We start from the raw sequence: 60,858 nt of genomic DNA, 5'->3' as shown, positions 1-60,858 counted from the left end.
ATCTGCTCATAATCAGTGCCAACTTCTATTACAAACAGAACATTTCTGGTCTTGTCTTCTCTCTGAGTCTCATCTCATCACCATCGGTTTTGAAACAGTTGAATGGGAGCTCAAGCCTGAAGCAAGTCATTAACACGTACTTTTTAATTTATGCATTATTGGACCTCACATTATCAAACTACAGGGTTTTGATTAAGAGAGTGTTAAGTCTATAAGGTGTCAGTACGATTTCGTTGAGGTGTGAGGAGTGTGGTGCAATTTTTGGGGGGGGACTTTAGTGTTCTTAAGGGGCCAGAGTACCATGTATAGGACTCAAGGATGGATGAGGACTCAGATGGATGTGTGGCATGATTTAGGTGTGTTTGTGTGTGCTACCCATGGCATCTGTGAAAGGGGGCAAAACATCTCTGTGTTGTCCTATGTGTTTAGTGACTAAGGAGATACTATTACATATAGATGTCCAACACTTTCTCATTCTCAAATGTTTCTATCCTGTCCATATTCTATTATAAACATATTTGTATACTGACTTTTTCTCTCTACCCAAACGGTGCATGTGCCCCTTTAATCTCCACATTCTCCACCTTTATCCCGGCCTTTGTGACTGCCGCACACCGGACTGCTGACCAGCACGAACTGACCGGGACGTTATTGTTCCTCTCCCATTCAGGGCAAACCCCGAACGCTGTGCACAGAGAAGACTGGCGTTCCATAGTTAATGCTGAGCTGACGTATCGCGCAGTTTCGATGGAATGACCGGAAAGAACAGGAGCGCGCTGTTGGCCAGTGTTCTAGGTGGGAAAAAGTTATTGTGCGCGTACCAAAGGCCTGCACCATGGACGCGCTCCAGGGGGGGCGCTTCTCGTCACTCCGTATAAAACTGAAGCGCCAGGATCTCTTGAAGCTCAACGCGAGATAGCGTTAGGCGCGTGTCACTACCGAGCTCATCACGAATAAGTGCCAAACTAGGTAAGGTGCCAACTCCGTAACGCATTTAATGCAAATTATAGGGACAGTCAGTCAGATAGGCCATTGCAGGCTTATTCAAGACGCGTTTACACATTCATTTAAAACTCACCAAAAAGCACTAACCCTGAAACAACACGTTAACCTGCAGTGCACATTGCATAGATTGGCTACATAATGTATAGACTCGTTTAACTGATCCGTGTCACCATATTGCCTATTCTGGTGTAGCCTACAAACTTGGATGGACAATAAACGATGTGATGTTTTACCGTTAGTTCACAATAATTTCGATTTGTTGCGTATTATTTGTTTAATACGATTGGCTAAAACAGGGAGCGAGCTTGTTAGATACAATATCGTGTAGCTTTATCATAGATTCATTGATCGGCATTAGTATGAATTCAGCTCATATTTTTTCCAAATAGTGCATAGCGGATAGGAGAAGTGTTAAACGGGAAACATTTTAGAGAGGTTGTTTTCCAAGGCATGTTCACTTGAATACCAGTGTGAAGCCTTGATTATAGAATAACATAGAATGTAATAAAATATAATATAATGTTACTCTGTCTGTGTGGATTGTTGGCGTTGAGGTGACTTATAGAGTGTAGGAGAGTTGAGGAGATTGTGTAATGGAACGTTTGACTCCTGCCTCTTAGGTGTAAAGATGTACAGAACCACTAGATCACCAATGATGCAATCCCTTGTCAACTCGGGAATGGGCGTGGCTCCTTTCTTCAAGGTAACACACCTTAGAGGAGCCACATACCTTTGCATAAGTGGGATGGGCTCTGTCACCTTAAATGTCCCTCTTCTCATCTTCCATTTATTCTCTCTCTCCCCACCCATCTCTCTCTGTAGGTGACTGTATTCGAGCAGGAGCACTTCCAGGGCAAGTGCCAGGAGTTCACCTCTGAGTGCTGCAACATCCACGAGTGTGGTCTAGACATCATCCGCTCCATCAGAGTGGAGAGTGGGGCGTGAGTTTCACACTGTGTGTTTACGCCATCTGTTTAGTGGGAATGTTTATTTATGGACAGAGGAATCCAGGTGTGTAATCTGTCTGTCTGTGCGGATGAGCGAGTTATTTTGTTTATAGTGGCTGGTTCAATGTGGGTGTATAAGATGGTAGTTCATTGTGTAAAATATCTCTCCCACCCCGCTGTAGCTGGGTGGGCTTTGAGCACCATGACTTCCAGGGCCAGCAGTTCATCCTGGAGAGAGGAGAGTACCCCCACTGGGACGCCTACAGCGGTTCCCTGTCCTACCACGTGGAGCGCCTCATGTCCCTGCGTCCCATCTACTGTGCTGTGAGTACCACAGTGTGTGAGATAGAGAAAGAGGAGATGTGAAAGAGAATCAATGCAGTTTTTTTTTTATGTCTGCCAAACAGATACATTCTATTGAGGCCTTCCTTGAGAAACTCCCAAATTCTTGGAATATGGTCATATTTTTGTGTGTGTATGTGTAACCTTCCTCTATTTCACTCAGTCCCACATGAGCAGTCGTATGATGATCTTTGAGAGAGAGAACTTCATGGGCCGCAGTGTTGAGCTGTGTGACGACTACCCCTCCCTGCAGGCCATGGGCTGGTCCATGCCCGAGGTCGGCTCCATGCACGTGCAGTGTGGCGCGTAAGTTAACCTCTATTATTCACTACACACACACGCTACGTGTTAGCAAACAGCTGTGGTTTAATACTTTGCACACACAATCGATATGCTAAACCTCAGTGTTAAATGAATATCCCCTATTGCTATCCCCCAGCTTTGTGTGCTACCAGTACCCCGGCTACAGGGGCCAGCAGTACATCATGGAGTGTGAGAGACACAGTGGAGACTACCAGCACTGGAAGAACTGGGGCTCCCACTCCCAGACCCCCCAGATCCAGTCTATCCGCCGTATCCAGCATTAAGAGGGGCTAGAGGCTGAGAGGCCCAAGAACCGCAATCCCCAGCCCAGATGCTGCTCTACCCTTTACCCCCCCAACGGAAGACCAGCTGCCCCTTACTACCGACTCACCACATAACACTGACACACACAGCCGCTCCGAGGTACGATGAGACTATATCGCACCGGTAAAGCACAGGAACACACACACACTGACATGACTGACATAACACAGTTTATTTTTTATCAGGGTAGAGCACCCATACACAGACACACACCTGCGCTGTACTACCTGAACCCCTGTCCAGGTCACCTGGGCTGAGCAGGGAGCCACACATCCTGCTCGAACCAGAGGTCAACGCATCAACAGGCACCAGTTTCAAGATGGCCACCACCGTAGTGCAGCCTTAATGTGATGTGTGTAGGAGGTTGAACCAAAGGTTAACTAATAAACTCATGTTCACTTCAGTCGCTCAGGCCTGTCCTATCATTATGCGGTGTGTGTGTAGGATAATCTATAATAAATACCATATGGGATTCAACATAGCAGCGTCTCAAGATGAGCTATTTGGGTCCAATGTCATAAGCCAAGCGCTTGTACACTGCATGTCAAACCCTCTGATAAACATAGATATAACTGAAAAACGACTTCAAATAAACCTGTTGCTTTTTTACAAAAAATGAATAGCCTTGCTGTATCCACTCAGATTACTGTCACCGCTTAAAGACACTACAACACCATGATAAACATCTCAGCTATTTAGGCTGCACTTAAAATATATTCACACAAGGACACGTTAAGAACATCTTTAATCTGTTTTTTAAACAGAAAACAGTCAAACACCTGGGGAGGACAGTAATAATGACAAACATGATGTGATTCCATTCTAGAACAATCCAAAAGCAGAATCGGAAGATGTAGGCCTGTGATGATTGACACTCAACCAATGAAAGTCGTAAATTCCTGTGAAACTGAACTAACAGCAGTGTAAAACCTGATTTGATGGCAACTCACAATGAAACATTTGGTAGATGAATGAACCCAAACTCCTCTGCACAAGAGGCAAATATAGCTGGTGTTTTTCTACACGGGTCATTGAAAACTTTAACACAATGATGTTGTAAAGGTCTGGGCAGTGAGATGTAGACTTAAACAGAGCACAACTGACCCACAGTGTAAAACACATTCATAGTTGACGATCTAAGTGCTGAAAACTAGAACTCAAGCACAGAGCTCTAAAGACAAGGTGAGATAGAAAAAAGCTACAACAAAAACGTCCACATTTTTTAAACATCCATTCGTCCTCTTTTGTTTAACAATTGGTAACTTGGAGGATCTCAACCACACAAACGATGCTTCTCCATCAAGCAGAAATCTGTACATTCCTTGTCGTTATGCCACGGCTGTCTATGTGGCGCCCCTCATTGATTCTGTACTGTGAGATGGTCCACACACAGCAGTTTGTCCATATCCCAGTCTCCTAGCAGGGGGAAGATGTTGGTCACACTAGGGAAACAGGGATAGGAGGGACATGGTCATAGTTAGTGTAAAAGCAAAGAAACCTCAGATTAGAGTTGAGTGTGATAATCTGATTGATAATGTAGGCTACTGTGTGTATGCACTCAGTCAGAGCAGAGATGACATATATCCAATAAAAGGGGTGTGGTCCAACTCTCCTCCAATGACATCAATCTCCTCTTCCGCCTCAGAACCAAGCCCCTCCCCCCAGGAGCCAGGCAGTATGATAGGAGGGACTGGGGAGGCGCTAAAGCCCCCCAACACATCCACTTCCTCCTCTTCCTCCCAGCTTCCTGTTGACCCTTCGATGTACACATCTCGGATGGAACGTGAAGGATAGGAGACTGGAGGCTTTACTATCCCAGAATGCATCTGAACTGTGACCTTCCACTCTCCGATTTGGATTGGTGGGTTGTGGAGTTCGGTCTGTTTTTCTGCTCTGTCTGTAAATCCATTCTTCTCCATCTATATCAATACTTTCATCAGAATCATCTATCGCTCTGATGTCTTCAACATCTATTTTGTCCATCCGTGTCTCCCTCTCTTCTGTCTGATCGGTCTTTTGTGGTTTAAAAATAGCCCATCCCGTTTCCTCTCCATCTTTCATTCTGCACTGTGTCTGCAGGACTTCCCTGGTCTTCTGGAAGGCTGAGGAGGTTGTCACTTCTTTCCCAGACTCCTCTCTGTCCTCAGGGTGTAACTGCTCTCCACAGGCTGGGGCTTCTGGAACGGAGATGGGAGGGTGAGGTTCTGAGAGCGTTTGGACCAGTGGGACTACTTCTACTTCTGGACATGCACACTTGGTCTCTCTGTCTCCTTCCTTCCCTTCCACCTCTACTCCTCTGACTCCTTTACTCTCCTACTCTTCTCTCTTGTCCTTGCTGGGTCTGATCCTTTCTCCCACTCCAGCTGAGGCTTCTTCCCTCCTCCTCTTCTTCTGCTACTCTTCTTTGTTTCTGCCCCTCGGCTGGTCTGTTCTGCAGGGAGGCTGGTCTGTTCTGGTGGAACTGGAGCAGATGTAACCTTTGCGCACACACACCATTGACGTTTCTCTTTCTGGGTGGTCTGCCTCTCCCTCTCTTCACAATAGCCACTGCCCCAGACACTCCCCTCACAACCTCCTCGCCCTGTCTGATTGGCTGTGCACTCTGATCTCTGAGCTTCTCTGGGGTTCTGATTGGGCTGATCGGGGGATTGGGTAGGGGTGGGGTTTTCTTGGTAGTGTCAGACTGCTGCTGGCCGGGCCTTGGTCTGAGAGATGACAACATTGACTATAATTAGACCACTCAGCCATAAAACACCTATACAAATTATACACGGCTAACAATTTACTGAAGAATGCATGAAGTATACTGAGTAAATAGTAGCAGATGTTTCATAACATCAAATGTTGAGGAAAGACTCTCACCTGAGATTTTATCTTCTCAGCCGACCGACCTGATTGGGCAGTTTGCTGGGGGTAGGCGTTTCCCTGGCAGCATCCTCGGGTTGGCATTGCTCCTCGCCTGTACGGACAGACACACACAGCAACACATCATCCACATCCGGCAACGGACCACTCACAATCTTGCAGTTCCTCGCATTCATGGAGTACCCTTTCTTTATACTCCTCTTCTTCTTCTTGATCAGTAGTCTGGTCCTGTCTATGTTCCTCTCCCCATGACATTTCTTGGGCCTGACTTTAGGTTGGATGTTGATCTCGCCTCGCAACTGTCTTCTGGTCATCACCCTCCTCTCTTACCCTGGGCTGGGTGGCAGACTGGTAGGGGGTAGAGCTAAGGTGGGCTGGACACTGTTAGGAGTTGAGTATGGAAGAGGTGATGTGTGAGAGAGGGGAAGGTGTGTGTTTGCGGGGTGTGTGACTGTGCTACACTGCTTTACGTGGGCTGTGTATGTGTAGCTGGGTTCTGGTTGAGGCATGTATACCTGGGCCACGTGTGTGTTACTCTGCCCAGCGTTAGAGGGGTGTGTATAGGCTGTGTGTGTGTAGCTCTGCTCTTCTCTGACTTGAGTGCTCTGAGTTCTGTGTTCAGCTGTGCTGGTCACCATCTGGGCTCCACTATAGTTCCTGAGAACGGTGTAAGGATCCGAGAGGCTGGCTGTGCTCCGAGACCCCTCTCCCTCTCCCTGTGCCACTGGGTTGGATGCTGCCACCTGCTGCTCAAACGACCTGAGGAAGTGGTCCTGGATGTCACTCAGCTCACCCTCCACATGCTGCTGCAGCCCCACTTCTGAGGAAGACTTGGCACTTCCAGAACGGTCACCCGCACCGGTCACCTCGGTAACAGCGTCCATGGCGCTAGGAGCCGGTCCTGGCAACCACCACAGGTGAAGTCTAGGCCCATCATGATGTCCTCCAGCAGGCGGTCAAACTGCTCGACAGAGTCCTCCTGGGGAGGGGGGGGGGGGGGGGGGGGGGGGGGGCAGAAGGGGGAGGGGGGCAGTGTGCACAAGGGACAGGGAAAGGGTCAGGTTAGGGGCAGGGAGATGGGGACGAAGGCTCGGACCCACCACTTCCACAGTCGTGCTCTCTGGGACACCTCAATCACCCCCTGCTCAACCTCAGACCCCTCTTCAGGACTCCTCTCACTCTACTACCTCCTTCTCTCAGCCTCCTGGCTCTCCTCTCAGTTCCCCCCCTCTTAGATCCCCCCCACCCACCTCCTCCGGCCCTGCCTCCCTCTCAGGATCTCCTACTGTGGTTGGGAGGGATCGAGGAAGTAACTGATGAATCCAGCGATGTTTCCCTCGAAGCGCTCAAATCCCTCTTTCCGACCTCCACCAGTCCTTGGATGCCCAGCCTAGTAGCAGCAGAAATCACTTCCTGCCTCTCCGCCTCCCCCTCTCCCACCATCTCCCCAGAATACAGCAGACCTACCAGCCTCACCAGGGTGCATGCCCCAAAAACCTGGAAATCCAGTAGGTGGCTCTGCCCAGAGGGAGGTGCCGGTGCGGTGGACAGGGCACATGACAGCTGGGGGCTTAGGGTGGACAGGATGTAACTGTGGGCTGGTACTGACACCCCTGATAGAGGGAGAGAGAGATGATCAGGCACCTCCGCTGCCTCTGAAGCTCTGCCAGGAGTAAGGCCTTGAACCATGGCCTCTGATACCGCCACAGAGTCGATGGAAGGATGAATGGTAGAAGGGTGGGATATAGATTGTGAGATGAAAGGATGATGTACTACAATAGGCCTATTCAATTGAATTTGTTAATTAGGCTACATCAGATGACACATTTGCCAATCAGCTGTAAAAAAAATAATAATAAAAGAAAAAGCATTTCTCTGAGTTCAAATTAAAGGCATAATAACTTAATAAAAGTAAAAAATATGTAGGCCACAATCACATTTTCTGTTATGGGAAAATATTAAGGCATCAATTGTCAGCTGAATTGCAATCTACTTGGATTGGTCGCACACCAATCACAGCCAAATTAGAACGTTAACTGGCTAGCTGTGCACCATCTACCAACACTCGACTCAAGCAATGAGTATATAGATATTATTTGAAGTGGTGAAAATAGTTTGTTGAAGTGCACCCTCCATTAGCATGATATAAATAACGGATGCTTAGCCGTGTGATTAGCTAACTAGTAAACGTGAATTAAAAGACAACATATTGCAACAGCGGCTAACGTTAGCTAGGCTAGCTAAAGTTAGTTTACAGAAATAAAATCATGCATCACTTTACTCACCTTTATCCAGTCATTCGATATGTCCTCTTTCTCAAATGAAATAAAACTTCAAAGCATCGACAATGCTAAGTGCATAAAAGTTTAAAACAATTTGTTTTTAAAAAGAGGATTTTTTTCTATATATTTAACTCTTAATTGTCTGAAGGCTAGCCTCCTTGTCACGGACAATTTGCAGAGGTCACAGATTTGACGCTAAATAGCAAAATTGCATTGTTACGAGTTGCATTGTTGTTGTTATAATGTAGAATAGTCTGTATACATACAAGAAGTACACAAATAGACAATGATAACATATGCTAGGGGGTACAACAAATTACAGATTATACAAAGACCTTAAAAGAAACACACATATTGATTGTTTTAACAGCTTTCTTATTCGAAGAATGTTGAATGGTCTTAATGTACTGCTCGAATTCCTTATAGAAAACATGGAAGAGTGTTTTTTTTTTATTAGTGAATTTATATTTATGAATATGAAATTTTGCCATTAGCACAATTAGATTTGAGGTACAATTGTTTTTCTTTATCTTTATTATGGTTATGGAAATCCGAGCAGCACATTCTCCCATAAAAAAACAAAAGTCATCAAGAATATTAACAATTGTAAAACTGTGAATATCTTTCCATAATTGTTTTACATGCAGACAATGCCAAAATAAATGTGAAACTGTTTCTGGATGCTCAACACAAAAAGTACAATCAATGTTAATGTCTTTTTTGAGTTTCTTCAGGTAAGGATTCGCAGGGTAATACTTATGGATCATTCTGAAAGAGACCTCTTCGACCTTGTTAACAAGCAAGTATTTGTGTGTTAATAACAACCAGACTTTTCCCCAACAGATATTAGTGACCAATGTATTCCAGTAACTTGTGACATAAGGAATGGATACAATATCCCTTTGAAATAAAGCACGTATAGATCTGCTGTTCTGAGGGAGCAAGGAGAAACATAATTTCCCCATTGGATTAAGCGAGGGTAGGTCAAGAAGGTGAGGGAGGTCTGGCTACACCTCTAAATAACATGAGCGTTCCAGATGGAATAGCATCGAAGACTATGGCGAACTCTCTAGGTGTTACAGGGATATTGTAACGAGATAAAATAAAAGAAAACTCATAATTGAGTAACAATCCTGCATTAAAAGGTTGACTCAGGACACCAGTTCTTAAAAAAATCAAGACCTGTTTCTATACAAAATGTCCTTATTGGTTCAAATGAAATACCTATGCAGGGGGAAAAAAACATGTTTAAATATTAACGAACACGCTAAGAATACTTGTCTATGAAAAGCAGATAATGTTGCAGGAATCTTAGCAATGTTATAGTTACAAAGTAACATAAAATTGAGGCCACCAAAACGGGAGAAGATATGAGGGATGAAATTCCAAATTGAAGTTGAAATTTTTAAAACATGTTTAGCCCAATTTATCTTAAAACTTTTATTCAAAGTAGGAAAATCAAAAAAATGGAGACCACCATATTCATGTGAGTTCATAACGACAGATTTCCTAATATAATGTGTACGATATAGGGACTGGGCTGCATAAGTAAGTCTGGAGATACCTTCAGCTTTAGAAAGCAACACTCGATCTTTCAAGGATAAATCCCTCTCCATCCAATGGTTCAACTTCTTTTTTTTCTTCTTTCAATAATAGGTATACAATTTAATGAGCATCTTTCTTGTTGATCATTAGATATATGGTAATCCCAAGGTATGTTACTTTTTCCTTGACTGGAATATTGCATATAGAGGGTATCACACAGTCTTTAACAGCAAACAACTCACACTTATTAAGGTTTAGGCAAAGACCAGATGCTTTGGAAAATATATTTATCACATCGAGTGTGTAGTACTGTATGCTGCAGCTCAGCGGAGCCACGTCAGTCAGGATTAACAGCGCGGGCGCAGATCATGACAAGTGACGTGAGATTCAACAATGAACAGCAGCACTAGCTAGCTAGCTTTATAATTCTCACTCAACATTATTATTTGCGTGGGTCTTTGTATCCTGAACGCCCACAGTCCTACCAATCATTACAGCAAGGAAGAGACATCCATTGCATCCAACAGTTTAAGAGAGAGGATCCATCAATGTGCTTTCTATCTTGATTACGTAGCTAGCAGACTAACAGACTTAACACTCTAGTTTACTGTCTAGACACGATTCTACTGTCAGAATGCCAGGTAAATGGGCGAACATTTTGCAAAAACTAGGAAATAGAAAGGGGTATAATGTAATGTATTAGCAACGTGGGAGATGACAGAAAAGGTTGTAGGTATATTGCAGATGAAAAATGCGGACCCACCACGCCGATCTTATTTCTCATTCATAAACGGAGAAACAAGAGAAATGCTACTCCCATTTTCTAATGCAAGAACATTTGTTTGATTCAGGAACTACATTTGTATGAGAATAACAGTTAAACAATCATCCTTACAGATCGCTGCACATTTTGCATGCCACTCCATCATTGCAACTAGATCACCTGGGATGCATTGAAGACATTGCAAAGAAAGGAATCAATTTCCCCAGGACAAAATGCACAGCGCTCATGAGGAACTAATAAATAAAATTGTGAACGAGTCTAACTCGTTGATTATTGATGAAAGTACAGACGTCACAACCAAGAAGCAACTGCAGCTTCTATGGGGATCACCAACATGTACCTCCTTTGGCCCCTCACTGGCAGGAACCCTGTTTCTGAGTGTCCCATAAAGTCCAAGAAATGGCTTCAACCTGGTAGTGGGGCTCCTGGTTGGCCTAACCCAGCACTATCTGTCTGTTCCTCTACTCTCTGTAGAGCAACATATGGGTAAAGGCAGCAGCAGCACCAACTTGTGTGGGGATCACTTCATCCTAGATGGATGGCTACTACCAAACTAGCACTACTGTTTTGGTGTACTTATCTCTACACATTCATTTAAATGTATTATGAAATCAAATCCAAAAAGCAAACTGTTGGGGATTTTAGTTTTTCATACTCCAGTTTAAAGGAATACAATTATTTTAGAGCAATGTGACTTGTATTAACACTATTTCACAATGATTAACATTGTGTTAACACCATTTCACAAGAATGTTTTCTGAAAAAAAACATACCTCTTAACCATTCACTATCAATCATTTCAATAGTTCAGATTAAATAATTTTATGAAATGAACCAATAAAAAGGGAAAAATGCAGAAAAGCAATTTGACCATAAGTATTTAGATTGCACATTTATCCAATAGTTGTCTCCATAATGACAAACTCCTCTAGCTGCTGAAAAAAAAAGTTGGCCAAGTTTTCAGGCCTTTTGGGTGGGTTTTGAGTGGTCATTGGATTACACATTTTAGCTTGACCTGGCAACACTGCTAAATGGGTTGCCACAAATGCATCTGTAGAGAAAATCCATACGGTCTATGAAAATTATTTATTTGTGTAGTGTGTACTGGACTGTAAACTGTACAGACGAGTAAACATTTTTTAAACCAAAACTTCATTCGCCCTCAATTTGCATTTTTCTCCCAAATTACGATTATTGTATTAATCTAAAACAATTAACTGTAGATCTAGGCCAGACCTACTGGAATTTAAATCATTAAATACATTCACCGTCACTGACAGACAGTTATACAGGGCTAATAAATCTAGATTAAGACATTAGAGCATTGTAGACTAATTATAGCCTAGTAATGGTCCAGACTCCAGGTTCTCATAATCTGCACATTATATATACATAGCCCAAGTGGCTGTTGAATAGAACAGACATAGGGACACAATTGAGTCAAAGACAGAAGCCCCTGGGAGTCACATGCAGATCTAATCATGATCTGATAATGAACTTCACCGCAAATTCCACAGGGAGATTCTAAAAACCTTTGATCCACCTTCAAATAGAATCCTATGGCACAGGCAGAATTCATCCGAATTCCACGACTCAAGTTCAAAGGGTTCCATTCCCAGTGTATTCCATAGGGTCAGTGAAAAGGACTGGGTTTGAGGGTGAGGTATCCTTGTGCGGTTTGGGTCTAGGCCAACGTTCCTCGAATTTCTCAAAGAAGAGTGGATCGGTGAATGGCCCAGAGTAGATAATGTGCTGGATTAGGTAGATGATTGCCACGACCATTGCACTGATCAGAAAGAACGGTATGAGCGGCCGCAGGTGAGCCCACACGACCCCCACCTCATATACCAACGATCCCAACCCACCTTGGTTACCAGTGTGAGTGGTGCGGCGAGACGAGTCTGGGAACATGGTGGGTGAACCATCCTGCGTGTTGGAAGACGGGGAAGAGAGGTTATCCATAGTGGAGTAGTAGAATGAAGAGTGATGCAAAACTCTTTCAATATTTAAGTTATTTTTAGCCTGTGATGTCTCCAGTTAGGCTAATCATCCATGGAAAAAATAAATGCAAAGAACATTCTGTAGTTCGAGTCAATAATCTCTTGCACCACACACTTCCTGTGCTCAGTAGCTGTTGCTCTCTCACACAGACACTAGTTACCCCCAGTGCTTGTCAATAGTCCATGGCTGGTAAGGTTTTGCTCTTTGCTCCAAGTTTGACTTGAAGACTTGAATCTTCATGGGTCTGAAGTCAACATGTTTAAATCCTTACTAACATGCCATCTGGAGCAGGTGGTGTTCCCTCTTTCTCAATCTGTTCTTTAGTTTTCCTTCTCCTGCCCTGCTGTGTGGATTCTGGAGAAACATGACACTGCGCATGATTGAGAGAGCAAATGAAGGAGAGTGGCATCTTTAAATAGCTCCTAGTACCAAGTGACAGGAGAGTGTGCAACAGGGGAGCAAGGAGACAGAATCTGCTGTATTAAGTGCCCTCAAATTTAGGGAGAGACACATAGGCTACATGCATACCGTACACACACTAACACTTATTCGCTCTCATATGCTCATACAGGGGCAGACCTAATGATTTGGAGGCCCTAGGGGGAAGAATAATTTTAGGACCCATGTCGGTATATTTAAAAAAATATTTGATAAACCATTTTGGCCTTACTGCTAGTCAAAAGGAAGTGTTTAGAAGTGTCCTATACCCGAGATAAGCTTAGAATATTTTTTTTAGACCGTGGAATTAGCTGTATACCTTTGACGGGGAAATGCCCTATTCACTTCCACTCATTTTTCGTCCCGGTACTGGGTTACCTTCAGACGAGCCCCGTGACACTTGTTGGGGTCGTAGAGCAAAACGGAGAACACTAGTATTTGGGAGTTTCAATTTCTAGGCTAAACCGTTCAAACGCTACAGACGTTTTCGTGATGTCTCCTGGCCTGACAAACATGGCTGTAGCACTGACGTCGGCAGATGCAGTGGATTGAGACGCAGCCCATGTTAAAAAAAACATCTCTATTTTAAACAGATTAAGGGGCTCGAGCTGAGAAATGTTCTATGCCCAGCTCATGAGGCCCCCTCCGCCTAATGGCAAGTCTGCCAGTGCACTCACACACACTTGAGGCTTCATGATCCATCCTACAGCTGTAGTTAAATTGCATAAGCTGTAAGAGCAAATAGATGTCTGGAATACTGATAAGGGTTTACGAGGGGACATTGAGACACTTTAAAGCGCTCATGTTCATTGGTCACATCCACCCTGGTATCGTCTCACAGCGTGAGACATGAGTCAAAGGCTGAGCACATATTGAACACTCAAATTTCATCGGTGGTCAAAATGTTCCCCAGGGTCACGTTAGCCTGTTAGGTCACATACAGCAATGTCTAGGACTTACTGGCCAAGGAGTAGACTCAAAAACAAATGCAGAGGGGTAGAAACACCTTTCAGGCATCTCAAATGTAGTAGATGCAAATTACAAGACTGAGCAGACCACCCCTAGCTCAAGCCTTCATGGTTATTAAGGCGTGAATGTGTGTGTTTGAGTTAGGGTGTCTGGTTACCCAGACAAACTACAGAGTACTCCTTTAATTAGACGTGTTTATCCCAAGTACACATCTCTAGCTGTCACACATGCACACAAACCTAATCTGGTCTGAGAAAAGATCTTTATTTTATAAAACAGTATTGCCAGTTACATATTCTTAGTGAAAAAGAAACTTTTCAGAGCCAAGGCAGGTATGTTCATCATCATTGTACATGAATAGGCAATAATAACAAGAAATTATGCATGTGGAATTGGTCTCTTGCCATTCAAAGAAAGTGGTAAAAACAGAATAAAAAGTATAACAGGTTGCATATGCTTCACCCATCACTCTCAACAACCATTCCCAAATCAGAAAACAAAATATTAAAAGCACAGGCACAAAATTAAGTCAAAGCACAAAGAACAGGATCTTCTATACCAAAATGTGCTTTTAGTGTTTTCCCCTTAGCCTGGTCCCGCTGTGTCTACACCCGAGTCACCTCTGAGGAAACCAACATTTATAGAGAAGACCAACATCATTCTCCTTTTCAACCATTGTCATTGGTCCATATCAGCGGCACATTGCTCTGTCCGGTGTAACAGTAAGTACTGACTGTGCGATTAGCGTTATAGGTGGTTCAGAGAACTGTCTTTTATTAAAACAGACACTAATAATGTCTAACATGCAGAATAAAGAATCTTGTGAGTTCTATGCAATACATTTCTAAACAACCCATCCGATTGAATAAGCCCCAGGTCTGTAGTGGGGTTCTGTATAGTAGTGTGGGGAATGAGTTCCTAGTGCTGTAGTTTAGTGTTGGAACGTTATCTAGTGTATGGACAATGCAGGACTAAGAGCTGTGGTGCTTTTTAACAGTGTGTGAACTGTAGTATTCCAGCTACCTGCACAGCAGAAGCTAAATCCACACAGCCATAGTTAACATTTCAGGAGGGTAAGACGGCAGTCTAACGGTCATATCTTTACATTAGGGGAAACAGACACGGAAAAAAATCACTCAACAAAAGATGCAGTTGGTAAACCTGTAAAAGCCACAATTGAAATAAACAGACAAAATAAATATTTGCCACAGGAGTAGAAAAACGCATGAAAGCACAAAATGAAATCCTTTAAAATAAACGGTCATATGGGTTTTGTTCGTTAACGAAGCTCTCACACACATCCATCTCACACAGATCTCCTGTATGGCACTCACACAAACACTGACCTTAAACTCTCCCAACTAACCCAAAACCAACCAGACGAAGATAACTAGAAGAGATTAAAATAACTCATATAGAAACATTCTGAATCTATGAGGCCGAGCCCCATTGGTCCACCAATCACTTCCCACTCACCAATCCCAATCTGGGCACTATTTAAATTAAAATCAACCTTGAAGGCAGACACCTCCCTTACCAATCAAACATGTCCTCTTTTTATATACATACCCTACAGATATTTAAAAATAAATTCATCTCAGGATGCAGGTGATGGCAGCAATCTGATTCACGACAACGACAAAACACATGGATCAGTATGAGGACGATAAATCTAACGAACGACAGGGAACGCTCACTGAGCCAAATTGTGGATGTAAGTAACCATAGAAACAACAGAAATAAACAATGATTGTCAAACAAAGATGATTGCCTTGAAAAAGGGAATATCAATAAAACTTTAGATATATTTCTGATGCTACTATGATCCGTGTGTGTGTGTGGTGTCAGTTTGAGTGTTAGATTTCTGATTGCAACACAACTGCTTTCTTTGGATCCCAACCCTCATCTTCATAACCACAGACTTGTGATGGAAGGAGTGAAAGAGGGGGATGAGAGCAAGTCTGTGGGTCTCTCCTCAGTAGCAGTGGTAGGGCAGGGGCAGCTCACTCTGGGTGATGCAGACTATCAGTTTTTCTGGAGGGAGAAGAGAATGATAAGCAATACCTTTGATTAGTGCATGTGTTTATACTTCAAAGAGTAAAATGCAAACAGTACACTCAAGTGGACTCTGTGGTGCAAGTATGTGAGTATACACAATATGCCAAAATGCAAGTGCCTACGGTATATTGTTAAGGTATATGATACAGCGTAATACACAAGTCCACATAGCATACCAGTGTGAAAGCCTCTTGGGTATTCAATGTTTCCCCTATATTCATCATTGCTCCAAATAGTATACACTGAGTGTACAAAACATTAAGAACACCTTCCTAATATGGAGTTCCACCTCCTCCTTTTGCCCTCAGAAAAGCCTCAATTCGTCAGGGCATGGACTCGACAAGGTGTCAAAAGCGTTCCACAGGGATAGTTGCCCATGTTGACTCCAATGCTTCCCACAGTTTTCAAGTTGGCTGGCTATCCTTTGGGTGGTGGAGCATTCTTGATACACACAGGAAACAGTTGAGCGTGAAAAACCCAGCAGTGTTGCAGTTCTTGACACTCAAACCAGTGTGCCTGGAACCTACTGCCATACCCTGTTCAAAGGCACTTAAATATTTTGTCTTGCCCATTCACCCATACACAATCCATGTCTCAAGGCTTAAAATCCTTCTTTAACCGGTCTCCTCCACTTAAATTACACTGGTCGAAGTGGATTTAACAGGTGACATCAATAAGGGACATCATAACTCACCTGGTCAGGCTTATGAAAGAGAAGGTGTTCCTAATGTCTTGTACATCGAGATATATACACACACACACACACACAAAACAAAAATAAACACAACATGCAACAATTTCAAAGAATCTGAGTTAGTTCATCAGTCAATTTAAATAAATTCATTATGTCCTAACCTATGGATTTCACATGACTAAGCAGGGGTGCAGCCAGCCAATCAGAAGGAGTTTCTCCCCTCAAGAGAGCTTTATTACAGACAGAAATACTCAGTTTCATCGGCTGCGGTTGTGAGACTGGTTGGACTTACTGCGAAACTAAAATTATATTTAGGCGGCTTATGGTAGAGAAATTAACATTAAATTCTCTGGCAACAGTTCTGGTGGACATCCTTGCAGTCAGGATGCAAATTTGTGGCATTGTGTTGTGTGACAACACCGCACATTTTAGAGGCCTTATTGTCCCCAGCACAAGGTACACCTGTGTAATGATCATGCGGTTTAATCAGCTTCTTGATATGCCACACCTGTCAGGTGGATGGATTATCATGGCAAAGGAGAAATGCTCACTAATAGGGAAGTAAACATTTGTGCACCAAATGAGAGAAATCATCTTTTTGTGTATATGGAACATTTTTGGGATCTTGTATTTCAGCTTATGAAACCAACACTTTAAAAACATACGTTATATTTTTGTTCAACGTGTGTGTAATATCTAGTGACAAGAAAAGGTATCTGAACCCTTTAGAATTACCTGGATTTCTGCATAAATTGGTCATCAAATTTGAGTCACAAGTCACAACAATGGACAGTGTGCTTAAACTAATAACACAAATGATTGTATTTGTCTTGTCTATTGAATAGATAATTTAAACACTCACAGTGTAGGTTGGAAAAAGTATGTAAACCCCTAGGCTAATGACTTCTCCAAAAGCTAATTGGAGACATTGTTTAGAGCTGCCCTGCCCTGTTAAAAAAAACTCACAATTGGAGTTTGCTATTCACAAGAAGCATTGGCTGATGTGAATCATGACGCGATCAAAAGAGATCTCAGAAGACCTAAGATTAAGAATTGTTGACTTGCATAAAGCTGGAAAGGGTTACAAAAGTATCTCTAAAAGCCTTCATGTTCATCAGGGTAAGCCAAATTGTCTGTAAATGGAGACAGTACAGCACTGTTGCTACTCTCCATAGGAGTGGCCGTCCTGCAAAGATGACGGCAAGAGTACAGCGCAGAATGCTCAATGAGGTTAAGAAGAATCCTAGAGTGTCAGCTAAAGACTTACAGAAATCTCTGGAACATGCTAACATCTCTGTTGACGAGTCTACGATACGTAAAACACTAAACAAGAATGGTGTTCATGGGAGAACACCACAGAAGAAGCCACTGCTGTCCAAAAAAAAAACATTGCTACACGTATGAAGTTGGCAAAAGTACACCTTGATGTTCCACAGCGCTACTGGCAAAATATTCTTTGGACAGATGAAACTATAGAGAGTTTGGAAGAAAAAAAAAAAGCACAGCACACCAACATCAAAACCTCATCCCAACTGTAAAGTATGGTGGAGGGAGCATCATGGTTGGGAATGCTTTGCTGCCGCAGGGCCTGGATAGCTTATCGTTGACGGAAAAATGAATTCGCAAGTTCATCAAGACATTTTGCAGGAGAATGTTAGGCCATCTGTCCGCCAATTGAAGCTCAACAGAAGTTGGGTGGACAGGACAACGCCCCAAAACAGAAGTAAATCAACAGAATGGCTTCAACAGAAGAAAATACGCCTTCTGGAGTGGCCCAGTCAGTTCTGCCCTCAACCCGATTGAGATGCTGTGGCATGACCTCAAGAGAACAGTTCAGACATACCAAGAATATTGCTGAACCGGAACGGTTTTGTAAAGAGGAATGGTTCAAAATTCCTCCTGACCGTTGTGCAGGTCTGATCTGCAACTACAGAAAACGTTAGGTTGATGTTATTGCTGCCAAAGGAGGGTCAACCAGCTAAATCCAAGGGTTCATACTTTTTCCACCCTGCACTGTGAATGTTTACACAGTGTGTACAATAAAGACATGAAAACATAAAATTGTGTGTTAAAGCAGACGGTCTATTGTTGTGACCTAGATGAAGATCAGATACATTTATGACCAATTTATTCAGAAAATCAGGTATTTCCAAAGGGCTCAAACTTTCTTGCCACTGTACGCATGTACAGTTGAAGTCGGAAGTTTACATTCACCTTAGCCAAATACATTTAAACTCAGTTTCACAATTCCTGACATTTACTTCTAGTAAAATTGCAAATTAGGTCAGTTATGATCACAACTTTATTTTAAGAACGTGAAATGTCAGAATAATAGTAGAGAATTATCTATTTCAGCTTTAATTTCTTTCATCACATTCCCAGTGGGTCAGAAGTTTACATACAATCAAATAGTACTTGGTAGCATTGCCTTTAAATTGTTTAACTTGGGTCAAATGTTTCAGGTAGCCTTCCACAAGCTTCCCACAATAAGTTGGGTGAATTTTGGCCCATTCCTTCTGACAGAGCTAGCGTAAGTCAGGTTTGTAGCCCTCCTTGCTCGCACACGCTTTTTCAGTTCTTCCCACATTTTCTATAGGATTGAGGTCAGGGCTTTGTGATTGCCACTCCAATACCTTGACTTTGTTGTCCTTAAGCCATTTTGCCACAACTTTGGAAGTATGCTTGGGGTCATTGTCCATTTGGAAGACCCATTTGCAACCAAGCTTGAACTTCCTGACTGATTTCTTGATGTTGCTTCAATATATCCACATAATTTCCCTCCTCATGATACCATTTTGTGAAGTACACCAGTCCCTCCTGTAGCAAAGCACCCCCACAACATGATGCTGCCACCCCCATGCTTCACAGTTGGGATGGTGTTCTTCAGCTTGGAAGCCTCCCCCTTTTTCCTCCAAACATAACGATGGTCATTATGGCCAAACAGTTCCATTTTTGTTTCATCAGACCAGAGGACATTTCTCCAAAAAGTACAATCTTAGTCCCCATATAGTAGTCTGGCTTTTTTGTGGCTTCTTCCTTGCTGAGCGACCTTTTAGGTTGTGTTGATATAGGACTTGTTTTACTGTGGATACAGATACTTTTGTACCCGTTACCTCAAGCATCTTCACAAGGTCATTTGCTGTTGTTCTGGGATTAATTTGCGCATTCATCTCTGGGAGACAGAACACATCTCATTCCTGAGCGGTATGACGGCTGCGTGGTCCCATGGTGTTAATATTTGCGTACTATTGTTTGTATAGATGAACGTGGTACCTTCAGGCATTTGGAAATTGCTCCCAAGGATGAACCAGACTTGGATGCCCACAATTTTGTTTCTGAGGTCTTGGCTGATTTCTTTTGATTTTCCCATGATGTCAAGCAAAGAGGCACTGAGTTTGAAGGTAGGCCTTGAAATACGTCCACAGGTACACCTCAACTTGACTCAAATTATGTCAATTCTCTTATCAGAAGCTTCTAAAGAAATTACATCATTTTATGGAATTTTCCAAGCTGTTTCAAGGCACAGTCAACTTAGTGTATGTACACTTCTGACCCACTGGAATTGTGATAGTGAATTATAAGTGAAATAATCTGTCAGTAAACAATTGTTGGAAACATTACTTGTCATGCACGAAGTGCATGCCCTAACCTACTTGCCAAAACTATAGTTTGTTAACAAGAAATTTGTGGAGTGGTTGAAAAACGAGTTGACTAACCTAAGTGTTTGTAAACTTCCGACTTCAACTGTGTGTGTGTGTGTGTGTGTGTGCATGTGAGATATAATGTATGTGGACACCTGCTCGTCGAACTTTCATTCCAAAATCATGGGCATTAATATGGAGTTGGTCCCCCTTGATGCTATAACATCCTGCATCCTTCTGGGTAGGCTTTCCACTAAATGTTGGAACATTGCTGCAGGGACTTGCTTCCATTCAGCCAAAAGATCATTAGGGAAATGGGCACTGATGGGCGATTAGGCCTGGCTCGCAGTTGGCGTTCCAATTCATCCAAAAGGTGCTCGATGGGGTAGAGGTCAGGGATTTTTTGGGGGCATTGCTGGATTACTGACAGGGCACATGCCCATTGCTTTTGTTATGTTTGAGCATAAGAACACAAATGGCCATGGCAAAATGTGCAGAATTGGAAATAGGAAATTAACTTTCACACAGCAATATTCTCTCTCAGCGCCATTGGAAAATGTATACAATTAGAGAATATTTTTTTTTTTTTTTTTTAAACTAGGGGAAACACTGATGGTATTGTATACAACTAGAGTATTCATACCGCTGAACTTCAGTTTTCACTGCACACTATACTGTCTACAAAACCAAGGTACTGAAATAATACAATATTGACAAAGTGTTACAGCAAAGGTAGGTAATAGGTATCAGAGACAAAGGATGGCGATAGAGTCCATGCAGGACAAGAGGTGAAACGTACCATGCTGTTACATGCAGAGGGGGAGAGGGGGGCTAACCATCGTAGGAGTCCAACAGAGGCAGTGAACCCTTTCTGCCTCCATACACCCCACGCTGAGACAGAACGAGAAAGACAGAGAAAGAGCGGGAGATTGTGAAAGTGAGAAAGATACCGTGAGTAGAGACGGCGGTCGTCAACCAAAAGAAAATACGTTTTAAAAAAGGTGTGAAGGAGAGAGAACGGATTAAAAGACAAGTGTGTTTAAGTTCAAGAAACAATGTGTACAGGACAGGACAGGGGTGTGTCTTACCTGTAAAGTGTCTGTGGCGTTGAGGGAGTTGTCCAGAGTGTGTCTCCTCTCCCTCTGGTCCAGTGTAGAGTAGGCTTCTAACATGTAGGGAGGAAGAGCGTAAAATCACTGATAAAAATAAAAAAGTATGAGCTGGACTTAACTTTGTCAGGGTTTTTATGGATCCTCACCAGGCCCTAGGTCATTCAGTGGAATCATGTCCCTCTTCTCCCCTGTAGAAAAAAACAAAAGCCATTACATTCTGTTTGCTTCCCTAAAATTCCTACATTTTATGTCTAGCTTTAACTTGCTATTAAGGTGCAAGTGTGGTGCAAATACAAACTCTATTCCAAGAGTCACCTCTGTCTAGCAGTGGCATGGTAGTATCCTCGTAGGTCCCATTGGTGCGTGTAGAGGGGCCGTTGGCGGGGGGGTTGAGGTTCACCATGAAGTCGGTCTTCTTCCAGCCGTCCTTCTCCAGGGGGCGCCGCAGATCCTTGTGCCCCCAGACCAGCTGTAACACCTGGCCTGCCCCACGCACCTCCCGCTCAGACCGCTTACTGCAGGACCAAGAGACATACACTCCATTAGACATGTAATGTATGAACACTGACCTATCCGTCACAAACGGCAACAATATAACATGTTAATGAGCAGCTCAGTTCCACACGCAAACACACTCTCACCCATCCTTGTTGATGAGTACGAGTCTCTCGATGCCTTGGGAGGCCCTAAGGGTCTTGGCGGCCTCCAGGCTGTTGCCCAGCACCTCAGTGAGCGTGCTCAGTACAGACACCACCGTCTCCTCAGACAGAGGTCGTGCCGACTGGCTCTGGCCACCCGGCAGGTCTGCCACCAGGTGGGGCACAGCGTGCTTACCTAGGGGAGGGCAATACATCCACTCTTTAGTGTATCTGGGAAAAAATGATAAATTCTATCTGATAATGAAAAACATATTTCCTCATGAAATTGTCATAACATACGATATCTGATACACCAACTTACCGAGCAGCTCGCGGTTGCGATGGTCGATGGCCAGGTTCCTCAGGGCTCCCGACATGGCTCTGACCACGCGGTCGTTCCCATGAGCCAGCAGCTCTGCCATCATGGGCAGGCCCTTCTCCAGACGCACCGTGGCCCGGATATAGCGACCATACTGAGGGACAGAGAGGGAGGGAGGGAGAGGGAGTAATCTGCGACCAACGCCATTGGGGTCATGCTATGGATCAGAAAATGATAGGCAAGACAAGGAGATTCAGGGAAAGGTGAGAGGTCAAAGGCTGTCCACTCACAGTCCAGCGTCCGGCACACAGGTTCTGTACAGCCCCGGCTGCGGCCTCCAGCACTGAGGGGTTCTGGCTCTCTCTCAGCAGCGACGTGTACACACGCACCACCTCTGGCTGGAACAGCAGCTCGTAGCCTGGTAGGAAGAGGGATTTCAGTAACTGATTCTGTTTCCACTGTGTTTTCGTATGGTGTTTTGACTTACCTTTGGCAGGCATTGTCCTCTTCGGAATATCAACCTGGTCCACACTCCCGTCATCCGCATCCTTCTTACCTGGAGAAAGAGAGGATGATGAGTGGGGATGAGGAGAGGACAAAACGATCTAGAGCTCGTTCTGATTGAGGTAGATGTAAAAATACATTTTATGCGCATTTGAATCTGTTCCACCTCAGCCCTTTCTAATAGATGCAGTCTCCTCAGAACGACATCATGGTATCATGCACTAGTTGAACAGCATGCACTCCATTTGTCACGTCCCATTTACAGTAAAGGCAATGTTAAGACCAGCCAGCGTTAGGAAAAGCCCTTATTTAGCCACAGTACAATAGAACACCAAGAAGGCTGCGTTTACGGCAGCACAATTCTGATATTTTTGACCAATCACATCAGATATTTTTCAGCGCTGATCTGATTGGTCAATTAGTGAAAAACAAGATCAGAATCGGGCAACCTGCATAAACGCAGCTGAAGAGAATCTTACCTTTGGAAAACCACTCATCTAAACAGGACAGGAACACAAGAGAATGGGTGGAGGACAGAGGGAGGGAAGGCGAGAGTGAAAAACTGAAATAGTAACCCAGCCACCAACAAGCACAAACCCATCAGCACCAAAAGCAAAACCCAGCCCATGGCACCCAATCATCACATACAAAGTAGGATTATGTTTCCACTAACCACAGATCTAAGGTCAGTCTAAATCTCACATCCCTTTTAATGAGTGAGGAATGGGGAGAGGGTGATCTGATCCTAGATCTGGAGGTAAGGGACATTTTCTACCTCTAGCCACAGAGAACTATGGCCTTTAACCCATAAGAGTTTAAGCCCTGCTCGTAGAACATGTCATTCCAAAATAATGGCCATTAAAATGGAGTTGGTCCCCCCTTTACTTTTTTGGGAAGGCTTTCCACTAGATGTTGGCACATTACTGCGGGGTCTTGCTTCCCTTTAGCCACAAGATCATTAGTGAGGTCGGGCACCGATGTTGGGCGATTAGGCCTGGCTCCCAGTCGGCATTCCAATTAAATCTCAAAGGTGTTTGATGGAGTTGAGGTCAGGGCTCTGTGCAGGCCAGTCAAGTTGTTCCACACAGATGGACAAACCATTTCAGTACGGACCTTGCTTTGTGCACAGGGCTTTGTCATGCTGAAACAGGAAAGGGCCTTCCCCAAACTGTAGCCACAAAGTTGGAAGCACAGAATCATCTAGAATATTGTATACTGTAATGGTACGATTTCCCTTCACTGGAACGAAGGGGCCTAGCCCGAACCATGAAAAAAAGTATATTTAAACCATTAATTTTGTCATTAAACAGTCTCCATATATACTGACATCAGTGGTACTGGGGGGGCCTTCAGACGAGTCTCGAGGCCTGTGGGCATCCTAGAGATAAACAACCAACATTTTCATGAGAGTCTCACCTTTAAACTGTTGGACGCTACAAACAGAATTTGACAGATTTTCTGTACCGACCGACTTCAGACGAGTCCCAAGACGCTTGTGAGGGTTTTGGACGCTACAGACGAATTTGTGAAAAGACCGATTTTCAGGATGTCTCATGGTCTGATAAGCTCTAGCTCTGATTGAGATGCATCCAATGAGGGGAAAAAACATCTCTCTAGATTAAACAGATGTGTTTATTATGCTAATAAGATCTCCGGGGGGGGGGGGGGGGGGGAGACATCGACCTTTTGGGGTTACAGGCCGGTTACTGACCTTTTCCCTTCCGTGAGCCGAAGCATCCGGCCTTGTTGGAACCGGGGGCGGGGCCCTGGTTTAGAGGTGCGGCCTCCTGGTAGCGCTCGCAGCCGGGAACCTCTCGGTGAACCTGATAGGACAGATTCCTCAGCAGACAAACGCTGTTCTCCACCAACTGCACAGAGACAGGGAGATGGGAGGTTTCAAAGGGTCATTACTCCAGTAAGTAAAATTCATCAGCAATCGATTAGAAGCTATGGGTTGGGTTAAACACCTTGTTGTCCACATCTTTGCGGTTGATCTGTGATTGGACAATGTACATCAGTGAGTCCACCAATCCTGCGCACTCTCTCAGCTTCCGCCTGGCCTCACTACGTTCTGAGCTCACGTTTCTGAACAAAACAAAAAATATATAGTTACAATGTTTAGGGTTCAACATCCCCAATACATACTCCCTTTGTCCATTCATCTCCTGCTGTCCGCTTCCTCCACGTACCTCAGACAGCCAGCTGTGTTGGTGAGGGCCGTCTCCCACTCCAGGTGGCGTGGTTTGAGGCTCTCCTCCCCTCCGTCACTCCCTCTCTCCCAGCCAGAGTGTGGCACCATCACCTCGTCTGAGAGGGCGTGTAACGCGTGGTCCACGATCTCCATCTTCACCGAGTCGTGAGACGATAGGTTCCACAATGTGCCTGAGGAAGAAGAGGGAGATGCGTCCATCATCTTCATGACTCTCAGTTCTCTGGTTGGGACCAATAATAAGGAATTATAGTAGAGGTTATAAGGCTGAAATAGAGTTGAATACTACACAGTATTGTTTTACTGTCCCATAACTAGTAATGTAACAGAGTAGTCAGTCCCTCCAGAATTCCATGATTACAATTTTGGGGCCAAATCAAATTCCTACATATTATGAGGGCTATTTCCACATAAAAAGTCAAATCTCAATATTAACACATAAAAACGGAGCCATCACCGCAGTAGACAAAGAGTGCTCGTAATTTCAACTCTTCACCGCAAAATCGCCGCATATGGTTCAAATCAAGCCACAAGTCAAACTTTGCCGTCTATGCATTTTCGCGACAAATTGGTAAAAATCATTGCATATTGCCATGCAAAATTACAGAATTGCCGCAGCAAAATCAAGCATTTTTGCAAGCATACAGCACAAAATAATCCCTTTGAAATCTTGGAGAGACTGAACAGTAGTATTTACCTGTAATAGTGTCAGTGAGGTCTTGGTCTCTGGCCTTCCTCAGTAGTCGGACTAAGGCGGGAATGCCGTCACAGTTCTTGATGGCGATCTTGTTGTCGTGGTCTGGTCCGTACGAGATGTTCTTGAGCGCCCCGCAAGCAGAGTGGTGTACATCCCTCTTGGGGTTGTCCAGCAACGAGACCAGAGAAGGGATCCCCTTTAAACGACGCACCTCCGATTTCACCTACATGGTCACACACACCAAACCCATCCTAAAACACTGATAGCAGTACATTAACACTTGTAATATCCATAATTTCAATACAAATCAATGTGTTTGCCGGTATAGAAGGTTTGTGTGTGTGTGTGTGTGTTACCTTGTCGTTCTTGAAGGTGAGGTGCTGGAGAAAGGCAGCAGCGTTGGTTTTGACCGGGTCCAGCCTGTAGTTCAACATGGCGATGACCTCAGGGAGCTCCGGCTGTCTCCAGGATGTGGGCGGACCCTTCCTCAGGGTGCTGTCCAATGACGCCATACTTCCTCTCTCCATGTTGACGCCCCAGGTGTAGGTGTCAACTCCTCCCATGTCCCCTTCCAAAGTGTCCTCACAACTCCTAAGGGACAATTGGACAAATCAGACGCAAATTAATTGGTGTGTGTGTGTTGTACATACATATCCGAATGGTGTGTGTCTACCTGAGCCTGCGTCTGTCCAGTCCTCCTGGGCCTGGGCCTAGTCGTGGCATGGTGCCGTATCCTGGATGCATGGTGGGAGGAGCCATACTGTACTCCACATCATCATATCCCAGACTCCTCTGGTCATCCTCCATGCCATAGTGGCCCTGGTGGGCATAGCGCATGCCCCCCAGCTCCAGGGCACTTCCCATGCCCCTCACCCCTCGCCCCACCTGGGGCTGGGCTGCGTAGGGGTCCAGCTGCTGTCTACTGGGGGCACGGTACCCAGAGTCAAGTGTCCTGTACCCATCCGCAGGTCTGGAGAGAGACAGAATATCAATTATACCAAAGATAGGCAATCTTCAAAAGAATACTCGCATTTTTCTTTCTTTGCAGTGCTCTTCGGCATTTTCACAAACTTTAACGACAGTGGCAGTGGTCTGACCTGTAGCGGTCGTCCATGCGTGTGCCTCTGCTCAGGCTAGCGTAGGCCTCAGAAGGCGGGGCGCTCCTGTAGTCGTCGTAACCCCCCGCGGGACCGTAGTGGTAGTTCCTGGGGACCGTGGCTGTGGGGTAGTCCCCCCCTCCACCCTGCCTGTAGGAACGGTCCAGAGTGGCACTGTAACCGCCCATGCCCGAGACGGACACTCCCCCGTCAATGGACATCGAATCAGAGGGCAGGACAGTACGTGAGGTGATCACCTTCATCTGCAGAAGAGGAAGTACATCACCATGAGACAGGAAGTTGTAGATAATTGTTTGTCATCCATGGAGGATATTATTTTCAGTTACAGTACAAAGTGTGTTTATACCGCATTCCCTGCCCGCCGTCCATTGGTTCCATCGTCTGAGAAGGCGGAGTGTACTTCCTGGGAATCACCTTCTGGTGTGTAGCTCTCGTCTAGAGAGCCATGTGCTGGGTCCACCATCATGTACTGTTAACACAGAGCGTCACACACAGAGCGTCACACACAGAGCGTCACACACAGAGCGTCACACACAGAGCGTCACACACAGACCTGTGTCCCGTTAATGTATCCCTCACTCAGTTTCAGTCGTTCTATGTCCACATCCCCCAGACGCCCGTTCTGAGGAGGAGAGAGAGAAACCGTCAACCAAGAGAACACTCATATTCACAGGCGTCTTTAGAGACATACAGAGGATCCAACTGGGTTGTAGTCTAGGCTACAACATCTCCCTACAACCACTCGAACACTGCTGGCATCATGACAACCAAAGAGACCCTGTTCTCTCAATACCTCAGTCATCTACCACATTCAAATACTTTGAAAATGTATCCTTCCTTTCCTTCTCCCTTTGAGGTAATCAAAGACCAAACCATTGCTTCTTCCACCACTCATTTCATGTTAGATCACTTCAATGAAGGCTGGATGGAGGACAAAAAAAGGTGGGTCCATGGCTGTAGTGCAGACTCACTCATTCTTTTAGAACTAACCCAAGATAGACCCCAATGGCGTTTCCAATGGGAGCAAATGAATCAGTGGGAAAGGAGTTGGGCAGAGCCAAGCACAAGCTAATGAGATCATATTGGCTCGTTCTAGCATGCATTTGCATATTTCTGTTGGACAACACCTACTTTGAAGTGCGCTTGTGCAATAACTCAATTCTCCCGTGCACTCAAACTTAGTCAACTGTTTGTAACAGATCAAGTTCAAAAAGAAAATTAGCAAAATGCCGGCCAAAATCCATCTTGCTCCATCCCACTGCCGGCCACTGGGCTTCCCCTCATCACCTTATTTGGTAGTGAGTGGAAACACCAAGAGGATGCTTCACATTTATACATCCGATGAAATATCCGCCTCATTGTTCCATCTGTGCTATAGCTGTGTGGCTGTGTGTAGTGCCTACTCTGTCCTCAAGGGGTCAGGCCTGTTCATCCACGGTTACAGGAGGAAATACATATTTCCCTTCACATTCTAAAGCTGTTGTTAACTAGTTAACAGTAAATGTGTTAAGCACAAAGTTTAGTCCAAACGTGGAATTATACTTAAAGTCACAAACGTGACTACATAACATAGGACAATGATATTCGGAGTTCTTGAAGCAGTTCCTCTTTTAGTTGATACGGTGTATCGTTTAGAATGATAATCTTAGTGGTAGTATGAGGCTGCATGCATGAGAACTGACTGCAGCATTTCAGGTGCAGTTCTGACCACAACATGCTGGGGCAAAGATGAGAATAGCTGTAATTACATGACAGAGGCCTGCAAAAGGTATGCAAGGGTGGTATGAAGGTTTTGTGTGAATGTGTGGGGGTGCAGTAAGTGGTGGTGAGTGACGGCGTTATGCAGAGGTACGTGATGGGAAATGCATGGCCTGTTAAAGCTGTAGAGATATGTAAACACACACAGTAGTGTGTTAAAGGATAAGGGCTGAAATGCAACGCACAGGTACCACACAATTCACAGCGCCAGTGGAGGAACGGAGGGATGGATTATGGGGTTGGATGCGATGGATGGAGGGTGATAACAGCAATCACTGGATGATGGAGGGATGATAGAAGGAAAGATGAGGGATGCCTGGTCTTTTCGCCTGCATCTAGAAACGGCCCTAGGAAATCTCCCCTGGGGAGACGTGGATGGGGGCTGGGCTGTTACCTGTGTGTGGGGGAGGGGGCGGGACGGGGGGCTGAGCAGGCTCACTCTCCTCCTCTCCTCCTCCAGCGCTCTGGTCAGCTGTTCAAACTGCACCTCCTGCTCCCTCACCGACTCCAGGAGAGCCGCAGCGCTCTCACACTGTTCCATACACTCTACAGAGAGAGCACACACACACTGCTCCATACACTCTACAGAGAGAGCACACACACACTGCTCCATACACACTACTAGGCTTGGGCAGTATACCGGGGTATTTTTCAATACCGTCAAAACTATTAAAAGTTTAAAAGTTTCTCAACACATTTTTATATTTGTAACTAGTTTATAAGTAAATGCCTGTAGTCAACTTGTGCAATTCGTTAGGAGATAAAGCAGATGTATTTCTTCATGTCATCCGTCACATTGCACATTATGAAGATTACTGTAGTTCCCCAGAACAGTCACGCATTTGTTTGTAAATAGCACGGGGAAAAGGGGAAGCTGTTGAGTCAAGCTGTGTATTGACACGGGTCACATTTTTTTATTGAAAGTCAGTGTTATGCTTCAATAAAGTGATCAGGGACGGGCAACTATAGTTTTCCTTTCGGCAGAAAATAGCTTCATTTTCAGAGGACAACGGAAGTGGAACTATTTGGCTGGCAGCCACACAAGTAAATGAGCTTACAATGAAAAAGCAAAGGTATTTTTTTGCAAAAACTATGCATGGCCATATTTCTAATGTTTATCATAGGAAATATAGCTGGCTATATTCTAATGTCATACTTAAAATGAATCTGGTGTTTTACTGGTGAAAAAGTAGGCTGGCTGTACACGGACACAAGAAGCTACACAGTCAGAGAAATTCCGCTGATAGAATGCCGGTTGGTGAATTCTCAGAGTAGAGAAGAGCAACTGAAGCACAAAATGAGTGATGCCAACAGAAATTAAAATAAGGATTTTAGATCAGTGTTTACAAAAACACAGCAAGATATTTCTTATGCATTCTTTTTCCTGTGTGAAAAAAACAGAGTTTGGCGTTAACTCAACCCCTAAGTTTAACTTGCTCTTATCGAATTAAGTGGAATAATTAATAAGGTGTAGGTATATGTATACATAAGGTGTATATGTAATATGTATCACTTTAGTTTATTTTAAATTTCCACTCATTACCATATTTGGCTAGTAGCCTCCATGGAGATTCACTACTACTTATGGTCATTTTGTTAGCATTCTGTAATAGACGCCCAGTGTTTTTGGCACCCCCTTGAGTACTAAGCCAGTAATACCGTAACTTCCGGGATGAGAAAAGGACGTAAGCTAGCAGGGAAAGTTAGCCTAGTACAATTATAGCTGGAAGATACTGGTATCATCTTGCATTGTAAAGTATTCTCGCCTGTATGGACGTGGTATTGCGAACAGTAATGAACATTTTCAACATTTCGTGTTGCATTATTCAAGTGTGTTAACTTCAGTGCAGCATGCGTGGGGTGCTAACAAAGCAGGCCAGACAGCTCGAGCAATGAATGAGTAAGTGGAGCAGGTACTTTCCTCTTCGTGCTATAAAGGGGCTGCACTGAAACACTCACATGAAACACATTTGACAGAAGTACCGAACGTAACAAATTCTAGTAACGAACAGGAGGCTTTTTTGTATCGAAAAAGTAGAGGATTCTCAGTATTTCTGTGCAACACTAAATAGAAAGAGCAAAAAAGCAGAGATATACACACCTTCGCCAAGGGGTGCGGCTTTGGAGAAGAGGTGAGAGGTCAGGCCAAGGTCAAAGGTGGAGCCCTATTTGCAGGGGCTCATGGGTAGAGTAGATTAAGTTTGCCAAACCACAAGGCCCAGAAAGAGGAAGGTGGATAAGGCAAAAGATACTGCAGAGGGGGACAGAGAGAAACAAAGGAAAGAGTGAAAATGCAGATTTAAAAGTTTAAGAATTAAGGAAGATGATCGCTAAACACTTGAGTATGTAGAATTGAACATGCACATTGTCAAAGTTGGCGTGCATACCTATATAACGTAATGACGTCACGTAAAATTGTGCTATATGCGCAACACAGCATTCCTAACCTAGCCCACAATGTCTGCTGTGTGGCTCGAGCAGTCAACAAGTCTAGCAGTCATTTGAAAAAGAGTAACAGCGAGACAACGCAAAGGTGAAACCCATCAACCCCAAGATAATGGAATTCATTGCACTTGACAAATCAACTGTTCTCTGTCGTGGGTGATGTTGGCTTTCGCGACTGGTCAAGCATCAGTACACACTAACGTTACCAAGTGCGCTATTCAGATGTTGCCCTACCGTAGTTACACAGTAATAGCGTCACTGCTATTAGCTTCACAACATACTATGGCACACCGTTTGGGTCTTTGTGTGTCAAAAAATATTGACAATAATACTAAGTGTTTTTTGACCTATGACACGTTAAATAAGCTTTTAATTTGAAACGTCAAATAACAGTTCTATTATAAAATGTTGTGTGTTCTGAATTTGCACATGCAAGCCTAGCGCCACACTATCAGTAGCACTGTCGAAGCTGTACAAAAAAAGTCAGCAAACAAGCAAAAACCAGCCACGAACTGTGCGTTTATAATACCGCGTTGGTAATAAAGCATTATTTGTTCGACCGCAACTTCTGGGGTAGATAGCAAGCCAGCTACTTAACCCTGTTGCCCAAAGCTAACATTATAAACAGTCAGCTAGCGTCATCTGGCTAGTGAGGCTCGACTTGACCGGGTTGAGTAGCTAGCCACAATAAGGATTAGGCACAATAGTGCACTTTGCGGTTAGCCTTAAAAATAAAAGTACCTCTTTGAAAGTGATGTAGAAGGTTACAATTGGTGGAATCATGCCATATTTAGACTAGATAATGTTAAACAAGGTTGGAATGTGAAGCAATGAAATGGGGTATCAGTTAGAGGTCGACCGATTAAATCGGAATGGCCGATTAATTAGGGCCGATTTCAAGTTCTCATACCAATTGGTAATCGGCCTTTTTGGACCCCGATTTGCCGATTTTTATTTAACTAGGTAAGTCAGTTAAGAACATTCTTATTTTCAATGACGACCTAGGAACAGTGGGTTAACTGCCTTGTTCAGGGGCAGAACGACAGATTTTTACCTTGTCAGCTCAGGGGATTCAATCTTGCAACCTTACAGTTAACTAGTCCAACGCTCTAACCACCTGATTACATTGCACTCCACAAGGAGCCTGCATGGCAGGCTGACTACCTGTTACGCAAGGGCAGCAAAAAACCAAGGTAAGTTGCTAGCTAGCATTAAACTTATCTTATAAAAACTAATCAATCTTAACATAATCACTAGTTAACTACACATAGTTGATGATATTACTAGTTTATCTAGCGTGTCCTGCGTTGCATATGAATCGATGCGGTGCCGGTTAATTTCTCATTGAATCACAGCCTACTTCGACAAACGGGTGATGATTTAACAAGCACATTTGCAAAAAAAGCCCTGTCATTGCACCAACATCAATGCCTTTCTTTAAAATTAATACACAAGTATATATTTTTAAACCTGCATATTTAGTTAATATTGCCTGCTAACATGAAGTTCTTATAACTAGGCAAATTGTGTCACTTCTCTTGCGTTCCATGCAAGCAGTCAGGGTATATGCAGCAGTTTGGGCCGCCTGGCTCATTGCAAACTGTGTGAAGTCCATTTATTCCTAACAAAGGCCGTAATTAATTTGCCAGAATTGTACATAATTATGACATAACATTGAAGGTTGTACAATGTAACAGCAATATTTAGACTTAGGGATGCCATCCATTAGATAAAATACGAAACGGTGCTTTATTTCATTAAAAGAATAAACGTTTCGTTTTCAAAAATGATAGTTTCCGGATTCTACCATTTTAATGACCAACGGCTCGTATTTGTGTCTTATGTCATAATTAAGTCTATGATTTGATAGAGCAGTCTGACTGAGCGATGGTAGGAACCAGCTGACTCGAAAGCATTCATTCAAACAGCAATTTCATGCGTTTGCTAGCAGCTCTTCGCAATGCTTCAAGCATGCGATGTTTATGACTTCAAGCCTATCAACTCCCGAGATGAGGCTGGTGTAACCGATGTGAAATGGCTAGCTAGTTAGCAGGGTGTGCGCTAATAGCATTTCAAACATCACTCGCTCTGAGACTTGGAGTAGTTGTTCCCCTTGCTCTGCATGGGTAACGCTGCTTCGAGGGTGGCTGTTGTCAATGTGTTCCTGGTTCGAGCCCAGGTAGGAGCGAGGAGAGGGACGGAAGCTATACTGTTACACTGGCAATACTAAAGTGCCTATAAGAACATCCAATAGTCAAAAGGTTTATGAAATACAAATCGTTTTGAGAGAAATTGTCCTATGATTCCTATAATAACTAGAACCTAAAACTTCTTACCTGGGAATATTGAATACTCCTGTTAAAATGAACCACCAGCTTTCATATGTTCTCATGTTCTGAGCAAGGATCTGAAACGTTAGCTTTTTACATCCACATATTGCACTTTTACTTTCTTCTCCAACACTTTGTTTTTGCATTATTTAAACCAAATTGAACATATTTCATTATTATTTGAGGCTAAAATTATTTTATTGATGTATTATGAAATTAAAATAAGTGTTCATTCAGTATTGTTGTAATTATCATTATTACAAATACATTTTAAAATATCAATATTTTTATTTATAAATTCATTTTTAAAAATCGTCTGATTAAATCGGTATCGGCTTTTTTGGTCCTCAAATAAATTGGTATCGGCGTTGAAAATTCACAAGTCGGTCGACCTCTAATATCAGTCTACTGTGACACACACAGAACACAACTGAAGAGTTTAACCAAATATTAGCGTTGTAGCTCTTACCGCAGGACTGCGACTGTGAAATAACCTCCCCAGTCAGCCTGTTGTGTGTATTGACATTCATATTGCACTGTACAGCTTTACCTAAGGATTTAGATCAATAAAATAAGCTAACAGTCTTCTCAATACCCAATATATTTTTTCCCCCCAATGTCCTCAGAGTTATCAGACTCCAAAACAAAACATTTATTTAACTAGGCAAGTCAGTTAAGAACAAACAATAAATGTGGCTCAATTCATAGTTGTTTGAGGCACGCAATAAGAGCTACAATGCTAATTTTCTCTGGGTGTCACTGAGTAGACATACCCCATGTCAATGACCAACAATCCATAGGTAGGGCTGTACAGTGAAATAAGTACACCCCAATGCAATTTTAAAGTATAATACATCATCAAGTGCGATTTCAACAGATTTGTCAAATTAACAAAATTGTCTTTTGTTGATTTTTATATAACATCTCAACCTCGATTAGCATGATCTATTCAATTACGGCATAAATCTACTATTTGTATTAATTTGCATCACTGTAGATAACATTCTTTTATTTTCATAGGCTAACTGCAAAGTCCACTTATTTACAATGACGCCTACCATGTCCAAACCCAGACGATGATGGGCCAATTGTGCGCCTCCCTATTTTCACCTTTATTTATTTAACCAGGTAGGCAAGTTGAGAACAAGTTCTCATTTACAATTGCGACCTGGCCAAGATAAAGCAAAGCAGTTCGACACATACAACGACACAGAGTTACACATGGAGTAAAACAAACATACAGTCAATAATACAGTATAAACAAGTCTATATACGATGTGAGCAAATGAGTTGAGATAAGGGAGGTAAAGGCAAAAAGGCCATGGTGGCAAAGTAAATACAATATAGCAAGTAAAACACTGGAAAGGTAGATTTGCAATGGGAGAATGTGCAAAGTAGAAATAAAAAATAATGGGGTGCAAAGGAGCAAAATAAATAAATAAATGAAATACAGTAGGGAAAGAGGTAGTTGTTTGGGCTAAATTATAGGTGGACTATGTACAGGTGCAGTAATCTGTGAGCTGCTCTGACAGTTGGTGCTTAAAGCTAGTGAGGGAGATAAGTGTTTCCAGTTTCAGAGATTTTTGTAGTTCGTTCCAGTCATTGGCAGCAGAGAACTGGAAGGAGAGACGGCCAAAGAAAGAATTGGTTTTGGGGGTGACTAGAGAGATATACCTGCTGGAGCGTGTGCTGCAGGTGGGAGATGCAATGGTGACCAGCGAGCTGAGATAAGGGGGGACTTTACCTCGCAGGGTCTTGTAGATGACATGGAGCCAGTGGGTTTGGCAACGAGTATGAAGCGAGGGCCAGCCAACGAGAGCGTACAGGTCGCAATGGTGGGTAGTATATGGGGCTTTGGTGACAAAACGGATTGCACTGTGATAGACTGCATCCAATTTGTTGAGTAGGGTATTCCCTATGGGACTCCCAATCACAGCTGGCTGTGATACAGCCTGGATTCGAACCAGGGATGGTAGCGACGCCTTCTTGCACTGAGATGCAGTGCCTTAGACCTCTGCGACCATGTGCGTTAACTGTACTAGAATGCTTAAAAAGGCTGCAAAATGTTTAAATATCAGTATCAGGTTTTTTGGCAAGGAAACTATTAGATATTGTATCGGCCAAAAATGTCATATCGGCGCATCACTAATTTATTTCTTAATTCCATTCATTTACTTTTATGTATGTGTGTGAATTGTTTTTAGATACTACTGCACTGTTGGAGCTAGGAACACAAGCATTTCGCTACACCCACAATAACATCTGCATGTGTCCAATAAAATGTGATCTCTGTTCATTTGTTGAAACAGCCCAATGGCTATCCTGCCAGACAATACACACACCTATTTTACACTAGCTTTAACAGTACAGTAGCTGTGGCTCAGTTGAGACTGCAGCTCGTCTGGGCCAGACGAAACACACCGTCAGCAGAGAGACAAGAACACCAACTCCCAGGATCCATCTCCTCTCCTTTGTTTAAAGCCCTCCAGTACTGTCCGTCCATCCCTCCCCCAGCCCATTTCTCACTCACTCTCCCAACCTCGCCTTAAGCCCCTTCGCTCCTTTTTCTCTCTACCAATCTCTATCCAACCTCCTCTCCCCCTCTGGCAACGTCCCCTCTTTCATCCCTCTCCCTCACTGTTTTTCGTTCCAGCCTCTTCAGAGCACACAATAGAATGGAATACAGTACTATCAGAGCCAGACAAACAGGCTCAGACAGTAGTAATTACTCTTATCTGCTGATAAAACATCTCATCCGCCCATTGGTTCCTGGTTTAAAAAAAGGTTACTATACCAAGGCTCCACACACAAACAAGCACAGACATACATACACCTGTCAAACCGGTTATGCTAGGGAGGGGCATGGAGAGAGACGGAGGTGACCACATTTCTTTGTCTCTTTCAGTCTGACACAAACACAGACACAGGACTCTTGGTATACTAGTGCCTCTCTCAACAGAGTAAGAGCTGTGGTTTAAGGGTCAGCCATATCGGGAAATCTGACTGCCGATGGGTACTTAGCACCTGTACCCAGAGAGTCGTCAGTTAAGTTTTTAACTCCGATTTGCTTCTTTTAAATACTCAAGGCCACAAGGTGGCAGTAGCTTGTTTGACATGTCTGATGCAGCTAATGTACGCTAACTGGCAAGTTACACTAACGTTGCTAGCTAGCCATTTTGTAATAAGCCGTTGTTGACACTAACCAGATAGCCATAACTAGATAACTAGCAACCTCATTAAAACACAATGGATTTGTAAAAAAGAAAAAAAAGCAGCTCCCCGTTAGCTGTCGAGAGTCAATGGAGTAGCTAGCTAGCTATGTTGTACAAAATGGCTATTGTAACCATTTAGAGAAATAGCAGTTTGGGATAATGGAGAGTGAATTAAATCATTTCTTCATCTTGATAGATGGCTAGCTTGGTAGAGCATTTAGTGTTGTGTGCATTGTGCTTCCTGGCTCAGTAAGAAAGCTAATGTTAGCTAGCTAAGTAATGAAAAGGTGCACATTAACAACCTAACAAAATTCCTTCTTCTATGACAAAACTCCTTAGCTAGATGTAAAGATTTGCTTTAGAAAAAAAAAATGCAACTTTGTTGTAGTTTGAACAATTGATGAAAAGGGAGTGGTTTACACTGAGAAAAGTGCCCTCTGTCACTTCTGTCAGCGCATACACTGATTGACTCAAAGTCAAGTTCTCGGCCACTGACGAGCATTGCGATTCTACAAGTAGAAACGGCAGGGGTGTAATCAATACGCAGATTCTGTTGCAAAACATTTTACAACAGACACCATTTAATCCAAAAGAAAAACGCAACCAAGAGTTTTGCCAAATTACCGTACGACAGATCACGTATTCACCCTGCACACCCTAACTAATAAAAAAAAAACAGCAAAATCTTCATGCTTTGATTTTTAAAAATTAAGAAGGCTGATTCAAATTGGTCCTGTGGTCTTTCCACAGGACCAGGTGGTGAGACAGCGATTAACCCCCACCCTCAACATATATCAACGAATTGGGGAGGGCACAAGAACAGTCAGCAGCACCCAGCCTCACCCTACTAGAATCTGAAGTCAAACGTCTGTTCGCTGAAGATCTGGTGCTTCTGTCCCCAACCAAGGAGGGCCTACGCAGCACCTATATCTTCTGCATAGATTCAGTCAGACCTTGCATAGATGGGCCCTGACCATAAATCTCAGTAAGACAAAAATGGTGTTCTAAAAAAAAGGTCCACTCGCCAGGACCACAAATTCCATCTAGATAATGTTGCCCTAGAACACACAAAAACTACAAAACAAACCTCGGCCTAAACATAAGCGCCACAGGTAACTTCCAAAGCTGTGAACGATCTGTGTGAAGGCAAAAAGCGCCTATGTCATCTAAAGAAACATACCAATTAGGATCCATCTAAAAATACTTGAATCAGTTATAGAATCCATTGCACTTTGTGGTTGTGAGGTCTGGGGTCCACTCACCAACCAAGAATTCACGAAATGGGGCGAACACCAAATTGAGACGGCATGCAGAATTCTGCAAAAATATCCTCCATGTACAACAAACAAATAACGCACGCAGAGCAGAATTTGGCCAACACCCGCTAATGATCAAAATCCAGAAAAGAGGCGGTAAATTCTACAAATGTCTAAAAGGAAGTGATTCCCAAACCTCCCATAACAAAGTCATCACCTACAGAGAAATTAACCTGGAGAAGAGAACCCTAAGGAAGCTGGTCCCAGAGCTCTGTTCACAAACAGAACCAAAAGAGATCCAGGAACGCAAAACACAATTAGACCCAACCAAAATCAGGAGAAACAAAAATATAATTACTTGACACATTGGAAAGCATTTACAAAAAAACAGCAAACTAGAATGCTATTTGGCCCTAAACAGAGAGTACACAGGGGCAGAATACCTGACCACTGTGACTGATCCAAACTTAAGGAAAGCTTTGACTATGTACAGACTCAGTGAGCATAGCCTAGCGATTGAGAAAGGCTGCTGAAGGCAGACAGCCTGTCTTCTCTTGAGAGCCTATGTGCCCACTGCCCACAAAATGAGTTGAAACTGAGCTGCACTTCCTAACCCCCTGCGAAATGTATGGCCATAGACACATATTTCCCTCAGATTACACAGACCCACAAAGAAATTAAACAAATCCGATATCTATTGGATGAAATACCAGTGTACAATCACAGCAGCAAGATTTGTGACCTGTTGACACAAGAAAAGGGCAACCAGTGAAGAACAAACCATTGTAAATACAACCTTTATTTATTTTCCCTTTTGCACATCATGACAACGATATGACATTTGAAATGTCTTTTCTTTTGAAACTTGTGTAATGTTTACTGTTAATTTATAGCTTATTTCACTTGTGTTATCCATTTCACTTGCTTGGCAATGTAAACATTGTTCCCCATGCCAATAAAGCCCCTTAAACTGAAATTGAACTGAAAGAGCGAGAGGTGCTGACAACGGGGTAAAAAGGTGAAAGGAGGAACAGAGGTGTATTGTGAAATGGGAAGGGGGGGGGGGGCTGACTCACAGTTTCACCTGTGGGGGACTGAGTGTGTGAGAACGAGAAAGAAGCAGAATGAGAGAAAAATAGTGTGAGAGAAAGTGTCCGAGCCACAGAGAGCAAGGGTAGAGATCAGGCCAGCATGGAATGTGATGACATCATTGAGTAGAACTGCCCTTTAAACAATAGAAATAGTACCTCTAGCTGCCTCGTCGGCTCCTGTCTGATGACTCACCACACACACAAATCCCATTCCACGTCTATTACAGGCAGATTCCTGCTCCCTTGTTGCTTTTTGCTCTGCTTCTCCAGAAGAGGAGAAGAGGTGGAGGTGAAAAAACATTTTTATAGAAAAAAAAAAAAGGAGGTAGGATGGATGACAGACAGGGATGAATATTTCAAGCGGGTTGCTTTATTTTGGAATAGAGGGGTTCAAGAATCAGAGATGAGGGGTGTGAAGAAGTGATGAGGATGGATGACATCATTTTAACAAACACACAGCTAAAGGCCACTGCCCACCTGCACAAACTCTTGTCCAGTAACACATGCCCTTATATGGGAAGACGCAGTACAACAGCACCGAACTGTTGTTATCTACCCTACAGCCAGGAGAGAAAGAGGGGAGGAGTAGAGAGAAGATAAGGAGTGCTGAATAAAATAAAGTGAAGCTTACATTCCTCAGACTGTGTCGGCTCAAATCGCTACTAAAGTCCCTAGTTAAGACACAACAAACCGTAGTAGGAGAACTGTGGGTTCAATATGGAGACAGTAACATCTCAAGGCAAGCCTGGGTCACAGTGACCCATTCACAAAGCGAGCAAAACCAAGTCTGGCATTGCACACAGTCTCATTCATTTAGTGAAACCTATCATTACCACTCAAATCCAAATGTTTGTCATCATTTACAAATAAGGAATGTGTGAGTGTTTGAGCATGTTTTTTTTTGTTCATTGGTGTGTGGGTCTGCGTGTCTGAGTGTAAACCACAGAGAGTGGGGAATTCGCAGCTGTTGGTTTGGGAGGCCACTGGAACAATGAGAAGTTTGTGTGAGTGAGCACAAGCGTGAAAGCGTTAGAGTGCGGTTTAGGCTGTGTGTTTAAGGGGGGCTGAACTTACTGATTTTGCCTCTGCTTCAATCATCCATCATGTTGCACACCTTTCAGTTCCCCTTAAATGTTTTGAAATATTTGAATTTATAAAATGTTGGGACAATATTGAACAATTTCAATTGCACCTGTATAGAGGCCAGATTTAGACATGTCTTCAAACCAAGTTTATGTAGCATGGGATGCAAACTGGTGAGGGCCCAAAAAGGAAACACTGTTGCACCGAAACATGCAAAAAGAATCCCTGTTTTGGGGAAATGCAGGTTAACTAATTACACAAGAAAAATATCAAGTGGTTCATGGGAACCTAACTCACAGTTAAAAAAATGTAAAGAGAGCAATCCAATGTTATTAGTTGCCTAGACTTTACTGCAAATGACGATTAAGTATTGAGGAAAAAACCCACTAATATTGCAATTAGCCATGAGAGCCTTTATAATAGAACGCTTGTGACCACACACACACCAACCTAAATATTGCACTTGGGAAAAAACATCTTAAAGTAGAAATATAATTAAACAAAAGGGCATTATTTTTGCTCTATTATAATGGCCACTATAGTAGACGATCAAGTGCACAAGGCTACATGTGTGCAAAAAAAAACAATGACTGAGTAAAAAAAAGGAGTAATAATCCCCCCTCACTCACACGTGTTACTGTCAAGTGTAACACAACAAGCCATATCTTTGGGCTACACTGCACATTATTACATTGTACACCTTCTGCCTGTGGACATCTGTTCTACAATGTGCCAGCAGAGCATGATACACTTTGTTGGCATAATTGATCTCTTTCAGGCAGAGAGTACACCTGGCATACCCCTTTTCATCCACTGTATTGAAAAAGTGAGAAATAGGGAAAGTGTGTGGTGTTCCTTTCACCTCTATAGCTCATGAGGTGCTGATGCTGTAACTAGCAAAGTGGTTGTCTATTCGCTCTTCAGTAGTGTGCTGCATTCAGTTATATGAACGATTGGCTGGGCCTTGGATACAGCCAGTATTTTTCCAAAACGCACAGCACTCGTTTGCTTACAGCCAGAAGTGTGATCCAAAGCCAAGCCAAGCCCCTTGCCCAAACTTCTCATCAGATCTACACGAATCACATTGGTTAATGACGCACTGATATTACATTTTTGGCAGATGCCCCATATTTTCCTTAGAAAGAGTTTCCAGCTGGTTTTTTGAAAAAAAATGAGCCAGAAATTGTAGTTTTTCTAGGTGGCTCCCATTTTGGCTGTAGTGTTTCCAAGCGCGTGGAAGAGAGCACGTTTTGGTATTTTTCTCCGGGAAAGACAATAACGATTCTCCGTCTTAAATTTGTATTGTTTATTTACGTATTAGGGTACCTAAGGTTTGATTATAAATGTTGTTTGACTTGTTTGGAAAAGTTTATTAGTAACATTTTGGATGAATGGGAAACTGGGTCGATTATTGACTGAAGCACGCCAGCTAAACTGAGTTTATGGATATAAAGAAGGACATTATCGAACAAAATGACCATTTGTGATGTAACTGGGACCTTTTGGAGTGCCAACAGAAGATCAAAGGTAAGTCTTTTTTTATATCGCTATTTCTGACTTTCGTGTCGCACCTGCCTGGTTGAAATATGTTTTTCATGTGTTTGTATGCAGGACGCTGTCCTCAAATAATCACATGGTCTTCTTTCGCCGTGAAGCCTTTTTGAAATCTGACATAGTGGCCGGATTAACAAGAAGCTTAATTTTGATGTATTACACTTGTGATTTTATGAAAGTTAAATATTTATAATACTGTTTGAATTTCGCGCTCTGCAATTTCACCGGATGTTGGCCAGGTGGGACGGTGCCCATCGCAATTCAACGGCTCAGACACAAGAGGTATGTGGCAGGGTCTACAGTCAATCACGCATTACAAAAAGAAAACCAGCACCGTCGCGGAACAGGATGTCTTGCTCCCAGACAGACTAAAGAACTTCTTTGCTCGCTTTGAGGACAATACAGTGCCACTGACACGGCCCGCTACCAAAACCTGCAGACTCTCCTTCACTGCAGCCGACGTGAGTAAAACATTTAAACGTGTTAAACCTCGCAAGGCTGCAGGCCCAGACGGCATCGCCAGCCGCTTCCTCAGAGCATGCGCAGACCAGCTGGCTGGTGTGTTTACGGACATATTCAATCAATCCTTATCCCAGTCTGCTGCTCCCACATGCTTCAAGAGGGCCACCATTGTTCCTGTTCCCAAGAAAGCTAAGGTAACTGAGCTAAACGACTACCGCCCAGTAGCACTCACTTCCGTCATCATGAAGTGCTTTGCGAGACTAGTCAAGGACCATATCACCTCCACCCTACCTGATACCCTAGACCCACTCCAATTTGCTTACTACCCCAATAGTTCCACAGACGACACAATCACAACCACACTGCCCTAACCCATCTAGACAAGAGGAATACCTATGTGAGAATGCTGTTCATCGACTACAGCTCAGCATTTATCACCATAGTACCCTCAAGCTTGGTGACCCTCGTCATCAAGCTCGAGACCCTGTGTCTCGACCCCGCCCAGTGCAACTGGGTACTGGACTTCCTGACGGGCCACCCCCAGGTGGTGAGGGTAGGTAACAACATCTCCACCCCGCTGATCCTCAACAATGGGGCCCCACAAGGGTGCATTCTGAGCCCTCTCCTGTACTCCCTGTTCACCCACGACTGCATGTCCATGCACTCCAACTCAATCATAAAGTTTTCAGACGACACTACAGTGGTAGGCTTGATTACCAACAACGACGAGACGTCCTTCAGGGAGGAGGTGAGGGCCCTTGGAGTGTGGTGTCAGGAAAATAACCTCACAATCAACATCAACAAAACAAAGGAGATGATTGTGAACTTCAGTTAACAGCAGAGGGAGCACCCCCCTATCCACATTGACGGGACAGTAGGAGAGAGTATTAACTTTTAAGTACCTCGGTGTACACATCACGGACAAACTGAATTGGTCCACCCAGCAGCAGCCCCTCTTCAACCTCAGGAGGCTGAAGAAATTTGGCTTTACAGATGCACAATCGAGAGCATCCTGTCAGGCTGTATCACCGCCTGGTACGGCAGCTGCTCCGCCCAGAACCGTAAGGCTCTCTAGAGCACATATGTCAGAGTCAAGGCCCGCGGGCCACATCCGGCCCGCAAGAAGGTTTTTTACGGCCCCTGGGATGATCTTGATTTATTATTAGAACCGGCCCGCAGCAAGCCGGCAGCCCGCAGATCTTTTACACGCACCAATACTACATTTCCCACAATGCAAAGGTGACGCACCGAGCAGTAGGCTGCTTCATTTCAATATTTATTGGCACAGCAGTCGTCAGCATCACAGTAAAATTAACTTTCAGATACCCATCAAAAATGGCAAAACGGAAGGTGGATACTGAGAACCGGGGGTTTCAAACAAGGTGGGAGTCGGAGTATATGTTCACGAAGGTAGCTGGAAAACCTGTGTGTCTTCTGTGTGGAGAAAGTGTGGCGGTACTGAAAGAGTATAATCTGAGACGACATTATGAAACGAAACACGCGGACAAAAACAAGAATATGGACATGGAACAAAGGCTACAAAAGGCAGAGGAATTAAAACGAGGCCTCAAATCTCGACAGGCTCTGTTCAAAAAAGCCAAATCACAAGGCCAGGCTGCTGTCAAGGCCAGTTTTATTTTGGCAGAAGAGATCGCTAAATCAGCCCGGCCATTTACGGAGGGGGATTTCATCAAAAACTGCATGATTAAAGTTTGTGACGAAGTTTGCCCAGAAAAAAGGCAACTCTTTTTAAATGTGAGTCTGAGCAGAAACACCATTGCCGAGAGAGTAGACCAGTTGTCCATCAATCTAAAAGAGCAGCTTGTGAAAAAGGGAAAAGATTTTATTGCATATTCCTTGGCTGTGGATGAGAGCACCGACATTTCTGACATTGCCCAGTTGTCAATTTTCATCCGCGGAGTGGACTCCAACCTAAGCGTGACAGAGGAGTTTTTGGCTTTACGTCCTATGCATGGCACAACTACGGGGCATGATTTGTATGAAGAGGTGTCAAGATGTGTAAATGAGATGGAGCTGCCTTGGGAAAAACTTGTGGGTTTGACAACCGACGGAGCACCTGCGATGTGTGGACACAGGAGCGGACTGGTGGCGAAGATACGGGAAAAGATGCAAGAGGAAAACGCGACAGGTGAGCTGACAGCTTATCATTGTATCATACACCAGGAAGCGTTGTGCGGTAAAGCCTTGAAAATGGAGCATGTAATGAGCATCATCACGCGCACAGTTAACTTTATCAGAGCCAAAGGTTTGAATCACCGCCAGTTCAAGGCATTTCTGACGGAGTTAGAAACGGAGCATGGTGATTTGCCTTATCACACAGAGGTGCGATGGCTAAGCCAGGGAAAGGTGCTTCAAAGATGTTTCGAGCTTCGTGAGGAGATTTGTCTGTTCTTGGACAGCAAAGGGAAAGACACAACACAACTCCGAGACGAAATGTTTCTGTGTGAAATGGCTTTTCTGTGTGACATTACGAGTCATCTGAATGCAATAAACTTGCAGCTGCAGGGTCGGGATCGTGTCATCTCTGATATGTACAGTACAGTGAAGGCATTTAAAACCAAACTGACTCTGTGGGAGACGCAGATGCGGAAAGAAAATTTGAGCCACTTTCCCAGCTGCCAGACCATGAAAGAGAAGCTCTCTACCAGTGCGTTCCCGAGCACACAGTTGGCTGATAAAATAGGTATGCTTGCCGCTGACTTTCGACGCCGATTTGCTGACTTTGAAGCACAAAAAAGCAGGTTGGAACTGCTCGGTAACCCATTTGCTGTTGACGTGGAAAGCTCACCACCAAACCTCCAAATGGAGTTGATTGACCTCCAATGCAATGATGCACTGAGGGCAAAATATGCGGCAGTGGGTGCTGCGGAGTTCGCCCGTTTCCTCCCCGGCACAATGCCCCAGCTGCGCATCCAGGCTGCTCAAACGTTGTCTATGTTTGGCAGCACATACCTGTGTGAACAACTGTTTTCTTTGATGAACCTGAACAAAACATCACACAGAAGTCGACTTACTGCTGAACACCTCCACTCAATTCTGAGGATTTCTTCAGCTCAGAGCCTTACCCCGAACATTGATGAACTTGTGGAAAAGATGGGACACCACCAAGTATCACCCTCAACCTCAAACAAGTGAACATTACTGTGCAATCACATATTTAGAGTTTTTACTCAGTTCAAGTTTAAAAGTTAAAATTTAATATTTGTTTTCACTGCATGTTACTTCTCCTTAAACAAAGTGTTGTTTTTGATTAATAGATTTTTGCACTTTATTTTTTTGTATTTCAATCCAATTATATTTTAAAAATATTTCAGTTGAGTGGATGATAGAAAATTGCTATTATTGTTTTTTCTTTGAAGTAAATTTAGCCCACTTTTGCTAAAATAGAAAATATAGTCTACTGATGGTGCCTTGAATACCGGTTTCTTTCATTTAATGTTCATGTTATGGGGATATTTATATAAAGGAAATTTGTCTTTTGTGTCTGTTGAAAATTAAAGATTACTGACAGAGCCATAAGAAAATATTGCTTTATTTATCTGATCATATTGTAATATATTTGTTAGGTTTTCAGTAGGTTCAATTAGGTTCACTAGACTATATGCGTCATTTAAAAATTTTTCAATGAACATTCGAACAGTCCGGCCCTCGTCTTGTAGCTGATTTTTTTATTTGGCCCTCCGTCCATTTGACTTTGACACCCCTGCTCTAGAGGGTAGTGAGGTCTGCACAACGCATCACCGGGGGCAAACTACCTGCCCTCCAGGACACCTACATCACCCGATGTCACAGGAAGGCCATAAGGATCATCAAGGAGACAAGAACCACCCGAGCCACTGCCTGTTCACCCCGCTATCATCCAGAAGGCGAGGTCAGTACAGGTGCATCAAAGCAGGGACCGAGACTGAAAAACAGCTTCTATCTTAAGGCCATCAGACTGTTAAAAAGCCACCACTAACATCAAGTGGCTGCTGCCATACATGTAAAAAATGCATCCCTAGCCACTTTAAACAATGCCACTTAATATAATGTTTACATACCCTACATTACTCATCTCATGTATATACTGTACTCTATACCACCTACTGAATCTTGCCTATGCCGTTCTGTACCATCACTCATTCATATATCTTTATGTACATATTCTTCATCCCTTTACACTTGTGTGTATAACGTAGCTGTTGTGAAATTGTTAGGTTAGATTACTCGTTGGTTATTACTGCACTGTCAGAACTAGAAGCACAAGCATCACACTACACTCGCATTAACATCTGCTAACTATGTGTATGTAAAAAAAAAATATTTGAGAAGTTAACTTCTTCGATATAGGGGGCGCTCTTAATTTTTGGATGAAAAACGTTCCCGTTTGAAACAAGATATTTTGTCACGAAAAGATGCTCGACTATGCATATAATTGACAGCTTTGGAAAGAAAACTGACGTTTCCAAAACTGCTAAGATATTTTCTGTGAGTGCCACAGAACTGATGTTACAGGCGAAACCCAGATAAAAATCCAATCAGGAAGTGCCGCATTTTTTAAAACCGCCTCATTCCAATGACTCCTTGCGGAGTCAGTTATATGGCTGTGAAGGAGCTAGGAGTCAGCTTACGTTTTCCCCAAGGTGTCTACAGAATTGTGACGTATTTGTAGGCATATCATTGGAAGATTGACCATAAGAGACTACATCTACCAGGTGGTCGCTTGGTGTCCTCCATTGCAATTATTGCGTAATCTCCAGCTGCAGTATTTTTCAGTTTGCTTCTGTTGAGAAGCCAGCTGCCACCACTGATAGATTATCGAATAGATATGTGAAAAACACCTTGAGGATTGATTCTAAACAACGTTTGCGATGTTTCTGTCGATATTATGGAGCTAATATGGAAAAAAGTTTGCCGTTGTAAGTGACTGCATTTTCCGGTATTTTTCTTAGCCAAACGTGATGAACAAAACGGAGCTATTTCGTCTACACAAATAATTTGCTATCTAACTAAGAGTCTCGTCATTGAAAACATCCAAAGTTCTTCAAAGGTAAATTATTTTATTTTAATGCTTTTCTTGTTTTTGTGAAAATGTTGCCTGCTGAATGCTAGGCTTAATGCTATGCTATCAATACTCTTACACAAATGCTTGTGTAACTTTGGTTGAAAAGCATATTTTGAAAATCTGAGATGACAGTGTTGTTAACAAAAGGCTAAGCTTGTGTTTCAATATATCTATTTCATTTCATTTGCGATTTTCATGAATAGGAAACGTTGCGTTATGTTAATGCTTGAGGCTATGATTACGCTCCCGGATACGGGATTGCTCGTCGCTAGAGGTTAATGGTGTCTGGACCCATCTATGTGAAGCTAGCCACAATAAGGATAAGCCACAATAGTGGACTTTGTGGTTAGCCTTCAAAATAAAAGGTATGGCAATTTTACTATTTGTATTCATTTGCATCACTGTCAATTACATAGTTTTATTTTAAAAGCTAACCGCAAAGTCAGCTATTGTGGCTAGCTTCACAACACATAACCCGGTCAGGTTGAGCCTCACTAGCCAGATGAAGCAAGCTGGCTGCTTATAACATTCATGAGGTAGGAAAATGATGTGGATATATTTAAGCAACATGTGAAGACATCAGTCAGGAAGTTAAAGCTTGGTCACAAATTGGTCTTCCAAATGGACAATGAACCCAAGCATACTTCCAAAGTTGTGGCAAAATGGCTTAAGGACAACAAAGTCAAGGTATTGGAGTGGCCATCACAAAACCCTGACTCAATCTTATAGAAAACATTTGACCCAACAATTTAAAAGGCAATGCTACCAAATACTAATTGAGTGTATGTAAACTTCTGACCCAATGGGAATATGATTAAATAAATAAATAAATAAATAATGATCTACTATTATTCTGACATTTTACATTCTTAAAATAAAGTGGCGATCCTAACTGACCTAAGACAGAAAATATTTACCAGGACTAAATGTCAGGAATTGTGAAAAACTGAATTTAAATGTATTTGGCTAAAGTGTATGTAAACTTCCGACTTCAACTGTAAATAAAAAAAGCAGATTCGTAGTCAACTTACCGCTGCATCATACCCTTTCCAAGTAAGTAGTAAGATATTTTAGCCTTAAAGCCTATCTGAAGTCAGCTGTGAGTATCGCTGAACAATAACATTGCTGCTGCCCCCCCCCCCCCCCCCCCTTCCTAAGAAACAGGATGTTATGGATTCTCCTTTAGGGATGAATGAAGACATGAGTGGTATTCACTGAAGATAAGCAGCAGGGTGCGCACAAGCCTTTGTTCCACACCCGATTCAGCTCTTCAAGCTAAGTTCTCTTAAGTCACTGACCTTGGCTGGACTATGGGGTATAGCAACAGTACAAAGTTGCCACTAATCTCGCTGCCACTACCTGTGGTCACTTTTTTCGCTTCCATCTATGATTTTGAGGCTTCTACCTTCCCCCCTAACCGCCCTCCCACTCGTGTTGAGGAAGTAAACTAATCAATAAAAGCTGTAAGAGGAAGAAAAAGCAGATGCTACTGCAACAACCAACCATTACCTCAACTGCACTGACGTCAATATCTCTAGGTCACCATGTCAGCAGATAAAAGCAGAGCGCCTTAGGCTCAATGATAAAGAATACATGTGCACTCAGACGCACGTAGGCCTGATACAACACTGACACACCACGGGTCATATCATCCTGTCTGATTCTGCAGCAGTCAATGTGACTCACCCTAGCCAGGAGACATCAGAATACAGCGTAGCATTCATGCATTAGTTATTAACCCGAAATCTTGGTTACTTTTTGGGTTAAACTACTAATTAGCCTGACGTCCGTTTAATTATTGGATTTCCATTTTGCTCTCGTTTTTTCTGTGTGATCAATGCACAGTTTCTGTAGAGAGCTCACATTTCAGGCTTGATCTGATTGATGTAGTAGTTTCCAACATGCAAATTCTCCAGTTAATTACCATGTTTTCTGCACTAAACTACAATGACCATAATCCATTGGGTGCCCGCCTACTTGTCCAGTCTGTGCTGAGCACTAAGCTATAATAATAGGTGTGGACTAGAGATGAGAACGTGCAATCTAGAGGGCTGGAAAGCAGTTGCTTTGTGAGCTCTCTACCTGAAAAAACATGGCCTACATGGCCTTCAGAAAGTACTCATACCCCTCGACTTATTCCACATTTTTTTGGTTACAGCCTGAATTCAAAATTGATTAAATATATTGTTTCCTCACCCATCTACACACAATACCAAATGATGACAAAGTGAAAACATGTTTTGACATTTTAGCAAATTTATGGAAAATTAAATACAGAAATCTAAATGACGTAAGCATTCAAACCCTTGAGTCAATACTTTGTAGAATCCCATTTGGAATCGATTACAGCTGTGAGTCTTTCTGGGTACGTCTCTAAGAGCTTTCCACAACTGGATTGTGCAACATTAGCCCATTATTATTTACAAAATTCTGGTTATAGATCATCATTTTCAGGTCTTTCCATAGATTTAAGTCAAAACTAACTTGGCCACTCAGGAACATTCACTGTCTTGCTAAGCAACTACAGTGTAGATTTGACATTGTGTTTTAGGTTATTGTCCTGCTGAAAAATGTGAACACATCTCCCAGTGTTTGGTGGAAAGCAGACAACCAGGTTATCCTCTAGGGTTTTGCCAGCGCTTAGCGCCATTCCGTTTCTTCTTTATCCTAACAAACTCCCAAGTCCTTAACGATTACAAGCATACACCTAACATGAAGCCGCTACTACAGTGCCTTCGCACGAAAAGGTATTCAGACACCTTCCCATTTCCCACATTTGTTACATTAGTGTTATTCTAAAATGGATTTTAATTCTCAAACTACACACAATACCCCATACTGAGAAAGTGAAAACAGGTTTAGAAATTTTTGCAAATGTTTTAAAAATAAACACCTTATTTACATAAGCATTCATATCCTTTGCTATGAGTGCTCAATTTTGAGTAAGGTGCATCCGGTTTCCATTGATCATCTTTGAGATGTTTCTACAACTTGACTGGAGTCCACCTGTGGTATATTCAAATGATTGGACATGATTTGGAAAGGCACACACCTGTCTATATAAGGTCCCACAGTTGACAGTGCATGTCAGAGCAAAAGCCAAGCAATGAGGTCGAAGGAATAGTCCGTAGAGCTCCGAGACAGGATTGTGTCGAGGCACAGATCTGGGGAAGGGCACAAAAACATGTCTGCAGCATTAAAGGTCCCAAAGAACAGTGGTTTCCATCCCTACAATGAAGCATGGTGGTGGCAGCATCATGCTGTGGGGATGTTTTTCAGGGACTGGGAGACAAGTCAGGATCGCGGGAAGGAGATCCTTAATGAGAACCTGCTCTAGAGCGCTCAGGACGTTTGCAAAAAAAAATGTTTTAATGCATTTTAGAAGACTAATGTAGCAAAATGTGGAAAAAGTCAAGAGGTTGGAATACTTTCCGAATGCACTGTATGCTTGGAAATATGGAGTGGTAATCAGTAATGTGTTGTATTGGATTTGCCACAAACAATACACTTTGTATTCAGGAAAAAAGTGAATTGCCTGGGAACATTTTTTTGCAGTATTACTTTGCTTAGTTGCAAACAGGATGCAAGTTGTGGAATATTTATTCTGTACAGGCTTCCTTTTCGCTGTCAATTAGGAAGTATTGTGGAGTAACTACAATGTTGTTAATCCACACTCAGTATATCATAGCCATTAAACTCTAACTGTTTTACAGTAACCATTGGCCTCATGGTGAAAGCCCTGAGCTGTATCCTTCCTGTCCGGCTACGGAGTTAGGAAGGATGTTTATCTTTACAGTGACAGGGTGTGTTGATACTCCAACCAAAGTGTAATAAACTTCACCATGCTCAAAGGGATATTCAATGTCTGCTTTGCTATTTTTTTAAATAATTTAATCAATCGATGCCCTTTTCAAATAACATTCACCTTGACATTATGGGGTATTGTGCATAAGCCAGTGATAAAAAAATCCATTTATCCCATTTTAAATTCAGGATGTAACACAATGTGGAAAAAGGGGTGAATACTTTGACGGCACTGTAAGTGATAGATTGCTGGTATTCTGCAGACATAAAAGTATGCCTTATTTAATTTGAAGAACTCAGGACCCTGTCTTTCAAAGATAATCCTTAATTAAAAAAAAATTCACAGATCTTCATTGTAAAGGGTTTAACCATCGTTTCCCATGCTTGTTCAATGAACCATAAACAATTCATGAACATGCAACTGTGGAACGGTCGTTAAGACACTAACAGTTTACAGATGGTATGCAATTAAGGTCACAGTTTTGAAAACTTTGGACACTAAAGAGGCCTTTCTGCTGACTGAAAAACACAGAAAGATGCACAGGGTCCCTGCTAATCTGCGTGAATGTGCCTTAGGCATGCTGCAAGGAGGCATGAGGACTGCAGATGTGGCCAGGGCTATAAATTGCAATGTCCGTACTGTGAGACACCTAAGACAGTGCTACAGGACAGACAGCTGATCATCCTCCCAGTGACAGACCATGTGTAACACCTGCACAGGATTGTTACGTCCAAACATCACACCTGCGGGACAGGTAGGCAACAACTGCCTGAGTTACACCAGGAATGCACAATCCCTCCATCAGTGCTCAGACTGTCCGCAATAGGCTGAGAGAGGCTGGACTGAGGGCTTGTAGGCCAGTTGTAAGGCAGGTCCTCACCAGACATCACCGGCAACAATGTCACCTATGGGCACAAACCCACCATCGCTGGACCAGACAGGACTGGCAAAAGGTGCTCTTCACTGACGAATCATGGTTTTGTCTAACCAGGGGAGATGGTCGGATTCACGTTTATCATCGAAGGAATGAGCGTTACACTGAGGCCTGTACTCTGGAGCGGAATCGATTTGGAGGTGGAGGGTCCGTTACGATCTGGGGAGGTGTGTCACAGCATCATCGGACTGAGCTTGTTGTCATTGCAGGCAAAATAGGAATGTCAGTGTTCTGCCATGGCCAGCGAAAAGCCTGGATCTCTCCCGGTGAGGGCTAGTGCCATTCCCCCCCCAGAAATGTCTGGGAACTTGCAGGTGCCTTGGTGGAAGAGTGGGGTAACAGCTCACAAAAATAACTGGCAAATCAGGTGCAGTCCATGAGGAGATGCACTGCAGTACTTAATGCAGCTGGTGGCCACACCAGATACTGACTTCCTTTTGATTTTGACCACCCCCCCACGTTTGTTCAGGGACACAATATTCCATTTGTGTTAGTCACATGTCTGAGGTACTTGTTCAGTTTATGTCTCAGTTGTTGAATCTTATGTTCATACAAATATTTATACATGTTAAGTATGCTGAAAATAAAACACAGTTGACAGTGAGAGGAAGTTTCTAAACAGTGATTGTCAGACAGCATAGGCAGCAGGTTTATAGCCGCGAAGTGGTAGGACACACACGCTCACAGAACTGGACAACCAAAGCGTGTAAAAATTGTCTGTCCTCGGTTGCAACGCTCACTACAGACTTCCAAACGGACTCTGGAATCAGCGTCAGCACAAGAGCTTTTTGTCAGGAGCTTCATGAAAGGGGTTTCCATGGCCGAGCAGCCTCACACAAGCTTAAGAGAACCATGTGCAATGCCAAGTGTCGACTGGAGTGGTGTGAAGCTCACCATGTGCAATGCCAAGCATCGGCTTGAGTGGTGTAAAGCTTGCTGTCATTGGACTCTGGAGCAGTGGAACACGTTCTCTGAAGTAATGAATCACGCTTCACCATCTGGCAGTCCGACGGACCAATCTGGGTTTGGCGGATGCCAGGAGAACGCTGCCTGCCCCCATGCATAGTGCCAACTGTAAAGTTTGATGGAAGAGGAATAATGATCTGGGGCTGTTTTTCATGTTTCAGGCTAGGTCTCTTAGTCCCAGTGAAGGGAAATATTAATGCTAGTGCATATGACATTCTAGACGATTCTGTGCTTACAAATGTGGCAACAGTTTAGGAAAGGCCCTTCCTTGTTTCAACGTGACAATGATACCGTGCACAAAGCGAGTTCCATACAGAAATGCTGACAAGATTGGTGTGGAAGAACTTGACATGCATGCTGAGTCCTGACCTCAACCCCATCAAATACATTTGGGATGAATTGGAACACCGACTGCAAGCCAGGCCTAATCGCCCAACATCAGTGCCTGACCTCACTAACGCTTTTGTGGCTTAATGGATTCAAGTCCCCACAGTAATGTTTCCACATATAGTGGAAAGCCTTCCCAGAAGAGTAGAGGCTGTTATAGCAGCAAAGGGGGGACCAACTGTAAGAATGCCCTTTATTTTTGAATGAGAGCAGTTGTCCACATAATTTTGGCCAAGTAGAGCATCTCTGCTGCACCTGCAACTGCAGCAACACGTCTGAATGTCTGACATGTGCGCCAGTGTTTGACGATAAATTAGATTAGTCCTTCGTGTCGATTTAAGTGTGTGTGGCTGGTAATAAGATTGAGGAATTAGACTATTAATCCACTTACCTCCGCACACACACTGAACCTCCCAAACACTGTAGTGTACACACACACAAACTTAGCCTACGACCCATGAGGCGAATAGTGATGGCACTGCAGTGGATAGTTGCCGTCTTACAGGCTCCTGACCAATTCTGCCATTTTGTGTGTTTTTAAGCTGATCTTCATTTTTGGGGTGCATAATGTTTCTGCCACATCCTATAATTGAAAACAGCTTCTGGACAGAACAGCGATCACAAACCTCAATTTTTCAATGATCCCGGGACTTGAAAGAGAAGGGGGTTAAGAGGCAAGCAAGGTGGCGTCATTATTAGACTAAGTCGGCGAGCATCTAGACCGCCATTGCCCTCTGATTTGTAACTGAACTGTAATATCCTGTTTCTCGTAGTCGTAGCTGAACATGGACATTATACACCTCACTGGCTTTTCCATGCATCGTTAAGATCAGACGGGTAAGATGAGTGGTGTGTCTCTTTTACCAACAGCTGGTGCAAAATCTCTAAATGTTAAAGAAGTCCCAAGTTCTTACCTCAGAATACCTCATAAACTGCAGATCAGACTATGTAACAAAAGCGTTCTATATTTTTCTGTATATTGCCATTAGCAAACAAGAAAATGCACGTCCAGAGGCAGCGTTTCTCATGGCAAGTGAATTTAATGTAGAGAAACAAATCCGTTTGACCTTATTTTTACCAGCATGTCACCTGTGCAACTAGACGCAAAATATATTTAAACAAATATTTACTCTGTCACCTTTACTCCACACAGAAACCCATACAAATCTGACCATAACTCTATCCTCATGATTCCTGTTCACAAGCAAAATAACTCAAAACAGGAAGTACCAGTGACACGCTCAATTACAGAAGTGATCCAATGAAGCACAGACTGGAATATGTTTACATTTTTCACATCAGTCACCGGCTTCATTAATAAGTGCATTGACGACATCGTCCCCACAGTGACTGTTCGTACATATCCAAACCAGAAGCTATGGAGGCAACATCCACACTTAGAGCTGCCGCTTTCAAGGAGTGGTATACTAATCCGGACGTGTATGAGAAATCCCACCATGATCTCTGAAGAGCCATCAAACATGCAAAGCTTCAATAAAGGACTAAGATCGAATCCTACTGCACCGACTGACGCTCAAGGGGGTAAAACTTGCTAACTATCACAGAATACAAAGGGAAACCCAGCCTCGGGCTGCCCTACCAGACGAGCTAAATGCCTTCCATGCTCGCTTCGAGGCAAGCGACACTGAACCACGCATGAGAGCACCAGCAGTACCGGACAACTGATCGCGCTTTATGTAGCCAATGTGAATAAGACCTTTAACCTTTTCCCACGTGAGTTCCAAATATCTTTACCGGTCACCCCAGCGTGAGTTTTGTTATGCGTGTGATGTCAGAATGCACTCAATGTTCCAAAATGTGATTGTTACAGGACAGTTAACCCATGCTGCCCTCAAACCAAGGCATGCTGCCTGCAAATTATAGGCTGTTTCAACTGGTCAATATCAAATTATTTTTTAACCAGTTTTATTTTCTACCAACAGTTTGAATTGAGGTATGTTCTGCCTCATCATTCACATAGAAGTGACCAATTTCACTGATGCGGACAATTTACATTTGAGGCGTTACTGAACCGGACAAACCTCTATTCGACGAGAGCCCAAGAACAAACTTCCCTCCCTGGCACATTTTCCGGCTGGCGCCTGCATTGCCTTCACTACTAACAACTTTGGACATGTGTGAGTTCCTATCAAAGTAAGTTCCTTATCACGTTACCATTATAGTTTCTGTATATAGCGTCGTCATTTCTACTGTAGCACACCGTATGCATGTATGGAGCATTATGTATTTACTGTTATATTCACATTTTCAAGTACTGGTGACAAATCATACATTGTATAGATTGTAATGGACACGTGTGTAAAATACTTTTTTAAAGGTTGTACTGATTATGATGAGCTAATGCTAAGCTAATTGTCATGTTATGTTTTTTGATATCATACAATGCATTCTGGTTGTCACACCGTTCAGACCAAAGACGTAATAACAAAACAAGGTTAAGGGTTACACTTTCAGAAATGATGGTAGATCACACACCCCCTTCAACATGCATCCTGCAAACAGACCCAAATCATATTGTAACCTTTCCATAATCGCTTGACACTAAAAAAACACGCTGCGGCGCAAACAAATACCCATCGTCTGATAACTTACTGTAATTGCTATAAGCTAATTAATATCATGGTTTCTGTCAGCCAAGAGTTAACTAAATAAGACCGTTCGTCTTAAGTCGCGCTTTCCTCAGTTAGTGCTACATTTTGCAATGTAGCCTACATTTTCCCGGTTTGGATGAGAATGGCGTTATGCTGTCGCTACTTCTGTGAATGTCTGAACATTGCACACCAAAAAAATGCTGCTCACATTGATGACATTACATTTTAAAAACTGTTGGTGCAAAATGCTTGTGAAAGAAAAAGTGTGGCCATCTCAAACACTGACTGTTGCGTCAATCGGAACTGGACATTCTAAATAAGTGTTCTAATCACACCGGTTTGAGCGTACAAGGCCAGGACCACTGCAAAATGATCAGACCTGTGTGTTCATACGTGTCAAAGGGTTAAAACAAGTAAACATTCCACAAGACTGCAGTGCCAGACTGATTACCAGGACACATACTCAGAGCATGCAATGACAGTCTGGTGGGTGTCTTCACTCTTCCTCAACATCAGCAAGACAAAGGAGCTGATTGTGGACTACAGGAAATGGAAGGACGAGCACACCCCATCCACATCGATGGGGCTGTAGTAGAGCAGGTCGAGAGCTTTAAAAACTCAGTCCACATCACTAAGGAATAAAAATGGTGCACACACCTTCGAGAAGGCACGGCAACGCGCTTCACCCTCAGGAGGCTGAAAAGACTTGGCATTGGCCCTCAGATCTTCAAAAAGTTCTCCAGCTGCACCATTGAGAGCATGTTGACTGGCTGCGTCACCACTTGGTATGGCAACTGCTTGACATCCGACCGCAGGGCGCTACAGAGGGTAGCACGTCCGGTCCAGTACATCATTGGGCCAATCTCCCTGCCACCCAGGACCACTATACCAGGTGTCAGAGGATGGCCCTAAAAATGGTCAGACTCCAGCCACCCAAGTCATAGACTGTTCTCTCTGCTACTGCACGGCACCGATGCACCAATTCTGGAACCAACAGGACCCTCTACAGCTCCTACCCCCAAGTGATAAGACTACTAAATAGTTAACCAAATAGCTACCCGGACTACCTGCATTGACCCTCTTTGCACTTGACTCGTCACATTCGCTGCTGCTACTGTTCATTATCTATCCTGTCGCTTCGTCATTTTACCCCTACCCTATATATATATATATATGTACATATCTACCTAGTACCCCTTCACATCGACTCAGTACTGGTACCCCATGTTTAAAGCCAAGTTATCATTCATTGTGTATTTATTCTTTATGTTATTATTTTTTACATATTTCTCTGTGTTGGGCTCGTAAGTAACCTTTTAACTGTTCGTCTACACCCGTTTACAAAGCAATGACAAATAGAATTTGATTGCTTTAAAGACTATAACCTCTAGACAACTCATCTGGTCACACAAACATCGCCTGTAGAATATCAACAATCTCAGCTACTTCACAACTACTAAAACATGGTCTGTTAGTGTACACAGACACACTCAGGTGCTCTCCTGTTCCACCTGCACTGCATCACAGTGACAGTCTCAGGGAGATCCCGTGTTGACTGTTATCAGACTGAGAAACACCTGCACCAGACTTGACTGATATACCCAAATTAATTTCAACATCACCTCACATGAACAAGCAACAAACAGCGACTTAACTGGCTTCCTTGGCTAGACATGAAATACAAATACCAATAATTACAACCCAATATACGGGGTTTGATCCTTCTTATTCAAAGCACATGTCGACAGTTCATCCCGCCCAACCTTTTCCCTAACAAAACAAGTCCACTCAGGAACCACCAGAACAGGTTAGCTGACAGGGGGAAAACACCTGTTGGGGGAATTCAACTTGAAGACCACCCGAACCACTACAACAGTTATATGCAGCCATACACATTGTATAAATAACTGGTAATGACAAAAACAACCAAAGGCAACAGCAAACACATCTAATTAAATATGGTCGAGGGAGAACTTGTTCTTTAGTTCAGGCTTTGGTTTATCTTATAATCCTTCACGTGGGGAGAAAATATGGGACAACTCAACCACCCTTACCTGTGTCAGGTGTAGTCAATACTGTATGCTTGCTTGTCCCCTCGTTTGAAGTGGGGCTGTTGTCACCACACTTCAGACACTAAAACGACAAGAACATAGAAGTTACCGCGAAGGTTTAACAGTGAACATTTTAAGTTAAACATTCCAGTCTTGCATAGTGACTAGTCAAATTAATGAGTTGCACAAACCAAAAAGGTATTTTTGATCAACCAGCCATAGTAACACTGAATGTCATCAAGGACATTCATATGGCAATCGTGCCAAAATAAGGTTTTAGATTTTTTTTGTACCTACAAAATGTTATTTTGCTTAAATTGATAGGTTTAACAGCCAGTTGAATGAGGTCGATTGAGGCCAGGATTATCTAAAATTCAAACAAAAGATCAGTCGGTGCATGGGCATTCAGGGAACGATGGCTACCCTGATTTTAAGATGGGTTTTCATCCAAACATATCTAGTTCACAGTAACTAGCTACGTTGAGCTAATAAAAACAATGGAATACCGTCAGCTAGCTAGTTATGAATTAACGTTACAAGGATGCAGCAAGTTTATTTCTAAAACTCGCGGGCTAGTTCGTTTGGTTGACCAGTTAGCTAACAAGAGGATTAGCTAACAAAGTTATCGTTAGCTGGCTAGCTTGTTTGACTGGCTAACCAGTTTACTAACCATCCATGGTGTGCCTAGATTAGCAGAAACTAGCTGGCAAGCTAAAGTTAGTTGCTAACACACCGAGCAGTCTTGAGTTTGAATTTAAACGAACCTTTGCACGCTGGTTAAAATGTTTGGAAGCTAGCTAGATAATAGGTCCTCCGCCTCCACTTGTGGTAGACACTGGCCTACTAGACAGACTTCAAGCTGGCTATCCGTGTAGAGCGGAATTTGGGCGTTTTAACCCCAATCACGGGCATTGGAAAAGTCGTGCTGATCTGTGCCCCAGTGACCACTCCTTGACGACACTGCGGTTTGCGAAGTAAAACACTGCCAAACGATCCATTCAATAGGCTTGTATATTTTATTTTACTTACATATCCGTCTCGTATTCTCAGCCTCTTCCTAACGTATTTATTTTATCCCCGTTTCTTTTTCTTCTTCTTTCCTGGTTTCTCGGTCAAACTCGGTCGGAGCAAAGCAACGGGACGAATACATAGGGGCTAGAGGGCGGGCATAACAGATAGATATTTTTCAATATACCGTAAATACGGATAACAGCTGGCCGAACAAGATTCCGCCCAAGTAATGGTGTCACAGGTTGCAGAATGAACAGTCAGGAGCACAAAGCACACTAGAAAATGTACATCTCCACAAATATCCAACTGAATGGACATGAAAAAAAAATATATATATATATATATATACAGTGGGGCAAAAAAGTATTTAGTCAGCCACCAATTGTGCAAGTTCTCCCACTTAAAAAGATGAGAGAGGCCTGTAATTTTCATCATAGGTACACTTCAACTATGACAGACAAAATGAGGGGGAAAAAATCCAGAAAATCACATTGTAGGATTTTTAATGAATTTATTTGCAAATTATGGTGGAAAATAAGTATTTGGTCAATAACAAAAGTTTATCTCAATACTTTGTTATATACCCTTTGTTGGCAATGACAGAGGTCAAGGTTTTCACACACTGTTGCTGGTATTTTGGCCCATTCCTCCATGCAGATCTCCTCTAGAGCAGTGATGTTTTGGGGCTGTTGCTGGGCAACATGGACTTTCAACTCCCTCCAAAGATTTTCTATGGGGTTGAGATCTGGAGACTGGCTAGGCCACTCCAGGACCTTGAAATGCTTCTTACGAAGCCACTCCTTTGTTGCCCGGGCGGTGTGTTTGGGATCATTGTCATGCTGAAAGACCCAGCCACGTTTCATCTTCAATGCCCTTGCTGATGGAAGGAGGTTTTCACTCAAAATCTCACGATACATGGCCCCATTCATTCTTTCCTTTACATGGATCAGTCGTCCTGGTCCCTTTGCAGAAAAACAGCCCCAAAGCATGATGTTTCCACCCCCATGTTTCACAGTAGGTATGGTGTTCTTTGGATGCAACTCAGCATTCTTTGTCCTCCAAACACGACGAATTGAGTTTTTACCAAAAAGTTATATTTTGGTTTCATCTGACCATATGACATTCTCCCAATCTTCTTCTGGGTCATCCAAATGCTGTCTAGCAAACTTCAGACGGGCCTGGACATGTACTGGCTTAAGCAGGGGGACACGTCTGGCACTGCAGGATTTGAGTCCCTGGCGGCGTAGTGTGTTACTGATGGTAGGCTTTGTTACTTTGGTCCCAGCTCTCTGCAGGTCATTCACTAGGTCCCCCCGTGTGGTTCTGGGATTTTTGCTCACCGTTCTTGTGATCATTTTGACCCCACAGGGTGAGATCTTGCGTGGAGCCCCAGATCGAGGGAGATTATCAGTGGTCTTGTATGTCTTCCATGTCCTAATAATTGCTCCCACAGTTGATTTCTTCAAACCAAGCTGCTTACCTATTGCAGATTCAGTCTTCCCAGCCTTGTGCAGGTCTACAATTTTGTTTCTGGTGTCCTTTGACAGCTCTTTGGTCTTAGCCATAGTGGAGTTTGGAGTGTGACTGTTTGAGGTTGTGGACAGGTGTCTTTTATACTGATAACAAGTTCAAACAGGTGCCATTAATACAGGTAACGAGTGGAGGACAGAGGAGCCTCTTAAAGAATAAGTTACAGGTCTGTGAGAGCCAGAAATCTTGCTTGTTTGTAGGTGACCAAATACTTATTTTCCACCATAATTTGCAAATAAATTCATAAAAAATCCTACAATGTGATTTTCTGGATTTTTTTCTTCTAATTTTGTCTGTCATAGTTGAAGTGTACCTATGATAAATTACAGGCCTCTCTCATCTTTTTAAGTGGGAGAACTTGCACAATTGGTGGTTGACTAAATACTTTTTTGCCCCACTGTATATATATATATATTTTCAATTGGGATGGGTTCAAAACTTGATGTTGAAGTTGTGAAATGTCCGAGACTCACCCCCCAACAATGTAAGGAATGTCCCAATTTCCTGAAGA

At 43.2% G+C, this 60,858-nt stretch overlaps 2 protein-coding genes and 1 long non-coding RNA gene across 18 annotated transcripts; 1 reads left to right on the top strand and 2 right to left on the bottom strand.

Moving 5' to 3' along the window:
- The first annotated feature begins 881 nt into the window (after positions 1–881).
- On the top strand, positions 882–3,324 carry LOC139366301 (beta-crystallin A1-2-like). Its single transcript, XM_071103633.1, has 6 exons — positions 882–969; positions 1,626–1,708; positions 1,828–1,946; positions 2,135–2,276; positions 2,458–2,600; positions 2,734–3,324. Exons 2-6 carry the CDS (start codon positions 1,634–1,636, stop codon positions 2,879–2,881), a joined length of 627 nt encoding a protein of 208 aa, XP_070959734.1. The 5' UTR covers positions 882–969; positions 1,626–1,633; the 3' UTR covers positions 2,882–3,324.
- Positions 3,325–3,649: 325 nt separating this feature from the next.
- On the bottom strand, positions 3,650–6,714 carry LOC139366302 (uncharacterized). The gene is made up of 2 exons (XR_011626738.1): positions 5,784–6,714; positions 3,650–5,626 (listed from the first exon to the last, which is right to left on the bottom strand). It is a non-coding gene; the product is annotated as an uncharacterized lncRNA (long non-coding RNA).
- A 7,336-nt stretch (positions 6,715–14,050) lies between these two features.
- LOC139366298 (catenin delta-1-like) lies at positions 14,051–58,979 on the bottom strand. 16 transcript variants are annotated; one of them, XM_071103623.1, is made up of 22 exons: positions 58,836–58,959; positions 57,810–57,888; positions 30,655–30,804; positions 27,349–27,417; positions 27,142–27,264; positions 26,775–27,037; positions 26,351–26,647; positions 26,034–26,268; positions 25,678–25,900; positions 24,961–25,153; positions 24,739–24,856; positions 24,483–24,639; positions 23,251–23,268; positions 22,755–22,823; positions 22,558–22,685; positions 22,271–22,421; positions 21,952–22,144; positions 21,626–21,825; positions 21,457–21,498; positions 21,287–21,363; positions 21,035–21,089; positions 15,537–15,839 (listed from the first exon to the last, which is right to left on the bottom strand). In XM_071103623.1, exons 5-22 carry the CDS (start codon positions 27,259–27,261, stop codon positions 15,781–15,783), a joined length of 2,598 nt encoding a protein of 865 aa, XP_070959724.1. In that variant the 5' UTR covers positions 27,262–27,264; positions 27,349–27,417; positions 30,655–30,804; positions 57,810–57,888; positions 58,836–58,959; the 3' UTR covers positions 15,537–15,780. The 16 variants fall into 16 exon arrangements, with proteins under 16 accessions (XP_070959722.1, XP_070959728.1, XP_070959727.1 ...); XM_071103621.1 differs by lacking the exons at positions 21,035–21,089; positions 23,251–23,268 and adding an exon at positions 28,948–29,099 and having other exon boundaries at positions 14,051–15,839; XM_071103627.1 differs by lacking the exon at positions 23,251–23,268 and having other exon boundaries at positions 14,051–15,839; positions 20,998–21,089.
- Positions 58,980–60,858: the final 1,879 nt, after the last annotated feature.

This window comes from Oncorhynchus clarkii, chromosome 14, assembly GCF_045791955.1.
Source record: "Oncorhynchus clarkii lewisi isolate Uvic-CL-2024 chromosome 14, UVic_Ocla_1.0, whole genome shotgun sequence".
NCBI lineage: Eukaryota > Metazoa > Chordata > Actinopteri > Salmoniformes > Salmonidae > Oncorhynchus > Oncorhynchus clarkii.
The sequence above is the reverse complement of the archived record's forward strand: the minus strand, read 5'-3'. Positions and strand labels throughout refer to the sequence as shown.

Excerpts from the sequence above, each read along its gene's own strand:
- LOC139366298 (XM_071103614.1), bottom strand. The coding sequence starts at position 29,094 with ATGGAACAGTGTGAGAGCGCTGCGGCTCTCCTGGAGTCGGTGAGGGAG. Across the intron at positions 21,499-21,625 it reads CATGCCACTGCTAGACAGAG|GGGAGAAGAGGGACATGATT; the intron begins GTGACTCTTGGA and ends TTTTTTCTACAG. Across the intron at positions 15,840-21,034 it reads TCTGTTGGACTCCTACGATG|AAAAACTGATAGTCTGCATC; the intron begins GTTAGCCCCCCT and ends TTCTCCCTCCAG.
- LOC139366301 (XM_071103633.1), top strand. The coding sequence starts at position 1,634 with ATGTACAGAACCACTAGATCACCAATGATGCAATCCCTTGTCAACTCG. Across the intron at positions 1,709-1,827 it reads GCGTGGCTCCTTTCTTCAAG|GTGACTGTATTCGAGCAGGA; the intron begins GTAACACACCTT and ends CTCTCTCTGTAG. Across the intron at positions 2,277-2,457 it reads TGCGTCCCATCTACTGTGCT|TCCCACATGAGCAGTCGTAT; the intron begins GTGAGTACCACA and ends TATTTCACTCAG.